Source organism: Mya arenaria, chromosome 16 (assembly GCF_026914265.1).
Source record: "Mya arenaria isolate MELC-2E11 chromosome 16, ASM2691426v1".
NCBI lineage: Eukaryota > Metazoa > Mollusca > Bivalvia > Myida > Myidae > Mya > Mya arenaria.
This window is the reverse complement of record NC_069137.1, coordinates 15702772-15774860: the sequence shown is the minus strand read 5'-3', so window position 1 is coordinate 15774860 and position 72089 is coordinate 15702772. Positions and strand designations below refer to the sequence as shown.

Here is a 72089-nt window from a genome sequence, read left to right as displayed (position 1 = left end):
TGGTCACAATATGTCAAACCTAGCTAAAGTTATCCGATATATAAGGTGACGTTATCGCTGCCCGGTCTCCCACCAGCCCACCCGGACAGTGACGCAAGTCATTCTAACAAATAGTTTTCCCTTTGTGAAAACCAGGTTAAGTTTATAAAGATGTGCCTGTCAATAATTGTGCTAAGTATAAAGTCAATAGAATGGAGTGTTTTCTTTTAGTTTATAATACAATGAAAGTTTTGGCATATCATTTCAATATTGAACTAACAGTAAATGACGTTGAAAATTACTGCGACAGGTGGGGATTAAAATGAATGTATTAAAGACTAAAGCCTTTAGTAGTAAAGCCATGCTCATTTAAAATGGAATGGCAACGCATATAAACTTACAGATTTATGGTAACCCAATATAAGTTAATTCTTTTAAATACATAGAAATCAATTTGTTTAAGAATGGCAACTTTAATAGGTCTCAAACACTGATTGCTCAACATGCATTTTTTCACTGTATAAATTATATCATATATTTAATAATACAGAACTTCCCGTTCATCAGAAAACTTTGTTTGATGTCTTATTGGGCTCAGTTCTTAATTTTTCCTCGGAAATCTGGGGAATGAATCCAGCCACAGACATAGAAATGATCCATGTAAAATTTCTTCGCTTTATACTTGGTGTAAAAAACAACAACAACAAACTTAATTGCATTTTAAGGAGAATTTGGAAGGGTACCAATGATAAAATATAGGAAAATAAATTTAATCAAAAATTGGAAAAGATATGATAGTTTAATCCAACACACTTATATCGAATTACGAACGGACGATTCAAATAATAAAAACTATTAAAAAAAACTGGGCCACTCAAGTAAAATATATTTTGAATGAACATGTTTTTTTCGGATATTTGGCGAACTGAAAGTATTGATAATTACATATTTGAGGTAATCAAAAAGAGAAATATAGACACATATTGCCTCAGCGGGTACGCATGTTTCGATAATTCACCTAGATTAAGGGCGTTTTTGTTGGTAATAAACTGGTTTCGATTTTATATCGGTTTCACGAACTTAGTATTTCTTGTAACAGTTTCAAATAAAACCAAAACCAGTTTCAATCGTGTTTTAACGAAAACCGAAACCGGTTTTTGAAACTATCGAAACCTCTACCGGAGGCAGTTTCATCGGTTCGTTCCATCCGAAAACTAGTTTACTTCGAAAACAACATGGCGGATAGTGGTCAACTTCGTTTGTTGAAACTCAATCTTTTTTTATAATGTCAATGCCTTACAATGGGCAAATGAGCTAAATGAAAAGGGTTATATTAGTATTTGTGTAGCTCAGTAGCTACAGAAGCTCCGCCATATTGTTGAAAATGTACACAAAACCATGCATTTGTAACTTTAAGCAAAACCATCAAAACCGGTTTCGTAACTGCTGAAACCATTGAAACCAAAACCGAAACTGGTTTGTTATCAACAAAAACGCCTTAAGCGCATATACGCCTTATTAAGCATGCTTTCATCAGAGAAAATATTTAAAAACTATCCATGAAAACAAAATTCGATAGACTTTTTCACGATTTAGAACTTTTGCCCATAGACTTGAAATCGATACGGGCAGATATACTAACACACCCGTAAATGAAAGAATATGTGTAGCATGCAATATGAATCAAGTAGAATCTGAACTTCATTTTCTACTTGTGTGCACAAAATATAGAATTAAGAAACAATTTTAGCCTTATTTTAGCTACTGGCTAACGTTAAATAAATTTGAATCCATGTTTAGTTGTAACACAAAGAATAACACTTATAGATTAGCAAAATATATATACTTTACTAACCAGCTAAGAGAGGATTTACATAGCTATGCACGTATTTCCTTCTATATCTGAATTGCTGCTATTTTACGTAATAACACTAAGAAATTTAGCTACATTTCTATTTTTATGAGCACACTCTAACAACTACAGGATGTTATATCATTGATCTTTAATTGCTCCAGAAAATTATATTTCTGTACATTCTCCATACATTGTATTGTATGTTACGTATGTATGTACGCTCAAACAAACGAGGTCAATATTCAGTACGTTTTACATGTGCCACACAGGAGGTTAATATTCAGTACGTTTTACATGTGCCCCACAGGAGGTTGATAATTAGCTTGTTTTAATCTGGTAACAATAACACCCCCAGTTTTAATGTTCCCGCGTATCATACAAAAACCTGAAAGTACTTATAATTTACTTCAATTACTTATCATTGAGGTTAAAAACATATCGAGGGGTGAAAGCGAAAAGGTTCTTTCTGCTTTTTTATTTATTGTCACATAGAACCTTTTCGCTTTCACTCCTCGATATCAACATTCAAATACATAGTATTGAAGGTACTTAGACTAATACACTAAACACTAACATAAACGCTATGCTTTAAGAATGAAAGGTAAAATTTGAGATCTTGATTGGGATCACCCAACCCACGAAACAAAATATGTACATGTAAATTTTGTAGAAGGTATATAATTAAGAGTTGAAGACCATGCTCACTCGAATCTAGACGTATCATACTGTAATCTGAAAAGGCTTCGTTCTTACAATACGCAATTTATTCTTAAGAGTGCTATTTAAACCCTAAGGTCTAAATATTTGGTAAATCACGGATGATGAACAGTATTTTTCACACAAAACTTGACAGTTTGTGCACCTTAAGATCATTACGAGTTCACTAAAAGTGCACTACATATTAGTCCAAGCAGATGTTTAATGTTAATTAATATAAATGTTACCCGTGCCCCGTCTCTTAGTATTTATAAGGAAGATTAAGGTTTCATATTCACATTTTATTAAGTTAATCCCTTAAGGAAAAGAGCAGGTTTATTTAACATGTGAACTCAAGTGTGACTGAGTGGTCAGTTGTGTTATATATGTATTGTGCTGTCCACTGTCTTCATGGGTATGTGTTTACAAGAACTGGTTTTTCAACTTATGTATTTTTATTAATAGACACTTACATTTTTGCATATTTCCCGCTCTTATTTTCACAAATCACTTTCGAGTCAGGTTTTGAGGTGTCAACATCTCAAAAGATAACTTTTCCATATTTTATTCCACTGCCCGGTAAGTTGTTACTTTACAGTACTTTGTTTTATTGGAGATGTATTGTAATTGCATTTGAATTTATCTCGTGCTTGATGTATTAGATAATTATTTATATTATCTGTATTGTGTAATTTATTACCTTTCCGGTATTAAGAAGTTAATTGGATTATTTTGTATATTTTAGGATTTTGTCAAAGTCAAACCTTTGGAGTTTAAATAAAGTGTAAACCTGAATCCGTAATCTTCCTTATAAATACTAAGAGACGGGGCACGGGTAACAATGGCGATCCCGGCAGGACCTTTAAACTCCATTCTGGTACACTTCTAGTCAACCGGGCGTGGCATGGTGAGGGCAAGCCCTACCCATCATTCTAAACTTTATTTTTGAAGTTGTTTCAACTGAACTTTGTTGAACAGCAGTGTATTTCCGCGAGGAAGGAAATGTATGAATGCAGGAGATATTTAAAAAAATAACTTGTAAAATACATCTGCAAAAGAGTATCTGCAGAGAGATATTTGCTACATGCCTATATGTTGACTGAAACATATATTATTTGAACATTCTTGTGTGCACATGAATGATACATTTGTGGTCAAGTCAAGATCATGGTTTAACGTATCGACTTGTAAAAGTCCTTATCAGGAGCTGTTGGTCGTTTCGAGTGGTTGAGGGGACACGGACCTGGGCGTGGTCGTTTTGGTCGTTTCGAGTGGTCGTTTCGAGTGGTCGATTGAGGGGACGTAATTTTCGTGTGCGATTATAAGTTGGACGTGCAGAATCCTGGGAACAGTTAGGATCAATAAGGGGCTGGAGAAGTGATCTTGTAAAATTCACGGACTAGAAGGATTTTTTTAGTGTTTTTGTGAAATTTTGTTGGATAAACTGTGAGTATTGAATACTTTTGTGCTGTTGTTTTTTGTGTGTTAATTTTCACTATTTTCATTGGTATATTTACATAGAGGTTTCTATTGTTTATGTAAAAAAATATAACAATTTTTGTTAAAGTGAGTAAGTTAAATTTTGTTGTAAATTCTATGCTGTTGAAAAATTAAGTAAAGGCAAGTTGACTGAAATCCTTTGTGATAGTAATATAATTCGTCTCATTTCGAGGATTATTGTAATTTTCTTTTGTTGTTGACTTAGTTACAATAAGAAAAATCTATGCCAATTCTACTTTCGTTTTGATGTTCACAACTGGATGCTATTCTGAGCATAATGATAGAGTTAAATTTTTGTTGAGTGTTTTTAAGATTGTTGTTGTTTTCCCAGAATAGATAAGTAATAATTGTTGCATTTGTTTGCATATTTGATGGTTAAACCTTTATGCTTTTGATGAAGTTAAAATTGTTTGTGTAATGCATGTTTGCATGAAAATTTGCTCTCGTTTTGTGTTATATTAAAAATAAACATAGGATAATGCTGTGGCAGTGAATATTTTGAATAATAGTAAAAGGTTTTTTTTTTTTGTTTGTTTGTTTTTTGTAATTTTTTTTTTTTTTTTGAAAATTTAAGGTGTTTACTGTTAATGTTCAATTAACATTAGTATTTGCCAATTAATTCTGAGGTGTGTGAATGAAGTAATTTTCTGTTTGTTTGTCTTATGTGTGTTTTCAGTGTAAAGAAAAGTCAGTCACAATATCATTGGGTTCTACATGCTTAGGGTGTTTTTGGTTATTAGAAAGGCATTTAGAGGGTAATATTGACACTAGCTTATTTTGAGTAAAGTCTGCCGTAGATGGTTATTCATTTATTAGTGAGCTCAAAATAGTCTTGACTGTATTGTTTCAGTGTGTAGAAATATGGCTGAAGCTGAAGGGGGTGGTTATGATTTTGATGTTTCAGCACGACCAAAGTCCACACCCCTGAGAGGTTTCATAGGTGAAAGTCAGTTTCCCAAAGGACGAGGTGGAGTGTTGCAGATGTTGTCTGAAACTAGACCAGGAAATTCCACACAGGTTGTCAATATGTCACCGTTTATACCTAAACTCCCTTTCTTTTCAGGTGATGAACCAGTACCAAAAACAGAATGTACTTTTGTGGAATGGCGCTATGAAGTTAAGTGTTTGATTTCAGAACCGGATATTCATGAACATTGTTTGTTACAGGCTATCAGACGGTCGGTATGAGGAACTGCTAGAAGATTAGTAATACCGCTTGGTGAGAATGCGACAGTGACAGATATTTTAGAGAAGTTAGATGCCATGTTTGGGGATGTATCCACTCATGGAATGATTATGCAGGAATTTTTTAATGCCATACAAAGGGTTGATGAAAATGTCACATCCTTTGCATGCAGGTTAGAAACATTATTACAAACTGCAATTGAGAATGGACACATGTCTCCATAATCAAAAAATGATCTGTTACGACACAAATTTTGGACTTCTCTGAATAGTGAAACGTTGAAAGGTCAAACTAGGCACAAATATGACACTCTTTCTGATTTTAATTCTTTGTTTAGGGAAATCCGCACGGTTGAGAAAGAGATTTCACTGTCGGTAGCAGCACCGAAGAAGACTCAAGCCCATGCACATGCTTTAGCATCCATAAATAGTTTAGACGATAGATTTAACCAGTTAGAAAAACATTTGAAAGATGAAATTTCTAAGGTAGAAACTAGAATGGAGATTAAATATGAGTCGAAGCTTGACGAAATATTGAGACGATTAGGACCCAAAACACAAGGTCAACAGATAGATAACCCACCTTCTACTCAATCTTTCTCTAACGATTTTCAGAACAACAGAAGGGGCGGATATGGACAATATCGGGGTAGAGGCAGAGGCTCTGGACAGGATCAGTCAAAAGAGTAACCGCTTCTGTTGTGGGCCATACAGGGGCTGGTGAAAGTAAGGGTCCTGATACTTTGTTTTCACGTCTGGTAGGAGAATCAAATCACACTGTGGTTATGATTAATGGGGTCATGTTGGAATGTTTGATTGATACAGGTGCCAATATTTCTTTGATTTCACAGAATTCACTTGATGAAATGCCAACCAAACCAGTTATGAAACCGTTGGATAGTCTTGGATTGGAGATTTCGGCAGCAAATGGTGCAAAAATTGACTATTTAGGTTACGTTGAATGTACTTTATCTGTTGATTTTCAGAGTGCTCCTTTGTATGTACCATTGTTGGTAGTCCCCGATAACAAGTTCAGTAATTCTTGTCCCATTATTCTTGGTACTAATGTGATTCGGTTGTTCCGTGATAGCTCATCTGATGAATTACCCGAGGCGTGGCAGTTGGCAGTAGACAGTTTGAGATACTCTTCATATGATGTTAAGTTGCATGGCAAAAAGTCTGTGAGATTAGCACCTTATCAAACTTCAACTCTAACATGTGTTGCAAGAAACGTTGATCACAAGATAACAAAAGTAGTGACAGAAAATCCAAACTATGGTAATCCAGGTTATACTGTCTGTCCAAGGCTTGTTAAGATGAAGCAGTCAGGGTCATTTGCTAGAATTGCCGTCAAAGTATGTAATATGTCTGCAAAGTCTATACTCATTAAACCTAAAGTAACAGTTTGCCAGATAACCGAAGTAGATGTTGTTGACAATTTGGCCTCTGAGTTACCTAGTTCCCCGACTCATGAAGAAATAGGAACAGATCTTGGTGTTAAAATCAATGCTGATAATTTGACACCAGAGCAACTCCTAAGAGTCCATGAGGTATTGGGTAACTGGAAACATGTGTTTTCCACTGGGCCAACAGACATTGGTTGCGCTAAGTGTCTTAAGCATAAGATTGTGCTTGAAGATCCTAAGCCATTCAAGCAACCGTACAGGAAGATACCCCCTGGAATGTATGAAGAGGTTCGTCAGCATGTTAAGGAGATGTTGGAGGCAGGGGTCATAAAGGAATCAGATAGTCCTTATTCAAGCAATGTGGTCTTAGTTAGAAAGAAAGATGGTAGTCTCAGATTTTGCATAGATTGGCGCTTTTTGAACTCTAAAACTAGGAAAGATGCTTATATGTTACCAAGATTTGATGATATAGTTGATACATTAGTAGGTGCTACCATGTTTTCAAAACTTGATTTGAGATCTGGGTACTGGAATGTTGAAATGGAAGAAGATAGCAAGCAGTACACAGCTTTTTCTGTTGGAAATCTTGGATTTTATGAGTGGAATAGAATGGGTTTTGGTTTGACCAATGCATGTGCAACATTTCAGCGTCTTTGTGAGAAAACTATGGGAGAATTACACCTTAGAGAATGTTTAGTTTTCATAGATGATATTCTGATTTTTTCCAGGAACTTTGATGAGCATGTGAAGCGTTTGGAGGCAGTATTATCAAGGTTATCAGATAACGGATTAAAGTTAAAACCCTCCAAATGTGAACTTTTCATGTCTAAAATTTCTTATTTAGGACACACCATTTCTGGCGAAGGAGTTCATACTGATCCAGAGAAGACTGCAGTTGTTGAAAAGTGGCCGATTCCAAGGAATGTGAAAGAGTTGAGGCAATTTCTAGGCTTTGCAGCGTATTACCGAAGGTTTGTTCCTAACTTCGCCTCGATTGTTAATCCTTTAAATGCATTGCTTAAAGGTTACAGTCTTAACGGCAAGAGAAGTAAAAGGCGCAGAAATAGTCCTGTAGTTTGGAACTGGGGAAAGGAACAACAGTTAGCTTTTGACACGCTTGTTAATAAGTTGATAACTGCTCCTGTACTGGCCTTTGCAGATTATTCCAAGCCATTTATCCTGCATACCGACAGTTCAGGATCTGGTTTAGGTGCTGTCTTATACCAAAAACAAGATGATGGTACAGAGCGTGTCATAGCCTATGCTAGTCGAAGTTTGAAGTCAACTGAGTTGCGATATCCTGCGCACAAACTTGAATTTCTTGCTTTAAAATGGGCTGTGACAGAAAAGTTCAATGATTATCTGTGGGGCAATACTTTTGAAGTAGTGACCGATAATAATCCCTTGACATATGTTCTCACTACAGCAAAGTTGGATGCAGTCAGTCACCGTTGGGTTGCGGCTTTAGCAAATTTCAACTTTTCATTGCGTTACAGGCCAGGCAAGTTAAATGCTGACGCTGATGGACTTTCAAGAATTCCTGAAGTATTTTCTGATGTTGTCCAAGCTGTCTGTGGAGCTGCTTTAACAGATGTACCACTTGTTTCTTGTATTTCTACAGGTTCTGAATCTCCAGTAGACAGTGAAGAAGATGACCATAATAACAGTATGCAGAAAATCGACTGGAAGGTAGAACAGGCAAAAGATCCAATAATTTCTAGGGTGGTTGATCTGTTGCGCAGTGGTTCTCGCCCTAGGGAGGAGGTGTACCAGAAGCAGTCAACGCAAGTGCAGCGTTTCCTTAGGGAATGGAACCATCTCATTTTAGAAAATGGGGTTTTGTATAGAACCACTACACAAGACAGTCAGCCATGTAGGCAGTTAGTTTTACCAATTTGTTACAGGAACAGAGCTCTCCAAGGTATACATGATGATGTAGGGCATCCCGGTAAAGAGAAAACCTTGTGGTTAGCTAGGCAACGATTTTACTGGCCAGGACTTGAAAAGGATGTTAATTTCTTGGTAGAAAATTGTGGACGCTGTATACGCAGGAAGTCCCCTATCCCTAGAGCTGAATTAGTAAACATTACAACCACTAGGCCTATGGAACTTGTTTGTACAGATTTTTTAACTTTAGAAATGTCAAAGGGAGGTTATGAACATGTTTTAGTAATAACAGATCATTTTACCAGGTATGCGCAAGCAGTGCCATGTCGCAACCAGACAGCACAGACAACAGCCAAAGCTCTTTATGACAATTTTTTCAGATTTTATTCATTTCCAGAGAAGCTCCATAGTGATCAGGGCCGCAATTTTGAGAGTAATGTTATAAAGGAATTGTGCAAACTCGTTGGTACGAAAAAAACTCGCACGACACCCTATCATGCGCAATCAAACCCTTCAGAACGGTTTAATCAGACTCTTATCAAAATGCTAGGTACCTTAGAAGCAGAGCAGAAAGTTGATTGGAAGACATACTTGGCGCCTATTGTTCAGGCATACAATGCTACAAAGTGTGATTCAACTGGTTTTTCTCCTCATTATCTAATGTTTGGGTGGCACCCAAGATTAGCCATTGATGTTTATTTAGGTACTGGGTCCAAAGGAGGATCTGCTGATCGTCAGACTTATGTTGCAAAATTGCGGGAGAGACTGGAGTTTGCATACAAACTAGCTTCAAATGAGGCCGCCAAACAGGGCGCAAAGGGTAAACGCTATTATGATAGGAAAGCTAAGGCTTCCAAATTTGAAGTAGGAGATAGAATTCTTGTTTTGTCAGTAGGTCATCAGGGTAAACACAAGTTAGCTGACCGATGGGAGGAACATCCTTACATTGTAGTGGGCATCCCTAATGAGGATATCCCAGTGTATGAAGTGAGGCGTGAAGATGGTCAGGGTAGGACACGTACTCTGCATCGTAATATGTTACTGCAATTTAGTTGTCTACCTAGGGAGTCTGATGTCCAATGTCCGCAGAGAGCTAAAAGAACAACTAAGTCCAAGTGTGTGGTACTTCAACAGCCTGAATCTGAGTCTGACGCGAGTTCTGAGTCCTCTGAGCGTTATGTCATACCTCAAAGGAGAAGGCCTATCCGGTATAACAATAGTTTGAAATCTACTGTTAGTACTAATACCATAGGTGATTTTCAGGCCGAAGACACTACTCAACTCAATGGAACTCCATCTCGTGATCTAGCTGAACAACAGATGCAGCAGACTGACATAGCGCTATACGATTCCACGTCAGCAATAATAGGAAGTTCTAGTTTTCCATTTGTTTCAGAACAACAAGGAGAGGTAGTCCCTAACATTTCAGTTGAGGTACCCCCTAATAGTCTAGCTGAGGTACCCCCAAACAGGCCAACTAGAGTCCGTAAACCACCGGAACGATATGGGAAGTGGGTTTATCAGGTAGCAGCTGAGACTCCTACAGTTTTTTTTGTCTAAACTGAATAGGAATCTGTTCTGCAGATAATGCATTGGGTTTTACTTTGACATTTTTTTTGTGTGTGTGTTTTTTTGCTTTTTGCTCATTATTATTACCTTTTGTACCTCATCGTGTATAATGTCATATTTAGGTATTTTGAGCTCAGATTTCAATGTTCTATGGAAATTTCCTTTTTTTTAGTTAGGTATTATGATGTAATAATGTATATGTTCATATATTCTGAAATGCCAGGAGTCATTTTTTCCTTTGGGAGGGAGTATGTTACCCAGGTTTCATATTCACATTTTATTAAGTTAATCCCTTAAGGAAAAGAGCAGGTTTATTTAACATGTGAACTCAAGTGTGACTGAGTGGTCAGTTGTGTTATATATGTATTGTGCTGTCCACTGTCTTCATGGGTATGTGTTTACAAGAACTGGTTTTTCAACTTATGTATTTTTATTAATAGACACTTACATTTTTGCATATTTCCCGCTCTTATTTTCACAAATCACTTTCGAGTCAGGTTTTGAGGTGTCAACATCTCAAAAGATAACTTTTCCATATTTTATTCCACTGCCCGGTAAGTTGTTACTTTACAGTACTTTGTTTTATTGGAGATGTATTGTAATTGCATTTGAATTTATCTCGTGCTTGATGTATTAGATAATTATTTATATTATCTGTATTGTGTAATTTATTACCTTTCCGGTATTAAGAAGTTAATTGGATTATTTTGTATATTTTAGGATTTTGTCAGGGTCAAACCTTTGGAGTTTAAATAAAGTGTAAACCTGAATCCGTAATCTTCCTTATAAATACTAAGAGACGGGGCACGGGTAACATAAAATATATAGAATACATAATAAAGAATAGGAAAGGTATGAAATACTGCAAAATGTGTTTTCATAAAAAGATAATTTGTCAATTATTAAGATGTTTAATGGTGTCGTTTTTTTATCAGTATGAAACACATCATTTTGATATAATGTCACAGTTTGAATGTTAAAAATAATAATTTAGAAACAAAGTTGGAAACTGCTAGGTTATTGTTTGTTTCAGGTTAAGGGTTTTTACTTCAAATACTTAAATTGAATAACAATCAAAGGGATTGATGAGCTCTTGTTCCGATTTTCATTATCAGTTCCATAAAATGACACTAACAAGTTGTTCTAATTTTTAAGATAAAGTTATATTTCAAAGCTTACACCTTATAGTTCCAAGCTTGGAACTTGCAAAGCATTATTTTGATATATTGTCACAGTTTTCATGTTAACAAAAACTATTTAGAAAACATAGTTGGAAACTGCTAAAATTATTTTTTTGTTTCAGGTCAAGGGTTTTAACTTCAAGTACTTAAATTGTATACCAATCAAAGGGATAGATGAGCTCTTGTTCAGATTGTCATTCTCATCTTCAAAATAGCACTAACAAGTTTTTCTTATGCTGTCCCGGTCAGAGCAGTCCCTGCTTTTCTCAATTAGTGACAGGCTGATTTTATACCTCCGTAGTCCCGGCTTTTCTCAATAAGCGATACTGGCTGTTCCTAGTTCAGGTCCCGACCTCAGCGGTTCCTGCCTTTTCCAATAAGCGACCCCGGCAGTTACTACCTAAGGTACCGGCCAGAGGCTAAGCGGTCCTAGCTTTCCAATAAGCCATCACGGCAGTAAATTCCAAAGGTCCGGCCAGAGCGGTCCCGGCTTTTACCAATACGCGATCCAGGCAGTAACTAGCTAAGGTCCCGACCTCAGCGGTCCCGGCTTTTTCCAATAAGCGATCCCGGTAGTAACTAGCTAAGGTCCCGACCTCAGCGGTCCCGGCTTTTTCCAATAAGCGATCCAGGCAGTAACTAGCTAAGGTCCCGAACCTCAGCGGTCCCGGCTTTTTCCAATAAGCGATCAAGGCAGTAAATAGCTAAGGTCCAGACCTCAGCGGTCCCGGCTGTTACCGTTAAGCGATCCAGGCAGTAACTAGCTAAGGTCCCGAACCTCAGCGATCCCGGCTTTTTCCAATAAGCGATCCAGGCAGTAGCTAGCTAAGGGCCCGACCTCAGCGGTCCCGGCTTTTACCAATAAGTGATCCCGGCAGTAGCTAGCTAAGGTCACGACCTCAGCGGTGTTGGCTTCTTCCAATAAGCGATCCAGGCAGTAACTAGCTAAGGTCCCGACCTCAGCGGTCCCGGCTTTTACCAATAAGCGATCCCGGCAGTAACTAGCTAAAGTCCCGACCTCAGCGGTCCCGGCTTTTACCAATAAGCGATCCCGGCAGTTACTAGCTAAAGTCCCGACCTCAGCGGTCCCGGCTTTTACCAATAAGCGATCCCGGCAGTAACTAGCTAAGGCCCCGACCTCAGTGGTCCCGGCTTTTACCAATAAGCGATCCCGGCAGTAACTAGCTAAGGTCCAGACCTCAGCGGTCCCGGCTATTACCATTAAGCGATCCAGGCAGTAACTAGCTAAGGTCAAGACCTCAGCGGTCCCGGCTGTTACCATTATGCGATCCAGGCAGTAACTAGCTAAGGTCAAGACCTCAGCGGTCCCGGCTTTTTCCAATTAGCGATCCCGGCAGTAAATGGCTAAGGTCCCGACCACAGCGGTCCCGGCTTTTTACAATAAGCGATCCCGGCAGTAACTAGCTAAGGTCCCGACCAGAGCGGTGTTGGCTTTTTCCAACATGCGATCCCAGGAGTTATTAGTAGCAGTCCCGGATTATTCATAGATGTCCCGAGACATTTATTTTAATGCAAACATGGTTATATTTTCAGGTCGAATATAAATACATTATCATTTTCTAAAAATACCAGAAAACATATTATGAGCATATTACCAGACGGAATCTGTTCTTTCAGTCCAAATAGATTCGATATATAAGGTCAAGAGTAGTTGTCTTTATGTTTTTCCATATTTCTTTTAGGTTTACAACCAGGATTTGATAAAAGGAAATGCATGCACAATTAAAATTAAATATACAATTAGTTACAAGCGCTTTCATAAACGCTGAAAATCCATCTTTTTCATAAGTGGATTATAATATATGCATTGAAATAATTCATATGCTATCAATATTTTCATTTTAAGGCATTTATTATTTTAAATTGATTGTACAAGATCAAACATTACAAACGCAAAGATAAATCCAAAATTGAGGTCCCGGATTCTGGGACCCGGCCGACCTGTGTCCCGGCAAATATAACTGCCGTTAAGTAGACATATTATGAGCCATTCGGAGCTCCTCGGCCATTTTTTCAAAAACAACCTCGGATGTATATGGACGGTTTACATACTTAAAAAGTGGTACGTTTAAGTCCGCTGCAAATAGATCGCGTAGTAATCTTATTTAGTAGTTAAAATTTATGACTTTACTCTTGGGAATCGTAATTATGTTTGCAATAATACACTTCACTGGCAATCAATTTAAACTGAGAGCAATGAATACAACTCTTAAACACTACATTTAATTAATGCTTTTATTAAAAAAAATACGGACTACTTCAAAAGATGTACCGGCATACATCCGAGGTTGTTTTTGAAAAAATGGCCGAGGAGTTCCGAATGGGCAAATATAACTGCCGTTAAGTAGACATATTATGAGCATGTTACCAGACATCTTTTTCATAAGTGGATTACAATATATGCATTGAAATAATTCATATGCTATGAATATATTTATTTTAAGGCATTTATAACTTTAAATTGATTGTAGAAGATCAAACATTACAAACGCAAAGATAAATCCAAAATTGAAATTGAGGTCCCGGATCCTGGGTCCGGCAGTCCTGGATCCCGGCAAATATAACAGCCGTAAAGTAGTTGATACACTCACGATCTTGAGATATAAATGTTGTTCAGCTTCTGAAGTCGTGGTTGTTATACATGTAATATATTCAGGGGAGGTAACAGCTGCGATAAGTTATAGACACACAGCTTAAAAAGTGTTAACTGTTTCATGTATCAATAAAATTGTTGTCTGTTACCGTACAATGGTGGACTGTGTCAAATATATCATTTCTTCAATTTAAAAGGCTGTTCGAGGCTATTTATCAGTAAGCTGATAACGTTTTGTGTAAGTATAATGTTTGGAGCGATTTTAATTTGTGTTTGTGTTGTTTGTCTGTGTGTGTTGATTGTGTTCTGTTGTGTTGTGGCCATATACTGGATTGTATCACCGATAATGGCCGTTACTGTGGCTGTAAAGTAGATTGCATCACCGATATTGGCCATGACGGTGACTGTCGCTTTAAAATATATTGTATCACCAATATTGGCCATGACGGTGACTGGCTGTAAAGTAGATTGTATCACTGATATTGGCCATGACCGTGATTGTGGCTTTTAATATTTTATAATTACTTTTAAGTGTTAATTAATTGACTTTGTTCAAAATAAAACTGACTTTGCTTCAATTTGCTTGACTTTGCTGGACTCATATATTGTATCATGCAAATATGCCTTATTCTCGTTATCATAAAGTCATTTATATGACAACGACATCTTTTTGTGATTGACTTTGTTCAAAATAAAACTGTCTTTGGTAGACTTTGCTTGACTCTGCTAGACTTTGCCTGTCTTTGTAGTATTTAGTAGGACTGGTCGGTAAGCGAGTAATGGTGGACTGCACCAACTTTATTCTTTTTCAACTTTATAGTTGTGTGATCCTTTTTGCCAATTGATTGAAACAGTTTTCTGTAAATGTAAGCATAAAACAATATATGGGTGGTTAAGTGGTCAACTGAGAACCAGAGGAATAGGTCTCGGACTGAAGTAGTCCAAATAATTGTATGTGGACGTTGTAGATCTCGAACTGTGTACACAAGAGGTGTTATACAACTACAAATTCTAATTTGAAATCGTTTGAGGATAGTAAATCCAACCACATTTTAATTGTTTAAATGTATAAAACTACACGTAACTTGTAGGAGATAGCAGAGCAAGACAAAATGGCCCCTTTACAAGTTGTCTTACTACCAAATCAGCCCCTGAGACATTGCGGCCCTGCCATTTTAGCCCCTTAAAAATATTGACTCAAGACTGTTTGGTCCTTTACTGATTTTCATCAGAGACATTTTGGCCCCTTAATTTCATTTAAGATTGAACTTTAAATATAATAAAAGCAGTAAAAAATGTTCAAATTTTATTTCAATAGAAATTGTTATGAGATTTGTAGGTCAACAAAAAAACATATACATTTAAATAAAAAAAAATTAAAAAGATATCAGAAGAAAAAGGTTCATATATTTAATTATTTGTACTATCATAATGTACTGCGATAGGTATTTTATATATATATAGTCCTTTGTTGATACCTCTGACATATTGTTTTAGTATCATTTATGTTTTAAATCTAAAATTTAAACTAAATGGGGTTATCATTATTGGAAAGCTGGCTGTTTTGTGGATCGGCTGGCTAGCTGAATTTCTAAGAAAAATTGGTGAGTCACTTTGCTGAAATTGATATACATTAGACCTGTTGAGTATATATACTTCAAATGAGACTGAATATATATATATACATGTATGTAAAAATGCAATTTTTAGCCATTCCTGTGCCAAAAAAAAGCTCAGCTTTCTAAAAAGCGCAGCTTTAGCTTAGCTAAAGCTATGCTTTTCAAAAAGCTGTGTTTTTTTAGCTAAGCTATTTTCAAAAAGCTTAGCAAAAGCTGTGTTTTTTATAGAAAGGTTAGCAAAAGCTGTGCTTTTTAATAATAGCTTAGCTAAAGCTATGTTTTTTTCTCTAAAAAGCTGCGCTTTTTCTTCAAAGCTGCGCTTTTTAAAAAAGAGCTGAACAAAAGCTATGTTCTTTTCTCTAAAAGCTGAGTTTTTTCTTCTAAGCTGCGCTTTTTGTTTATGAAGATGCGTTTTTTAAATCAAAGCTTAGCTAAAGCTGCGTCTTTTGACTAGGTAAAAGATTGCCTCTTAGAAAAGCTGCGTCTTTTTCATATTAGCTGCGTCTTTTCCAAAATTAAAATTGGGTTAGTATTTCTTTAAAAGACTAAGCTTTTCAAACAAAAGACTAAGCTTTTGGAGAAAAACAAAGGTTTATATTGTGAAATTCATTTTCAAAATTTTATTATTTATTTATAACACAGTTGTTAAAATAGAAATTCCAAATATTTTTCTGTTGTTTTTTTTTATTCAAAACGCAGGTGTCTGAAAATATATCATTTTCCTAAATACCTTTAAATTGTTTTGAAAATGTGTCCCATCTCATCAGGTCCTGATTATTCTATTTTGGATTTTTTATTTTAAACTAAAATTGAATCCATGTTGGTCAAGTTATTCTTTGTCTCTGTACATGCTGATTCGATTTAAAATAAGACAATTTTTGGCTGTCTTTGGCATTTAACCAGTGCCATTAAATTGGGTTTATGTTTAAACTTTTTGCTACTCAGAGCTAGTTTCTGTAGTTTTTGGCATAAATATTTTGGCAGGAACAAAAGATACATCTTTTTTTATTGGCATCCCTTTTAAAAGTATCTTTAGTTTTATTGATAATCTACTGTCATTAAAGAGTGCATTTTAAGTGTATCTTTTTACTAAGAAGTGCATCTTTTAGTTTAGGTAAAAAAAAGTAGTATCTTTGTGTAATAAAGTAATCATTTATGAAATATACACATAAATACAAGAATATGAATGAATGAATCAATCAATCAATGAATGAATGAATCAATCAATCAATCAATCAATAAATCAACCAACCAGTAAATAAGCATTTTATTATTGATCAATATACCTTCAAACTAAAATAAAATAAAATAATGAAATAAAAAGAAAGATTATTTTAAAAATCAAAAATATATTATATTTTTTATTTAAATCAAAAGAACACATTTTACTTATAGGCAATAATCAATTGCATGTAATAACAACATTTATAGAATTATTATTCCTTAAATTTCTTGTAATGCCACTACCAAATTCTTTGTCATTTCCTTTCCAATTTTACAACATGCATGATAAGCCTGATCTTATCTGATTGTACCGAGGACCAATTAAATCTCAGCATTTAGGGAGCCAATTTCAAATCAAAGCTACTGGTAGCCATTTTGTTGGGATTTCATTAAAAGAATTATGATGATGTTTTAATTAATAAATGAATTCACACCAATTAAAACAAATTAATAGTAAAGGGATTAGTGAAGTAAAATAATAATCATTAGATCAGATAAATATGAACTATGATTAGAAACATGACATTCCACTATTGGATGATTTGTGATAAACTGACATGTGAAAGTACTCAGGTCATGGTATGTATTCTTTATTTCAGTTGTTAATTTCACTGTTATGACACTTGACTACTTGTGGGACTTTTATTTGTCAACTTTCAATCTAGTGCACATATTTTAATAAATAACAATGCTGTTGTAGATAGTAGCTGGATGTAGGATTATTGGTCCCAGATAGTAGATTTACGTAGTTTTAAAACTCTATGAAGATGCACTTGTTTTCAGCCTTATATATATGTTAATATCATATTAACATATTAAGCTGAAATTGCCATGTTTCCATACATATGCACACTAGCACCTTTAATGCTATACAAATGATTACAGTGTTGGTTTTTGGAGGGGTCATAAAACTGCCATCTGCCACATGGCTTACCAGTTATTGGAAACTGGCCAAATTGGGTCAATCAATTTAAGTTAAGTACTAATAAAGTCATTACATATTTAAAATATGATACCCTGTTTTATTCCAGAGCTGTCAGGAATCTCTAGATTTGACAAAAATATAACAAAAGATCCTTGAGACTTGTCATTTTCCAATTTGTAGCTTGAACAGTTTCATGATTTTCTATCAATTATTTTTGCCACTGAGTAAAAGGTTATTTTATTATTGCTAAATTTGACAAATATGTACTTGTTTGTCTGTCTGTAAATACATTATGTCCAGTTACAAGGTGTCATGTAAAATTAAATATGAAATAATAAAAATATATGTAACACAAACTCATGTTTAGGAAATTTAAATAAAGCAAAATGTCTATGTATTTATTCAAATGTGTTCTATTTTTGATGGTTCAATATATTTATATAATGCGGTTTAAACACACTTGGTGCATTTTTTTTTGTTTAATTTCGTTTAAAGCATATATTTTTGTTAAAAAATGCACTTTAGATACACTCAAGTGTGTATTTAGTGCGTTTTTTTGTAAAATCTTTTCTTCACCTGTGGTATTTTTTATGAAAATAGGAGCTACGTTTTTTTTTAAAAAGCTGCGCTAAATTAGCTAAGCTATTTGAAAAGCTTCATCATAAAGCTAAACACCGCCATAAAGCTGCACTTTTCAAAATTAGCTAAGCTATTTTGAAGAAAAAACACAGCCCCATCCAAAAGCTAAGCTTTTGGGCCAATTCTGCCATAAAGCTGCGCTTTTCATAATTAGCTAAGCTATTTTAGAAAAAGCTAAGCTTTTGGGCCAATACCGCCATAAAGCTGCGCTTTTCATAATTAGCTAAGCTATTTTAGAAAAAGCTAAGCTTTTGGGCCAATACCGCCATAAAGCTGCGCTTTTCATAATTAGCTAAGCTATTTTAGAAAAAGCTAAGCTTTTGGGCCAATACCGCCATAAAGCTGCGCTTTTCATAATTAGCTAAGCTATTTTAGAAAAAGCTAAGCTTTTGGGCCAATACCGCCAAAAAGCTGCGCTTTTCATAATTAGCTAAGCTATTTTAGAAAAAGCTAAGCTTTTGGGCCAATACCGCCATAAAGCTGCGCTTTTCATAATTAGCTAAGCTATTTTAGAAAAAGCTAAGCTTTTGGGCCAATACCGCCAAAAAGCTGCGCTTTTCATAATTAGCTAAGCTATTTTAGAAAAAGCTAAGCTTTTGGGCCAATACCGCCATAAAGCTGCGCTTTTCATAATTAGCTTAGCTATTTAAGAAAAAGCGCAGCTCCATCAAAAAGCTTAGCTTTTGGGCCAATACCGCCATAAAGCTGCGCTTTTCATAAAAATAGCTTAGCTATTTTGCCCAATATCACCAAGAGCTGAGCTTTTTTAAGAAATTAGCTAAGCTATTTTGGCAAAAAAGCATAGCTTTAGCGCAGCAGCTGTGTTGTTTTTTTTCCAAAAAGCTGCGTTTTTTATATAAAAAAAGCTGCGCTTTTTCGGGCCAATACCGCTAAGCTTTTAGCTATGCTTTTAGCTATGCTTTTAGCTGTGCTTTTAGCTTAGCTTTAGCGAACCTTTTTTGGCACGGGTTCAAACTGCATTTTATTGATAATAAAATTAAAATTAACACTGAACATTTAAGGGAAATATACCGGACATGTCCAACTGTCCGAGGGACATTCGCATTGACAGCTATCATGAACGATATTTTTAAGATTTTTTAAATTGCGAATACAAAAGGATTTGTTGCCATTTTGGGACATTCATACTGCATTTTATTGTTAAAATGTAAAAAAAGAGTGCATCTTTTTGTAGATTGTATGTACGGTAGACGCAAATCCTACAGGAACAATCTGTTAAAAGATGTTAGCGCGTCCAGAGAGTGCTGTCACTAATATTCACAAATTGAATTCTGTCACTTTAGTTCATTTAAATTACTTTTTTTCTATGTGGCAATTTGTAAGCGATGATTGAGAGCCATTTTCTTCATCTCAAAAATAGACAAGAAAAGGCTTTCAAAACAAAACTTAAAATTGATTCAGTATGTAATCCTTGCGGCCTGATTTCAGAATAAATTCCAGGTACAGTTAATACTGAATATAGAAGGACACACAGAGTTTGTAGTTTATTAGATAAGCCAGTATTGACTTTTCTGATCCACTCAGATTGACTTTAATGTTTTAAATTTAATATCGCTGATGAGATAATTTCCTATCCTACAATGTAGTTTATTGTTTAACACATGATAAAACAGTTAACCATTTATTGATGACATTTTAATGTAAAGCCATTTTACTGGGCTAACCATTTATTGATGACCTTTAAATGGAAAGCCATTTTACTGGGCTATTAAATACAGACAATGGGTCTCTACTTGTCATTTACTAGTCATCCATGTCTATTTCTAATTTAAATGTAGTTGGGAAAAATAAAATAAAAAAATAATTACACTAAAATAAATATAATAAATCTATTCGTAAGCAACTATCTTAAAATCGGAATGTCTAAATAGTGTGAAATGATATAATTGTGTTATTACATAACATTTGTATAATTATGATGCATTTGTATTAGTTTCTAGTTATAAACTAATATAAAATAGTAGTTCAGGCTTTTAAGAAACTCCTTTTTATATGCAATATTGCAATATATTATAATTTCATCACAAGATTAGTAAATATCAATCTTAATATGAGAATTGTTAATCTGTAACTTATTTGAAGGTATTAGGATATTTGTGATTTATTTCAATATTGCAGGCTTAGTGCAAAGCGGTTGTGACTGACATTTTTTTCAAAAGTGTGATTTTATATTTTTTATCATATTTTACCGGCCACCAAACTATCCCAAGTCAGCTCTGTTCTCTAAGGATAAATGTATATAAAGCAATGTTTAACTTATTTAGGAAATGAATATAAATGTAAAATTAAATATCCCTTCTTAGAATTAAAATTGTTATGAATGGATTTAAAATTAGGAACACAATGGACTTTTGCTCAAGAATATTGATTATTTTTGTAGTTTTCATTCGGAATATTATTATTTATTTATTTATATTTCATGGACTCTTTATGGTAAAGTGAGTTTGCATGTTGAATTTTCATATTTGGGCAATACTGACAAGTTTTGTACACAGAATCATTACTTTTTGAAGATGATGCAAAACAAAGACTGTTGGTCTAATTATTTTTAGGTACATCTTGTAAGGTCAATACATAAACTAATTCCTCTACCATTTTAAAAAGAATGTTCAAAACAGTAACTCAACATTATGTATCCTATTATAGGCATATATCAAGTGGCAAACATTAGCTAAAGGAAGGGATTTTCCAACGGGTTTAATTGCATTTCTTGACAGTATTTAGTCAATAATAATTTCTTTCTTTTTGTTCATGCAATATTCATAAGTTTTCACTTGATTGAGTGATTTTCAATAGCAAATAATTTTTTTTTCAACATTTATGAAGACTGAGGTTAAAAGTTGTGCTGGTGGGGGCTACAATAGTTTCAACTCATTGTGATGTTTAGGACTAGTGAAGAAGTAGATCTATTGAAGTCATTTTGATATTCAAGAACTCTGGACTTTGTAGTCGTGATGATGATTTTGACTAGCTATTGGTCATTAGGATATTTATGAACTCTGTAGTTGAAGTCATGTTGTTAATTAATTTCTAAGAAGTCATTCTAATATTCATGAACTCTGTAGTTGTAGTCATGTTGGTTTGGTGTTATTTAATTTCTGAGAAGTATATATATATGAGAAGTCATTATGATATTCATAAGCTATACATGTCAGTTAAGCCATGCTGGTGTTTTTGACTGGCTAGGTAGTATGAATAGAATGTGAAGTTAGTATACCTTAATAAGTAGATGGTTTCATAATTGCCATGGTTGACATGCTGTTTACTAAGCAACTACTTGATAGGAAAAAATGGAAATCATTCTGATATTCATGTGTTTATGACTTGCTAAGATGTAGATTATAAGTTTCTTCCATGGCAGAGAGTGAAAGATCGGTTCATTCCGACCCGAGCGTATAGGGTGTTTTGCGAAAACGAGGTTTATACAATGTATAAGAGTATGTATGGAAACAATGCTGGTATTATTTGCTTGTTTACTAGTAAATGGAAGCCATTGTGATGTTCATGAGTTTAGTAGGTGGAGTTTATGGCCTTTTTTAAGATAGATGAAAATCTGTCCATATTCATGAGCTAAGAATATTGAAATCATGCTGGTGTAAATGGCCTGCTAAGAGTAGATGGATTTTGTTCTGTTATGTATGAGCCTGTTATAGATTTAAATTATGCTGGGGTTATTGATTTGTTTAGAGTAGATATAAATTATTCTGATGTTAATGAGCCAATGAGATGGAAATTATGTTTGGGTTAATTATTGGTTAAGAGTTGTTGGAAAGTTTTCTGATATTCATGGGCCAAATGGATAAAAAAACATGCTAAGGTTGATGATTTGTTTAGAGTAGATGAAAGTATTCTGGTATTCATGGCCAATTGGATGATAATCATCAAAGCAGATATCAATGTTGTCCTCGGATGACCTTGACTGTGACCTTTTGACCTACTTTCTTATTTTTGAAGCTTCAGCAATGAAATTTGGACCATGTGTACCGTTTTGAAAACAGATATCAATGTTGTCCTCGGATGACCTTGACTGTGACATTTTGACCTACTTTCTTATTTTTGAAGCTTCAGCAATGAAATTTGAACCATGTGCAGGGGTTTGAAAACAAATAACAATCTTGTCCTCAAAAGACCGTGACTGCGACCTTTTAACATTCTTTATTATTTTTATAGCTACAGCAATGAACTTTGGACCATGTGTACAGTTTTTGAAAACAAATATCAATGCTGTGCTTGGATGACCTTGATTGTGACCTTTTGACCTACTTCCTTATTTTTGAAGCTACTGTAATGAAATTTCGACCATGTGTACAATTTTGCAAACAAATATCAATATTGACATTGTCATGTGACCTTTTTACCTACTTTCATATTTACCTACTTTCTTATGTTTGATGCTACAGCTTTGAAATTTGGACCATGTATACAGCTTTGAGAACAAATATCAAGCTTTAGTGATAACAAAGGTCAAAAGCTTTTATTCAGGTGAGTGATTTAGGGCCTTCATGGCTCTCTTGTTTGTTCTTCCGGCCCGCGCCCGATTTTTTCCATTTTAATATGCATGTGCGAGATATCGAAAAACATGACACAGTGACTAGTCAGTCTTAATCTTCATTAATTGCTCATGCTATTAATAGATTAAAGTATTTGATAAAGCCAGCCAGCCAAATTAAGCAGATTAGATTATGTAGATTATGTAGGTTGGTTAGATTCGAGTGAGCGTGGTCTTAAGTATACCTACTCAGTTCAATAAACCTACTATGATAATGAACATTTATTTTGGATTTAAGTATTCATCCCCATCTACCAACAACATTTTCCACAGAATATGTATTGTGATATACTACACCTGTTCAAAAACTATTTTCTTGATGTATGGTGAAAAAGTGTTTAATTTAATAAAATTTATATCATATAGGACGTATAGTGAAACATAGAATTAAGAGTAGTGTCCGAGGTCCTTTCAATATTTATCAGCAATCCGTTACTTTGCAGTTGTGGAAAGCATACCATGCATTTCAATTACGAAAATCACGACCTACCCTCTTGAATGTAAAATAATTCTGGGAATATTATGTTTGTACGTGTGTATATATGACTTCTTTATATTTAACCAAGTTCATTTTTATTTCACGCCTCAAATAAATGTTATCATGCATTTTAATGATTAATAAGTTTAATACCTTAACAAAATGGCGTATTACATGAAGTTTTGTATTTTGTACCACATGTTTCAAAATTAAAATGCTAAATAAAGGTACATGTGTAATAACTTAGTTGGTAAATATTAGATTTATAACACTACTATGTCCTTGTATACATCATTCTGCTATATTATACATCATTCTGCTATGTAAAAAAATAGGCCTCATTCTGCTATGGCCTCGTATACAGCATTCTGCTATGTCTTCGTATACCTCATTCTGCTATGTCCTCGTATACCTCATTCTGCTATGTCCTCGTATACCTCATCCTGCTATGTACTCATATATCTCATTCTGCTATGTCCTCGTATACCTCATCCTGCTATGTACTCATATATCTCATTCTGCTATGTCCTCGTATACCTCATTCATTCTGCTATGTCCTTGTATACATCATTCTGTTATGTCCTCGTATACCTCATCCTGCTATGTACTCATATATCTCATTCTGCTATGTCCTCGTATACATCATTCATTCTGCTATGTCCTTGTATTCATCATTTTGCTATGTCCTCGTATACCTCATCCTGCTATGTACTCATATATCTCATTCTGTTATGTCCTCGTATACCTCATCCTGCTATGTACTCATATATCTCATTCTGCTATGTCCTCGTATACCTCATCCTGCTATGTACTCATATATCTCATTCTGCTATGTCCTCGTATACCTCATCCTGCTATGTACTCATATATCTCATTCTGCTATGTCCTCGTATACCTCATCCTGCTATGTACTCATATATCTCATTCTGCTATGTCCTCGTATACCTCATCCTGCTATGTACTCATATATCTCATTCTGCTATGTCCTCGTATACATCATTCATTCTGCTATGTCCTTGTATTCATCATTTTGCTATGTCCTCGTATACCTCATTCTGCTATGGCCTCGTATACCTCATTCTGCTATGTCCTCATATATCTCATTCTGCTATGTCCTCATTAATCTCATTATGCTATGACCTTGTATGCCTCATTCTGATATGTCCTCGTATACATTATTCTGCTATGTCCTCGTATACCTCATTCTGCTATGTCCTCGTATACATCATTCTGCTATGACCTCATATACATCACTTTGCTATGTTCTCGTATACCTCATTCTGCTATGTCTTCGTATACCTCATTCTGCTATGTCCTCCTATACATCATTCTGCTATGTCCCCGTATACATCATTCATTCTGCTATGTCCTCGTATAGCCCATTCTGCTATGTCCTCGTATATCTCATTCTGCTATGTCCTCATATACCTCATTCTGCTATGTCCTTGTATACCTCATCCTCATCCTGCTATGTCCTTGTATACCTAATTCTGCTATGTCTTCGTATACCTCATTCTTCTATGTCTTCGTATACCTCATTCTGCTATGTCCTGGTATACCTCATCCTTGTATGTCCTATACATCATCCTGCTATGTCATCGTATACCCCATTCTCCTAGGTTCTCCTATACATCATCCTGCTATGTCCCCGTATAACTCATTCTCCTATGTCCTAATATACATCATTCTGCTATGTCCTCGTATACCTCATTCTGCTATGTCCTCGTATATATCATTCTGCTATGACCTCGTATACATCACTCTGTTATGTCCTCGTATACCTCATTCTGCTATGTCCTCGTATACCTCATTTTGCTATGTCCTCCTATACATCACTCTGCTATGTCCCCGTATACATCATTCATTCTGCTATGTCCTCGTATACCCCATTCTGCTATGTCCTCGTATACCCCATTCTGCTATGTTTTCCTATACATCATTCTGCTATGTCCCCGTATACATCATTCATTCTGCTATGTCCTCGTATACCCCATTCTGCTATGTCGTCGTATACCTCATTCTGCTATGTCCTCCTTTACATCATTCTGCTATGTCCCCGTATACATCATTCATTCTGCTATGTCCTCGTATACCCCATTCTGCTATGTCGTCGTATACCTCATTCTGCTATGTCCTCCTTTACATCATTCTGCTATGTCCCCGTATACATCATTCATTCTGCTATGTCCTCGTATACCCCATTCTGCTATGTCCTCGTATACCCCATTTTGCTATGTCCTCGTATACCCCATTCTGCTATGTCCTCGTATACCTCATTCTGCTATGTCCTCCTATACATCATTCTGCTATGTCCCCGTATACATCATTCATTCTGCTATGTCCTTGTATATATTTTTTATCATATTTTACCGGCCACCAAACTATCCCAAGTCAGCTCTGTTCTCTAAGGATAAATGTATATAAAGCAATGTTTAACTTATTATTATAACTTATGAATGGATTTAAAATTAGGAACACAATGGACTTTTGCTCAAGAATATTGATTATTTTTGTAGTTTTCATTCGGAATATTATTATTTATTTATTTATATTTCATGGACTCTTTATGGTAAAGTGAGTTTGCATGAGCAATTAATGAAGATTAAGACTGACTATACCTCATTCTGCTATGTACTCATATATCTCATTCTGCTATGTCCTCGTATACCTCATCCTGCTATGTACTCATATATCTCATTCTGCTATGTCCTCGTATACCTCATCCTGCTATGTACTCATATATCTCATTCTGCTATGTCCTCGTATACCTCATCCTGCTATGTACTCATATATCTCATTCTGCTATGTCCTCGTATACATCATTCATTCTGCTATGTCCTTGTATTCATCATTTTGCTATGTCCTCGTATACCTCATTCTGCTATGGCCTCGTATACCTCATTCTGCTATGTCCTCATATATCTCATTCTGCTATGTCCTCATTAATCTCATTATGCTATGACCTTGTATGCCTCATTCTGATATGTCCTCGTATACATTATTCTGCTATGTCCTCGTATACCTCATTCTGCTATGTCCTCGTATACATCATTCTGCTATGACCTCATATACATCACTTTGCTATGTTCTCGTATACCTCATTCTGCTATGTCTTCGTATACCTCATTCTGCTATGTCCTCCTATACATCATTCTGCTATGTCCCCGTATACATCATTCATTCTGCTATGTCCTCGTATAGCCCATTCTGCTATGTCCTGGTATATCTCATTCTGCTATGTCCTCATATACCTCATTCTGCTATGTCCTTGTATACCTCATCCTGCTATGTCCTTGTATACCTCATCCTGCTATGTCCTTGTATACCTAATTCTGCTATGTCTTCGTATACCTCATTCTTCTATGTCTTCGTATACCTCATTCTGCTATGTCCTGGTATACCTCATCCTTGTATGTCCTATACATCATCCTGCTATGTCATCGTATACCCCATTCTCCTAGGTTCTCCTATACATCATCCTGCTATGTCCCCGTATAACTCATTCTCCTATGTCCTAATATACATCATTCTGCTATGTCCTCGTATACCTCATTCTGCTATGTCCTCGTATATATCATTCTGCTATGACCTCGTATACATCACTCTGTTATGTCCTCGTATACCTCATTCTGCTATGTCCTCGTATACCTCATTTTGCTATGTCCTCCTATACATCACTCTGCTATGTCCCCGTATACATCATTCATTCTGCTGTGTCCTCGTATACCCCATTCTGCTATGTCCTCGTATACCCCATTCTGCTATGTTCTCCTATACATCATTCTGCTATGTCCCCGTATACATCATTCATTCTGCTATGTCCTCGTATACCCCATTCTGCTATGTCGTCGTATACCTCATTCTGCTATGTCCTCCTTTACATCATTCTGCTATGTCCCCGTATACATCATTCATTCTGCTATGTCCTCGTATACCCCATTCTGCTATGTCCTCGTATACCCCATTTTGCTATGTCCTCGTATACCCCATTCTGCTATGTCCTCGTATACCTCATTCTGCTATGTCCTCCTATACATCATTCTGCTATGTCCCCGTATACATCATTCATTCTGCTATGTCCTTGTATATATTTTTTATCATATTTTACCGGCCACCAAACTATCCCAAGTCAGCTCTGTTCTCTAAGGATAAATGTATATAAAGCAATGTTTAACTTATTTAGGAAATGAATATAAATGTAAAATTAAAGATCCCTTCTTAGAATTAAAATTGTTATGAATGGATTTAAAATTAGGAACACAATGGACTTTTGCTCAAGAATATTGATTATTTTTGTAGTTTTCATTCGGAATATTATTATTTATTTATTTATATTTCATGGACTCTTTATGGTAAAGTGAGTTTGCATGTTGAATTTTCATATTTGGGCAATACTGACAAGTTTTGTACACAGAATCATTACTTTTTGAAGATGATGAAAAACAAAGACTGTTGGTCTAATTATTTTTAGGTACATCTTGTAAGGTCAATACATAAACTAATTCCTCTACCATTTTAAAAAGAATGTTCAAAACAGTAACTCAACATTATGTATCCTATTATAGGCATATATCAAGTGGCAAACATTAGCTAAAGGAAGGGATTTTCCAACGGGTTTATTTGCATTTCTTGACAGTATTTAGTCAATAATAATTTCTTTCTTTTTGTTCATGCAATATTCATAAGTTTTCACTTGATTGAGTGATTTTCAATAGCAAATATTTTTTTTTTCAACATTTATGAAGACTGAGGTTAAAAGTTGTGCTGGTGGGGGCTACAATAGTTTCAACTCATTGTGATGTTTAGGACTAGTGAAGAAGTAGATCTATTGAAGTCATTTTGATATTCAAGAACTCTGGACTTTGTAGTCGTGATGATGATTTTGACTAGCTATTGGTCATTAGGATATTTATGAACTCTGTAGTTGAAGTCATGTTGTTAATTAATTTCTAAGAAGTCATTCTAATATTCATGAACTCTGTAGTTGTAGTCATGTTGGTTTGGTGTTATTTAATTTCTGAGAAGTATATATATATGAGAAGTCATTCTAATATTCATGAGCTATATAGTTTGAAATCATACTTGAATTTTTATGACTACCAAAGAAGTAATTCTATTTAAGTCATTATGATATTCATAAGCTATACATGTCAGTTAAGCCATGCTGGTGTTTTTGACTGGCTAGGTAGTATGAATAGAATGTGAAGTTAGTATACCTTAATAAGTAGATGGTTTCATAATTGCCATGGTTGACATGCTGTTTACTAAGCAACTACTTGATAGGAAAAAATGGAAATCATTCTGATATTCATGTGTTTATGACTTGCTAAGATGTAGATTATAAGTTTCTTCCATGGCAGAGAGTGAAAGATCGGTTCATTCCGACCCGAGCGTATAGGGTGTTTTGCGAAAACGAGGTTTATACAATGTATAAGAGTATGTATGGAAACAATGCTGGTATTATTTGCTTGTTTACTAGTAAATGGAAGCCATTGTGATGTTCATGAGTTTAGTAGGTGGAGTTTATGGCCTTTTTTAAGATAGATGAAAATCTGTCCATATTCATGAGCTAAGAATATTGAAATCATGCTGGTGTAAATGGCCTGCTAAGAGTAGATGGATTTTGTTCTGTTATGTATGAGCCTGTTATAGATTTAAATTATGCTGGGGTTATTGATTTGTTTAGAGTAGATATAAATTATTCTGATGTTAATGAGCCAATGAGATGGAAATTATGTTTGGGTTAATTATTGGTTAAGAGTTGTTGGAAAGTTTTCTGATATTCATGGGCCAAATGGATAAAAAAACATGCTAAGGTTGATGATTTGTTTAGAGTAGATGAAAGTATTCTGGTATTCATGGCCAATTGGATGATAATCATCAAAGCAGATATCAATGTTGTCCTCGGATGACCTTGACTGTGACCTTTTGACCTACTTTCTTATTTTTGAAGCTTCAGCAATGAAATTTGGACCATGTGTACCGTTTTGAAAACAGATATCAATGTTGTCCTCGGATGACCTTGACTGTGACATTTTGACCTACTTTCTTATTTTTGAAGCTTCAGCAATGAAATTTGAACCATGTGCAGGGGTTTGAAAACAAATAACAATCTTGTCCTCAAAAGACCGTGACTGCGACCTTTTAACCTTCTTTATTATTTTTATAGCTACAGCAATGAACTTTGGACCATGTGTACAGTTTTTGAAAACAAATATCAATGCTGTGCTTGGATGACCTTGATTGTGACCTTTTGACCTACTTCCTTATTTTTGAAGCTACTGTAATGAAATTTCGACCATGTGTACAATTTTGCAAACAAATATCAATATTGACATTGTCATGTGACCTTTTTACCTACTTTCATATTTACCTACTTTCTTATGTTTGATGCTACAGCTTTGAAATTTGGACCATGTATACAGCTTTGAGAACAAATATCAAGCTTTAGTGATAACAAAGGTCAAAAGCTTTTACTCAGGTGAGTGATTTAGGGCCTTCATGGCTCTCTTGTTTGTTCTTCCGGCCCGCGCCCGATTTTTTCCATTTTAATATGCATGTGCGAGATATCGAAAAACATGACACAGTGACTAGTCAGTCTTAATCTTCATTAATTGCTCATGCTATTAATAGATTAAAGTATTTGATAAAGCCAGCCAGCCAAATTAAGCAGATTAGATTATGTAGATTATGTAGGTTGGTTGGATTCGAGTGAGCGTGGTCTTAAGTATACCTACTCAGTTCAATAAACCTACTATGATAATGAACATTTATTTTGGATTTAAGTATTCATCCCCATCTACCAACAACATTTTCCACAGAATATGTATTGTGATATACTACACCTGTTCAAAAACTATTTTCTTGATGTATGGTGAAAAAGTGTTTAATCTAATAAAATTTATATCATATAGGACGTATAGTGAAACATAGAATTAAGAGTAGTGTCCGAGGTCCTTTCAATATTTATCAGCAATCCGTTACTTTGCAGTTGTGGAAAGCATACCATGCATTTCAATTACGAAAATCACGACCTACCCTCTTGAATGTAAAATAATTCTGGGAATATTATGTTTGTACGTGTGTATATATGACTTCTTTATATTTAACCAGGTTCATTTTTATTTCACGCCTCAAATAAATGTTATCATGCATTTTAATGATTAATAAGTTTAATACCTTAACAAAATGGCGTATTACATGAAGTTTTGTATTTTGTACCACATGTTTCAAAATTAAAATGCTAAATAAAGGTACATGTGTAATAACTTAGTTGGTAAATATTAGATTTATAACACTACTATGTCCTTGTATACATCATTCTGCTATATTATACATCATTCTGCTATGTAAAAAAATAGGCCTCATTCTGCTATGGCCTCGTATACAGCATTCTGCTATGTCCTCGTATTACTCATTCTGCTATGTCCTTGTATACATCATTCTGCTATGTCCTCGTATACCTCATCCTGCTATGTACTCATATATCTCATTCTGCTATGTCCTCGTATACCTCATCCTGCTATGTACTCATATATCTCATTCTGTTATGTCCTCGTATACATCATTCATTCTGCTATGTCCTTGTATACATCATTCTGTTATGTCCTCGTATACCTCATCCTGCTATGTACTCATATATCTCATTCTGCTATGTCCTCGTATACATCATTCATTCTGCTATGTCCTTGTATTCATCATTTTGCTATGTCCTCGTATACCTCATCCTGCTATGTACTCATATATCTCATTCTGTTATGTCCTCGTATACCTCATCCTGCTATGTACTCATATATCTCATTCTGCTATGTCCTCGTATACCTCATCCTGCTATGTACTCATATATCTCATTCTGCTATGTCCTCGTATACCTCATCTTGCTATGTACTCATATATCTCATTCTGCTATGTCCTCGTATACCTCATCCTGCTATGTACTCATATATCTCATTCTGCTATGTCCTCGTATACCTCATCCTGCTATGTCCTCATATATCTCATTCTGCTATGTCCTCGTATACATCATTCATTCTGCTATGTCCTTGTATTCATCATTTTGCTATGTCCTCGTATACCTCATTCTGCTATGGCCTCGTATACCTCATTCTGCTATGTCCTCATATATCTCATTCTGCTATGTCCTCATTAATCTCATTATGCTATGACCTTGTATGCCTCATTCTGATATGTCCTCGTATACATTATTCTGCTATGTCCTCGTATACCTCATTCTGCTATGTCCTCGTATACATCATTCTGCTATGACCTCATATACATCACTTTGCTATGTTCTCGTATACCTCATTCTGCTATGTCTTCGTATACCTCATTCTGCTATGTCCTCGTATACATCATTCTGCTATGTCCCCGTATACATCATTCATTCTGCTATGTCCTCGTATAGCCCATTCTGCTATGTCCTCGTATATCTCATTCTGCTATGTCCTCATATACCTCATTCTGCTATGTCCTTGTATACCTCATCCTGCTATGTCCTTGTATACCTCATCCTGCTATGTCCTTGTATACCTAATTCTGCTATGTCTTCGTATACCTCATTCTTCTATGTCTTCGTATACCTCATTCTGCTATGTCCTGGTATACCTCATCCTTGTATGTCCTATACATCATCCTGCTATGTCATCGTATACCCCATTCTCCTAGGTTCTCCTATACATCATCCTGCTATGTCCCCGTATAACTCATTCTCCTATGTCCTAATATACATCATTCTGCTATGTCCTCGTATACCTCATTCTGCTATGTCCTCGTATATATCATTCTGCTATGACCTCGTATACATCACTCTGTTATGTCCTCGTATACCTCATTCTGCTATGTCCTCGTATACCTCATTTTGCTATGTCCTCCTATACATCACTCTGCTATGTCCCCGTATACATCATTCATTCTGCTATGTCCTCGTATACCCCATTCTGCTATGTCCTCGTATACCCCATTCTGCTATGTTCTCCTATACATCATTCTGCTATGTCCCCGTATACATCATTCATTCTGCTATGTCCTCGTATACCCCATTCTGCTATGTCGTCGTATACCTCATTCTGCTATGTCCTCCTTTACATCATTCTGCTATGTCCCCGTATACATCATTCATTCTGCTATGTCCTCGTATACCCCATTCTGCTATGTCCTCGTATACCCCATTTTGCTATGTCCTCGTATACCCCATTCTGCTATGTCCTCGTATACCTCATTCTGCTATGTCCTCCTATACATCATTCTGCTATGTCCCCGTATACATCATTCATTCTGCTATGTTCTCGTATACCCCATTCTGCTATGTCCTCGTATATCTCATTTTGCTATGTCCTACTATACCTCATTATGCTATGTCCTTGTATACCTCATCCTGCTATGTCCTTGTATACGTCATCCTGCTATGTCCTTGTATACCTCATTTTGCTATGTCCTCGTGTATTTTATTCTGCTATGTCCTCGTATACCTCTTCCTGCTATGTCCTCGTATACATCATTCTGCTATATCCTCATTTACCTCATTCTGCTTTATCCTCATATACCTCATTCTGCTATGTCCTCGTATAACTTATTCTGCTATGTCCTTGTATACCTCATTCTGCTATGTCATCGTATGACTCATTCTGCTATGTCCCCGTGTACCTCATTAAATCTGCTATGTCCTCGTATACATCGTTCTGCTATGTCCTGGTATACCACATTCTGCTAAGTCTGCGTATACATCATTCTGCTATGTCCTCGTATACCTCATTCTCCTATGTCCTCGTATACCTCATTCTGTTATGTCCTCGTTTACCTCATTCTTCTATGTCCTCGTATACATCATTCTACTGTGTCTTCGTTTACCTCATTCTGATATATACTCGTATACCGCATTCTGCTATGTCCTTGTATACCTCATTCTGTTATGTCCTCGTATACCTCATTATGCTATGTCCTCGTATACCTCATTCTGCTCTGTCCTCGTATACCTCATTATACTATGGCTTGGTATACCTCATTCTGCTATGTCATCGTATACCTCATTCTGCTATGTCCTCGTTTACCTTATTCTGATATATCCTCGTATACCGCATTCTGCTATGTCCTTGTATACCTCATTCTGTTATGTCCTCGTATACCTCATTATGCTATGTCCTCGTATACCTCACTCTGCTATGTCCTCGTATGCCTCATTATGCTATGTCCTCGTATACCTCTTCCTGCTATGTCCTCGTATACATTATTCTGCTATGGCCTCCAATGCATCAGTCTGCTATGACCTTGTATACATCATTCTGCTATGTCCCCGTATACATCATTCTGCTATGTCCTCGTATACCTCATTCTGCTATGTCCCCGTATACATCATTCTGCTATGACCTCGTATACATCATTCTGATATGGCCACCTATTCATCATTCTGCTATGACCTCGTATACATCATTCTGCTATGTTCCCGTATACATCATTCTGCTATGTCCTCGTATACCTCATTCTGCTATGTCCCCGTATACATCATTCTGCTATGTCCCCATATACATCATTCTGCTATGTCCCCGTATACATCATTTTGCTATGACCTCGTATACATCATTCTGCTATGTCCTCGTATACATCATTCTGCTATGTCCCCGTATACATCATTCTGCTATGACCTCGAATACATCATTCTGCTATGACCTCGTATACATCATTCTGCTATGACCTCTTATACATCATTTTGCAATGTCCTCGTATACATTATTATTCTATGTCCTCGTATACATCATTCTGCTATGTCATCGTATACATCATTCTGCTATGTCCTCGTATACATCATTCTGCTATGTCCTCGTATATCTCATTTTGCTATGTCCTACTATACCTCATTCTGCTATGTCCTTGTATACCTCATCCTGCTATGTCCTTGTATACCTCATCCTGCTATGTCCTTGTATACCTAATTCTGCTTTGTCCTCATATATTTTATTCTGCTACGTCCTAGTATACATCATTCTGCTATGTCCTCGTATACATCATTCTGCTATGGCCTCCTATGCATCATTCTGCTATGTCCCCGTATACATCGTTCTGCTATGACCTCATATACATCATTCTGCTATGGCTTGCTATTCATCATTCTGCTATGACCTCATAAAAATCATTCTGCTATGTCCCACGTTTACATCATTCTGCTATGACTTCATATACATCATTCTGCTATGGCCTCCTATTCATCATTCTGCTATGACCTCGTATACATCATTCTGCTATGTCCTCGTATACATCATTCTGCTATGTCCTCATATACATCATTCTGCTATGTCCCCGTATACATCATTCTGCTATGTCCCCGTATACATCATTTTGCTATGGCCTCGTATACATCATTCTGCTATGTCCTCGTATACATCATTCTGCTATGTCCCCGTATACATCATTCTGCTATGACCCCGTATACATCATTCTGCTATGTCATCGTGTGTTTTATTCTGCTATGTCCCCGTATACATCATTCTGCTATGTCCTCGTATACCTTATTCTGCTATATCCTTGTTTACATCATTCTACAGAAAAAAACAACGGATTCTCAATTTTGTTTGATGATTTGTTTTATATTCTTATTAAAAACTATATGATATGTACGGGATTAAGATTATTCATATTTTCAACATAGTTGATTTGACCCGTATAAACACTACTATTTAAAAGGAGTATTACATACATGTGTTTGATTTTCAGTTTAGCAAGGATATACACGCAGGAGAGAAGCGATACAAGTGTAAGGTCTGTGGGTCCGATATGTTCCGGAAATCTCATTTAAAGCGTCATATGAGAATACATACAGAAGACAAACCATACAAGTGTGAGATATGTTCGGCTAATTTTACTCTTAAAACTGATTTAAAAAGACACACGAGAATACATACAGGAGAGAAGCTGTACATGTGTGAGACATGTGATGCTGCTTTCTCTAAGAAAGGTGTTTTACAGATACATATTAGAATACACACTGGCGAGAAGCCATACAAGTGTGAGATATGTGATGCTGCTTTCTCTCAGAAAAGTCATTTACAAGAACATATTAGAATACACACAGGAGAGAAGCCATACAAGTGTGAGATATGTGATGCTGCTTTCTCTCGGAAAGGTCATTTACAAAAACATATTAGAATACACACAGGAGAGAAGCCATACAAGTGTGAGATATGTTATGCTGCTTTCTCTCAGAAAGGTGATTTACAGAAACATATTAGAATACACACAGGCGAGAAGCCATACAAGTGTGAGATATGTGATGCTGCTTTCTCTCAGAAAGGTCATTTACAAAAACATATTAGAATACACACAGGAGAGAAGCCATACAAGTGTGCGATATGTGATGCTGCTTTCTCTCAGAAATGTCATTTACAAAAACATATTAGAATACACACAGGCGAGAAGCCATACAAGTGTGAGATATGCGATGCTTGTTTCGCTGACAAACGTGATTTACAGAAACATTTAAGAATACACACAGGAGAGAAGCCATACAAGTGTGAGATATGTGATGCTGCTTTCTCTCAGAAAAGTGCTTTAAAAACACATATAAGAATACACACGGGAGAGAAGCCATACAAGTGTAAGGTATGTTATGCTGCTTTCTCTCAGAAAGGTAATTTACAGAAACATGTAAGAATACACACGGGAGAGAAGCAATACAAGTGTGAGATATGTTATGCTGCTTTCTCTCAGAAAGGTCATTTACAGAAACATGTAAGAATACACACGGGAGAGAAGCCATACAAGTGTAAGGTATGTGATGCTGCTTTTTCTCAGAAAGGTTCATTACAGAGGCATAGAAGAATACACACAGGAGTGAAGCCGTACAAGTGAATGTGTGATACATGTGATGCTGATTTTTTTTCCAGAAAAGTAATTTACAGACACATATATGAAAACACTCATAAGAGAAGCAGCAGCACTTTTAGTCATGTGGGGCTGATTTCTCTGAGAAAGTGATTTGAAAACACGTAAAAGAATACATCCAGGAAAGAAACTATAAAAGTATGAGATATGTGATGTTGAATACTCTCAGATAAACTGTTCACAGAAACATATTAGAATCCACGCAGGAGAGATGCCATACACGTATGAATTACGTGATTCTGATTTCTCGCTGAAACGTGATTTACAAAGGCATATGAGAATACACTCAGGAAAGAAGCCATTCGAATGTAAGGCAGATGGTGATACCTTTCCTTGAAGAAACTATTTGAAAACTGATTTTAAAGGGATTCACTTAGAATGAGAAGCGATGTATATGTGGTTCTGCTTAAACTTTAGGAATTTTACCATTTTGTTATACGATGAACTTTCAGAACATCTGAGATGCCCTTTGATGTCGTTGGTGGACTTTTAAAACTTCTAAGATGCACTTTGATGTCGTTGGTGGACTTTTAGAATATCTAAGATGCACTTAGATGTCGTTGGTGTACTTTAAGAATATCTAAGATGCACTTAGATGTCGTTGGTGAAGTTTAGAATATCTAAGATGCACTAAGATGTCGTTGGTGAAGTTTAGAATATCTAAGATGCACTTAGATGTCGTTGGTGAAGTTTATGATATCTAAGATGCACTTAGATGTCGTTGGTGAAGTTTAGAATATCTAAGATGCACTTAGATGTCGTTGGTGAAGTTTAGAATATCTAAGATGCACTTAGATGTCGTTGGTGAAGTTTAGAATATCTAAGATGCACTTAGATGTCGTTGGTGAAGTTTAGAATATCTAAGATGCACTTAGATGTCGTTGGTGAAGTTTATGATATCTAAGATGCACTTAGATGTCGTTGGTGAAGTTTAGAATATCTAAGATGCACTTAGATGTCGTTGGTGAAGTTTAGAATATCTAAGATGCACTTAGATGTCGTTGGTGAAGTTTATGATATCTAAGATGCACTTAGATGTCGTTGGTGAAGTTTAGAATATCTAAGATGCACTTAGATGACGTGGTTGTACTTTAAGGACGTATTGGCCAAATGTACCCACGGCTTTTGTGTTCAATTCTATTGTAGTTTGTGTTTAATAACATACAATGTTAACTATATATGTGTACGCCTTTGTTTTAATACATCGAACTATTAATAATTATAATAATAATAATACTAATAATAACAATAATTAATTATAATAAAAAATTAAGCTACATGTATGTAACATAACTTTTTTTCAATATGGCCTTCATAAACACATACAACTGCAATGTAACAAACAAACAAACACAAAAACACACACACTCACTCACACAGGCACACACACAGCTCTAGTTATAATAAGCATACACACATACACACATGTACACGTTAAACATTCAAGAAAAGAACTTTCAATTATTTGTATATATTCTTCGACAATCAATCGTACATGAGAATATCATGTATAACAATTGCTGTAGTGTCTGGATTTTCGTAACACGTATAAAAGTAATAGTACACTGATAACATTTTGAAACTTGCCAAACATTTTGTTATAAACCCGTACGAAAAATTCAGGCGTAAACCAGCTGGTTGGGACACGGAAACCAGGCGGAAACCAACTGGTTTTCTGTATTGCGTGTGCTTAACGTGTCTAAAGGAGCAGGACACGTAAAACGAACCCAAAACCAGGCGTAAAATATCCCGGTATGAAGACACGTAAATTCAAACCAGGCGTAATTTTTCGAAACCAGGCGTAAAGTTGGACTTAGACATTTTCGCAATAAGCAAAAGGCGTAAATTGAGACTTGGAATATTTTTTGTTCCAATATAATACTTTGACATTTTTTCTGTTGCCAAAGATTAAAAAAGAATGTGCAAAAATAAGCTGTGCTTTAAATAATATTTGTTTAAAACTTATATCTTTTTAATAGGAATACAGTTAGAAATTGGCAATAAAATTAACTTTTTGTAGAGGATATTTTTTATTATTATAGATGAAACTAGAAAATAATTGAAAAATACTTATCGGCAGTATATAAGCAACTTGCCTTAGAATTGCTATTTAAAACTAATTATTTCATAGTCGAATTCAGATTTCTAACTCTTTTTTATTTGACTCATGATTTATTTTGATAAAAAGTTTAATACTGCTACATGTTATCAAAATTTCTCTCTCTATGAGTCCAGTTGTATCACACCCTGGGCTTATCAGTTCAATCAAAGGTCAGGCAGAAAGCTTCCTGGAGAGTTTTATCTAAGCCAATCAGCATCAGGTTAACATTCATCTGTGTAGGAAATTCAAATGTATGGAGAAGAATCATGTAAACATGGCGGTTTCTGAAGCTCATTTTGTGTGGATCAACCTTTTCCCTAATCATTTAAAAAGGTAAGAACAGATTCAACATATTTCTTTAATAATATTCCACAGTAAAAAGAACATAAATAAATCTGATGAGTGACTAAATATAATATTCTTGCAGTTCTTTATCTGACAGCATTTAAACATTTTGAGTATTGCTCCCAGGACAATGAACCTCCATTAACACAAATTGTCTCACTGGGATGCTTTGAAGCCTCATGATTGTAATACAGTGTGTGCAATTATATGAATATATCCACAAGTTCTAATACTTGAAAGTTAGTATAATTAAGCTGCAATAAACTTCATATATACTCTTCTTGTTTTAAATTCAATATCTCACTAATCATTTGATACAAATAACTTAAAAATATCTGAATTATTTCAGCGTCTGTCATAAAGCATATTTAGTCATTACCTTACTAAAGTAACTGTTCTTCTTCTATTATTTCATGCGTCATACGTTATAAAAAAAATAATAATTTCTAAAATGCATTATTTTTTTTGACGCTATTAAACACACAAACAAAAAACGTATACATCTTTTTCATTTCACTTTGATTTTTAAGATATAGACTTAATTTACAAAATTATAATGATGTGCAAAATATAGATACATAAAATACAAATATTTATGAACATAGAACAAGCTTTAAATGACCTTTTAAGCCAATACAAAAGGGGAGTCAAGTTATTCCTAAGAAAAATCTCTCCACTTGAAAAACAAACTCTAAAAATTGCACAGTCCGCCATGAAAGTTCTTCCAAAATGTCCTTTCAACTTTAGGGCAGCAGTAAATGCTTTAATCTCTACTCTAAATGATAAATCAAGCAAGAGTAGATACTCAAGGTATAAACGTTTTAGGAATAATGACATTTTAGATGTACAGTGGACACAACAACAAAAGGTACTTGATCATGAATAAATGTCTATTTTTACTATTAAAGTTTGCAACTAGATTGAGTCCACAAACTGATGAGTTTGTGTGATCTACGTTTAGACATTTTCAATATATCAAGGGTCAAACACTCTTAAGTGAATCATCATCATCATCATCATCATCATCATCATCATCATCATTATCATCATCATTATCATCGTCGATATAATCAATAGGTCTATCAGCAGCACCTTCATCATTCAATTAATAAAATATAATCCATATGTATCCATCTTACTAATCATCATCCTCACCATCATCATCATCATCATCATTCAATTAATCATACATAATCGATTGATCCATCATCATCATCATCATCATCATCATCATCATCATCATCACAGTCATCATCATTCAATTAATCATACATAAACGATTGATCCAATATCATCATCATCACCATCAGCCATTACCCTTCAAAGTTCCCATTTAAACAAATAACAAACATTTTAAGATTTAAAAATTTAATTGTTGGAAAAGGCAAAAGCATTTAACAAGTAAAAAAAACTGTATACAAGTTACAACAAATATCATGGTCACCACCTCCAACAATCATCATCATCATCATCATCATCATCATCATCATCATCATCATCATCAACATCACTATCATCAACATCATCACTATCATCAACATCATCATCAGACATTTCCGTTCAAAGTTCCCATTTAAACAAATATATCAAAAAAGCATTTAACAAGTAACAAAACTGTAAACAACAAATATCATGGTTACCACCTTCAACATATATGATCATCATCAGCCATTTCCGTTTAAAGTTCACATTTAAACAAATATATAAAAAAGTTTTTAACAAGTAAAAAAACTGTATACAATAAATATCACTGTTACCACCTACAACATATATCATCATCATCACCAGAATAACCTCTGAAATTTTCATCTGGGTATGCTGATTTTACTTTTGTTTCACAAGTGCCCATCAGATCACAAAGTTCAAATGACTCAACCTCACTTAAGGTCTGTCCCTCAGTCTGTATTTTTTGTTAGCTGTCTTTTTAACTTGTTGACTTCTGACTGGAGGCTTTTTATTTCATTTATCTGTTCATTTATTTTTAGGATTAACTGTGTTTTGTCCATATTTGAATGTTTATAGTTAGAATGTGTAAATGGTTTCCTTATTGCAGATTCAGCTTCTTTCCGTCGATATTCCCTATTTCTCAGCACTGCTCTAACTCTGCTGCATTCAATACATCGATCGTTTTTTTGTCATTAAAACTAAATCACACTTCACACTTTTTGGCTGAATCAAAAGTCAAAGTCCCGGCTATATCCCCGATCTGGAGGGGGGGGGGGGCATGGTTACGCCCTACTGGTGCATTAATAAAGCTGTTGCAAATGAGAAACTTTTCTTGCATCAATATGTTCAAAGGCTAAAAGACCAATACGTGCAAACTTGGAGAGAAAGGATATTTTCGAATAGCAAGTTATTTCATTTTGCAAATTACAAAGATAGCTTTGAAGTTGCATTATATGTACATGTTATTGATATTGTAAAGGTCAGAATCTGCTATGCAAGATTTAGAAGTGTTTGTCACAATCTTATGATTGAAAAGGGGAGGCATTATGAAATAGGTAGAGACTATAGATATTGTCCATATTGTGAATGTATTGTCGAGGATGAATTTCATTTCCTTCTTGTGTGCCCCCTTTATTCTAAAGTACATGTTAAATACATATCTAGCATGTATCATGAGTTTCCAACATTGCAAAGATTTTATAATTTGATGTCAAGTAGAAATGAGCTTATTATAAGAAATACTGCTATGTTTGTATACCATGCTTTTAAACTACGAAATAATTATTTCCATGATTATTATGTATAGGCATATATTTATGTCATTGTGCATAGTGTATTAATCATGAATTGAATGTTATATCAGCATGTGAGATTGATAAAACTTCTTGTCATTTTACGCATAGTATATCAATATTACCTTCATATGTGTTAATTTATAAGAAATGATGCACATTGTTAAATATGTCTATGTACTTACCCTGATATGTTTGTAAAATAGAACCAATCTATAATATCTATATTACGTTATGAATAATGAATATTGAATGCATAATTTTCATGACCTGTCATACCTGTTGTATTGATTTTTTTATATATATATATATGTAAATGATTTGGCCGGAGGCCATTTATCATAATAAAATTATATATATAAAGCCAACATTCGAAAACTTGTGTCTGATGTCACGCATTAAGTGTCTTATTATTAGAATTGTGGAAAAAGATGCATGAAGCCTCAATACCCATAAACAAAAACGGGCAAATGTCACTTCTTCCTAAGATAATCAAATGATCAAGTTAAATCAGAAAAAGCTTACATTATGGCTTAACAAGTTCATCGAAAAAGGAAGTGTTTGCACAAATCCCGGAAGAGTTTATTGTATAATAACTTTTTAATGAAGAGTCTTAAATAACGAGAACTCAAGGTTGCCACACATAATCGTCATGGACACGGGCCTGTAAACCTATGATACAATGCATACTCCTGGGTGCGTCAAAATCAGCAGGTTGTTGCTTCTTGGTAAACAAGGCGTCAAATGTTACCCTGTTTGTTTTAAATAATGCTTCAGCAGGTAACAATTAAAATAAACAACCAAATGTGGTGACCTTTTCATAGACACTGTGACAGGCAACAAAGCAGAACATATGACTGGCTGTAAAATTTCCGTTTATGATTTGGAAAACCATTAGGGAGCTCACAATAAAGCAATGCAATCAATAACAATATAAATAACGAAAAATACGGGAAAAAAACGAACATTATATCTGAATTCCTATGCAACAATAGCATGGTTCAAACAAAACCCGTCGCAACATCATTCATTTGATTTTAATTGGACATCAAACAACATAAACAAGAACATTTTAAGAAAACTTAGTAAACGTAGGCAACTTTTTCACATTAGACCGACCTGCAGTCGGCAGTAGTTTTCTAAAGAAAACCAGTAAAATGTCAAATTTACCCATTTTGAAAGACATTCGTAAAACCTTAATATAAAACTTATAACAAAAGTGTCACTACATTGAATAGTTCATAAATTTATCTATCATATTAAATCATAAAATTGACGCCGGGAATGTTAATAACAGAACCTTATGCTTTAGAAAAAGACATTGAATTTTGTTAACGATTTTATCTCTCCCGGTTGCCATAGTTCGGCAAAGAAAAGTATCAGGAAATATCAGGCTACAACTAAAATCATATACTACCATACAACAAATATATCACAAAATATATAAAATACAAACCAATGACTAGGTTACAGCAGTAATTGCGACGATTGCATCGGATAAACACAGCACAATTTTTCGACTGAAGCAAGATGGCGAACGTCTCGAAAATGATCTCACGGTAAGATCTCGGAATGAAATCGCGCTGCACTCGTGAGTTTGAGCTAATCGCATAAACACAGACGAGAGTTGCCAATCCATGGTTTATAGGTCCGTGGTGACGTCATACCTATAAATGTCCTTTTCGAAGATTTAAAGATGCAGTCAACAGTCTACAAATTAGTGATGATTTTTAATTTGTATGATCATTAGTGTAGTGGGTGTGAAACAACGACGAAACCACTCAACTTCGGAGTTCGAATATTTATTTATAACGTTGTCGAATGAAACCAGGCAAGTCTAAATAATAATTATATTAGAAAGAACTTAAATATTTCAGCTCAATGATAAGAGCGAATGATATAAATGAGTAACAACTGTTACAATTGCAGTCTTGACTTGCGTCTATGAAGATTCAGAATGGAATGATTTATGTGTTTATGTAAATAAGGGCGTGGGCAATGAAGCGGGAAAAGGAGGAAAATTCATTATGAACCAATCAATCACTCTCATAAATATAGACAAACTCGCATAACCAGTATTTACGCTCTGACGCACTCGGACATCGACGGACATTGACGGACAGTAACGCACCACGTAGCACGACACTAAACACGACGAGACAACAACTACACAAACAATACAAGACAATATACGATATAGAACCATACCAAACACACAAACGGATAAAATACTGAAATATGCACTTGGTTACATAAGTGTTTACGGAGACGGCATGACACTGGTGTCAAAACAGGGTGCTAAATTTCCTGTGTATTCATTGGCTTATTGTAAATTAGGGCTTTGTACAAGGAAAGGTACTTTCACTTCGAAGCAACCTCTTGCAATTTTTACCTTGACCGCGCACTCGGCTATGTCTAAAATGCCAGAAGCGTTTTCATTGGACGGCTACCATAGACTTTCCTGGTTTTAATGACGTAATTGGAAAAGCCTTCAAATGTTGTCCAAAGTGAAAGTAGAAATACCGCAACAAAAAACGTTCGATTTGGATGAATACGCGTCTTACTCAACGAGTTCACAACAGTAGGAATGATATTTCAAGCTTCTCTTTGTAATGCATGCGCAGAGTTTGCATGTCAGTCTGTATTTAACGTGTTATAGGCGGGAAAAATCCGTTATTTTTCAACCTCCCGGTTCTTTCGTAATGGCAAATTTCAGTTTCTGGTTTCTGCATTTTGTTTGAATATGCCGTAAAGGTAAATCTAACTAGCATACAAGTATTTTTCTTGTAGATGGGAATCTTACCTAATCAGCAGTGTAAAAATTATTATATTATCTCCATTATTTTAGGAAGTATGTCCTATTGATTAGGTCCGTTTGGAATTGATGAATTTTTGCACATGTTCACCTTATATTTATTTATATATATACTAATATTTATTTCATGAAAAATTGTGGAATATTTTTAAATGACATATATTCACTATCTTGACCAAAAAAAAATATTTAAAAAAAAAATATATAAAAAAAAATATTATTCAGGCAATGTGACGAGCACCTGTGTGTACACCCTTCGCGCATATTGTAATTTGTACTTGCTCGCTATGAATGTGATTACATTTAAAGCATAATACATATTATATTATGTTATTTATGTAAATTTATGTCATGTTATATATGTAGGGGAAGTAACCGCTGCGAAGAATTCGAAACACACTGCTACTAAGTGTTGCCTGCTTCATATATCAATTTTATTTTTGTCTGTTACCTTATAATGGTGGACTGCGCACAATATATTATTTCTTCAACTTATTAACAAATTTGTTCGAACCTTTTTACCAATTCATTGGAATCGTTTTATGTAAGTATAAAACACTCAATGGCTGGTTAAAGTGACACTCTTATTCAAAATCAAGACATACACATGTATAACAAACACAATCAGGGGTGTAGAAATGTTTTGAAGTAGCAGGGAAGATCCCAAAAGTAGGCGGGGGGGGGGGTAGTCTGGGTGTCCTTCCCCAGTTAGGGGCCAATGCCCCTTGTGGGATTGAATTTAACCCCTTTTTAACCAAAATTTCTAGTGTTGAACTGTTCTGGTGCATGTTTATTTTGTAACATTTAGGAAACAGGGAAACTTCTGTACTTGAATATGATACTGAATCTGAGAACTACCCCACTGATCTGAGTTTTACCCCACCCCATACCCCACCTCCACCCCCGACCAGTGAGGGCCAACTAATAAACCAAATAACTGTCAAATTCAGATTCAGGATACTATTATAACATTCCAGACCGCATGCCTTGCCATTTGCTAGCAATTCCCTCCTAATCGTATGTGTACCTTCTTCTCTACCACTTATATACTTTCAGCCACTGAATCTCTGTGATCCTCTGAAAATTAAACATTTAACTTCATTTTCTGTGGTTCTAGATATCTCACCTGCAGCTAGCTAATTCCGTTTTAATAACAACCAAAAGAAATATCTGGACACTTTGTGACGTTTATTAAAAGCGTACGAAATTTCGCCAAAGGTACATGTAAAATTCATCAAAATAATGGATTATTTTTAGCAGTGACATCACCGCAAGCTTTTTTCATTTTGTTAAACATCTGGATAACACTCGTATACAAAAAGGAATGTTGCGTAAATGGTAATAGGACTAACAGAAGGACAGACACGCTCATGTTGCAAACTTACTACGCTTTTTGGTGTCTGGAAAAAAAATATTCTTTTTTTCACCCTCTATTGCTTCGCTAATCATAAACTTCAATACATCCCCATGGAGGATGCGACTAATGAAGTCATGTATCGAGCCAATGTTATTGTATTCGGAATGCTGGGAAACCCAAACCTAGAACTTGAAAACATCCCAGAGTGGGATGCGACTAATGACGTCACGAATCGAGCTAATGGTGCATTGTAGTCCGAACGCGTGGAAACCAAAATAAACAATACCATCAATCAGGGTTTTAAACTTATGTAAACATAAAAACATGACAAAAAATAACAGATTTTATTTTTGATGATGCGGGGATAAATAGCCGGGTGAATATGCTAAAGTAACCGGGTTATTTTACCGGCTTCCGGCCCATTTCTACACCCCTGCACAATTTTTGAGTTTTAAACCTTTAAATACTTAATACTGAATAATGCATTTATGAAAATATTAATTACTGATAACAAGATTGTAACGGTTTTTTTAATAGCTGAAAACGCAAAAATATTAAATGATTGGTGAATGCTAAAAGAGTGTGATTTACTGTCGTCTCATAAGGTAGAAATACCGTGTTTTCTGAAGCTTTCTTTCAAATTTAACTTGGTATCCTTCATAAAAATCTTTTTTAGTGACATTTATTAATTCTTTTTGGTATTTTTAAACAAAAGGATTAATTGTGGTAAATCTTATTTGGGAGTACGAGTGCATCTTTAAGCGGCAAATTCACAATATTCCTCGGACAGTACTGAAGTAGATACTACGAATTAAAATAATTTGAGGATATTAAATCTATACTGTATTTCATTATCAAAACTTATGAAACCAAACACATCTTATACTGATAATCTGATGGCTAGTTTTAGTTATAGTACATAGCAGCGTTCAACGAGAGTCCAGTAGTCTGAGACTCCTAAAATTCGGCTCGGACTACCGGATTTTCCATCTAGGCAGTCCGTCAGACTCCTTCATTTCAAAATCCAATTGTACACAAATCGTATCCAAAGGTTACAAGTACCCGAAAGCTCGTATATAATTATTTTGCGACTCGTCAAATCTTTATCATTTTGACGCTCTTTAAAGTAGTAAGTGACGTCATAGACCGGTATTCATGTATCTTTTAATGTTTGTAATATGGTAACTAAATCGATAAAACCCGTCAAACGGTGTTTACAAAAAATATTCCTCGTTGATTTTAGATGTAAACAATGTTTATGTCAACGGTAAAATGGATTTCGCCACCGGCAGCGAAAAATAAAAGAACTGAAAAAGAAAAAAAGATAAAGAGTTTGTAATTTATAGAGAAAGGAAATTCAGCAAGCATGGTTAAAACAATTGTCTTGACTGATGTTTGAACTGATATCTGTATATGAGTACCTGACTGTAGGGAGCTTTGTCACTGTGCGCTCTAACGTGCGATTGAAAGCCATCAAAAAACTTTTAAGGGCCATGATAATATTATAATGAGAAAAGAAAATGCAAAAAAGGGAAAAATAATTAAGTTAGTCTACAGCTGGCTGCGTGTTAATTCAGCTGAACAAAGCTATCTTTGACAGGTAGTGCATTCTGTTTATGGATGCTGAACATTATTCAGAAATAAGGACAGTCCTACACAGACTATGTCACCATGTACCAAGCTTATATTGCAAAGTCTGTTAGCATTGGCACAACATATAAGGCATGTCAGTGTCTCATTGCACTGATTGCAGATGAATGTTCCAATTAAACAAAATTCAGTATTTGATAATGCCCCGTTCAATTCCCTTATATCTGATGGCTCCACAGCCGCTTCACAAGAGGCCAAGGTTCTATCATATGTTAGATCGTCAGTTCATGGCAATTTTTTCAAGTCATATTAGAATCTATTAGATAAATAGTTTCAGTCATGTTCATGTTATTTGAATAAAACAATTAAAATATAACTTTATTGTGCTCTCAGAATACAAATCTCTAGTTTGCCCTTCAGAAATGAAATACCAAAGGCTTTTTTGAAATCATTGAATAAATAGTCATCATTGCTCCAGCCAGGGGGTAGGTCAGAAATGACACTTTTGATGTGAATTAAATTAGCCTTTTATGGGACACTTGCAAGGGCCAGTACTCAACTTTTTATGTGATGTTACGTCTTTTAATACTTACAGTTTGTTACCTCAGCTGTTAACTTTAAGTTAGTGTCAAAAGTATGTACATTTATAACTCATTCCTGGACATTGCAGGGTTCTCAATAGGAACCGGCCGACGGCTTAAAAGGCCGCTTCAAAATGAATTTGGGCCGGTTCAAATCGGCAAATTCTTAAAAATGATATCGAAGAAATTTTGTAAACATCCTGCCGGAAACCGGAAATCTAAATTATGTGACCTGCGCATGTGACCTGCGCATCTAACCTCTTTGAACTGCATGCGCACAGAGCCGTTAATTCTCATTGGTCGGCTTATTATAGATATTATCGGAATTTCCAGAATTGCTATTTTTGAGCCCCACGTCGCAAGAAAAGGTGGCGAGGTTAAAAATCGAAAAATGTTTGTTTGTACATCGCCGTGAACAGCCAGTGGTAAAAAAAGAAAATATGTTTTATCTATTGTAGGAATTAACGACATAAAAACTCTTTGTGTACAGTAACATTCCAATGTTTACCGGCACGTCGAAAAGGATCTCTTGTTACGTTTTACATGATAATCGAAAGTGGTCAGTATTAATTAACTTACCATGATTAAAAAATCACGTGGTGTTGTCTCTGCGATACCTATTGTTTATATTAACTTAGCGCGTGCATTTTATCTCGCTCGGCATTCCGATGATTCCGAAACAAAATGGAGGCAAAAAAGAGGATTTTTTTTTATTGAAATCATTGTAGGAATTGGAGCATTTGCTCTAAAAGGCGCTTGTGTGGAGGAAAGGTCTAAAGTTGTCCAAATTTACATTTTTAATATTTAACCAAAAAATTGGATTCTTTTTTTTTTCAATAAAGCAATTCATTTTAAATCAAAATTGTCTTATATTGTCTTCAAAAATAACTACCCTTATCATGGTCAAAATAGCCAAGAATGCAGGATTTCACACCTAGAAATCAAAAAAATTCTGGGGGGGGGGGCATGCCCCCGAACCCCCCTAGCAGGCGAGCGTCTGCGACGCTCGGATGTTTGGGCCTCATCAAAGTATTTGAAAGCCTCTTACAACAATTCTTATTGAGAACCCTGCATTGACTGGCAACCAAAAGGGCACAGCAGGGTGTAGTAAAATGGCAGCCGGGTACTTGAAAAGGGCAGCGGGTGTCCCAATCTGTTATTTAGGGCTAGCTGGAGCATTGAGTCAATAAATTTGAATAAATGTTGTAATTATCCTGGACTCCTTAATTTTATACCGGACTCCTTGATTTTGGAATTAAGGAGTCGGGTGGACTTCTTCTCTAAAAGTCTTAGTGTCAAACACTGTCATAGTACCTGATAATAAATAAATATTGACTTGACAGTAGATCTTTAGCATTACACAGGAATCATCCGAATGTAATGAAATTATTCAAGCATAATGCATGATAATTTTTATAACAGTAATAATAACTAATCTAATCATAAAAATACCAAAGCTCTCGCAATTAACATTTACAAGCCCTTCATGGAAGCAGATGTCACTCTGAAAAATGTATCATATATAGGGGCGGTCCAGGAATTGACATTACTAGGGGGGGGGGGGCAACCTTTTGACGTGAGCCCCTCAATCAGAACCAAAATGTATATGACATAATGTTTGCATGGGGGTTTGGGGTATTATCGTAAATCCCCTTAGGAAAGTTTTGACAATTTCTGGTCTGAAATGGTGCATTTTGAGCGTATTTTTTTATTCTGACATAAAAACTTTGACCATTACGGTCTTTGCATTAAATTTATTTAAGCACTAGCCCAGTCGGGCTAGTGACCTGGAAAATCCGATAGCCTGAATCAAGTTTCAGTAGCCCGAACCAAGGTTACGTTTTTACGGAGAAATACTAAGATTTGTGCAGTAAAACATGGGTAAAACGCCAGTTAACTATTTTTCTTATTTTCAGTCTCTATTGTTCTTGCTTGCATTGTAGTTAAGCCATGGCCTTTTTACAGTCCAGGATAACTGAAACTTTTGTTTTTTAGCCTGTGCATATTTCTTTGTAACCTCTTTTCCTCAGATTCTACAGCAACATTTTTACACAAATAGAGCGTTGCGCTTTTTCATTTTTTAAAGCGTCTCAATTACACTGAGGAATTAAATTTTAATAAGCGTTTGTTGATCTACAGTTAACTGTTTTAAATCAGTCAGAGTGCAAGTGTCCACTTTGTACATTTCAATAAGCGTCTAGACTGTTGTTGCAGATTTAGATATGGATATAGAAGATGTACACATTTCGGATATAATTTTTTTAGCTCACCTTAGCCGTAGGCTGAGGGTGAGCTATTAGGATCGATGATTGTCCGTCGTCTGTCGTACGTCATCCGTTGTCTGTCATCCATCCACACTTAGTTTGTTAACACTCTGGTGGTCACATTTTTGCCTCAATTGTCACAAAACTTGGTCAGGATGTTTGTCCCATACAGTTATTATTTACTCGGACGAGTTCGAATATGGGTCATCTGGGGTCAAAAACTAGGTCTCAGAGCCCATATATGGAAAAACCTTGTTAACACTCTAGAGGTAACATTTTCAGCCCAAATAACCTGGAAATTTGTCAGAAAGGTTGTTTCGATGATTTCTAGATCAAGTTCAAATATTGGTAATCTGGGGTCAAAAACTAGGTCACAGAGCCCAAATATGGAAAAACCTTGTTAACACTCTACAGGTAACATTTTCAGCCCAATTATCCTGGAAATTTGTCGGAAACGTTGTATCAAAGATTTTAAGCTCAATTTCGAATATGGGTCATCTTGGGTCAAAAACTAGGTCACAGAGCCCAAATATTGAAAAACCTTGTTAACACTCGAGGTAACATTTTCATCCCAAATATCCTTGAAATATGTCAGAAAGCTTGTTTAGATGATTTCTAGCTCAAGTTCGAATATGGGTCATCTGAGGTCAAAAACTAGATCACAGTGCCCAAACATAGAAAAACCTTGTTTACACACTAGAGGCAACATTTTCAGCCCAGATATTCTGGAAATTTGTCAGAAAGGTGTTTTTTATGATTTATAGCTCAAGTTCGAATATGGGTCATCTGGGTTCAAAAACTAGGTCACAGAGCCCAAATATGGAAAAACCTTGTTAACACTCTACAGGTAACATTTTCAGCCCAATTATTCAGGAAGTTTTCAGAAAGGTTGTTTCGATGATTTCTAGCTCAAGTTCGAATATGGGTCATCTGGGGTCAAAAACTAGGTCACTGAGCCCTAATAAGTAAAAACCTTGTTAACACTCTAGAGATAACATTTTCAGCCCAAATATCTTGGAAATTTGTCAGAAAGGTTGACCCGTTGATTCCTAGTTCAAGTTCGAATATGGTTCATCTGGGGTCAAAAACTAGGTCACTGAGCCCAAATATGGAAAACACCTTGTTAAAACTCTAGAGATAACATTTTCAGCCCAAATATCTTGGAATTTTGTCAGAAAGGATGTTTCGATGATTTCTAGCTCAAGTTCGTATATTGGTAATCTGGGGTCAAAAACTTGGTCACAGAGCCCAAATATGGAAAAACCTTGTTAACACTATAGAGGTAACATTTTCAGCCCAAATAACCTGGAAATTTGTCAGAAAGGTTGTTTCTATCATTTCTACCTCAAGTTCGAATTTGGGTCATCTTGGGTCAAAAACTACGTCACTGAGCCCATATATGAAAAAACCTTGTTAACACTCTAGAGGTAACATTTTCAGCCCAAATATCCTGGAAATTCGCCAGAAAGGTTGTTTCGATGATTTCTAGCTCAGTTTCGAATATGGGTCATCTGGTGTCAAAACCTAGGTCACAGAGCCCAAATATGGAAAAACCTTGTTAATACTCTAGAGGTAACATTTTCAGCCCAAATATCCTGAAAATATGTCAGAAAGCTTGTTTAGATGATTTCTAGCTCAAGTTCGAATATGGGTCATCTGAGGTCAAAAACTAGGTCACAGAGCCCAAATATAGAAAAACCTTGTTAACACACTATGGTAACATTTTTAGCCCAAATAACCTGGAAATTTGTCAGAAAGGTTGATTCAACGATTTCAAGCTCAGCTTCGAATATGGGTCATCTGGGGTCAAAAACTAGGTCACAGAGCCCAAACATTGAAAAACCTTGTTAACACACAAGAGGTAACATTTTCAGCCCAGATATCCTGGAAATTTGTCAGAAAGGTATTTTTGATGATTTCTAGCTCAAGTTCGAATATGGGTCATCTGGGTTCAAAACTAGGTCACAGAGCCCAAATATGGAAAAAATAGTGTTAACACTCTACAGGTAACAATTTCAGCCCAAATATTCAGGAAGTTTTCAGAAATGTTGTTTCGATGATTTCTAGCTCAAGTTCGAATATGGGTCATATTGGGTCAAAAACTAGGTCACTGGACCCACATATGGAAAAACCTTGTTAACACTCTTGAGATAACATTTTCAGCCAAAATATCTTGGAAATTTGTCAAAAGGTTGATTCGTTGATTTCTAGCTCAAGTTCAAATAAGGGTCATCTGGGGTCAATAACTAGGTCACAGAGCCCAAACATAGAAAAACCTTGCTAACACACTTTGGTAACATTTTCAGCCCAAATAACCTGGAAATTTGTCAGAAAGGTTGTTTCTATGATTTCTAGCTCAAGTTCGAATATGGGTCATCTGAGGTCAAAAACTAGGTCACAGAGCCCAAACATAGACGATTTTAAGCTCAAGTTCGAATATGGGTCATCTGGGGTCAAAAACTAGGTCACAGAGCCCAAATATGGAAAAACCTTGTAAACATTCTACAGGTAACATTTTCAGTCCAAATATCCTGTAAATTTGTCAGAAAGGTATTTTGATGATTTCTAGCTCAAGTTCGAATATGGGTCATCTGGGTTCAAAACTAGGTCACAGAGCCCAAATATGGAAAAAACTTGTTAACACTCTACAGGTAACATTTTTAGCCCAAATATTCAGGAAGTTTTCAGAAATTTTGTTTTGATGATTTCTAGCTCAAGTTCGAATATATGTCATCTTGGGTCAAAAACTAGGTCACTGAGCCCATATATGGAAAAACCTTGTTAACACTCTTGAGATAACATTTTCAGCCCAAATATCTTGGAAATTTGTCAGAAAGGTTGATTCGTTGATTCCTAGCTCATGTTCGAATAAGGGTCATCTGGGGTCAAAAACTAGGTCACAGAGCCCAAACATAGAAAAACCTTGCTAACACACTTTGGTAACATCTTCAGCCCAAATAACCTGGAAATTTGTCAGAAAGGTTGTTTCTATGATTTCTAGCTCAAGTTCGAATATGGGTCATCTGAGGTCAAAAACTAGGTCACAGAGCCCAAGCATAGACGATTTTAAGCTCAAGTTCGAATATGGGTCATCTGGGGTCAAAAACTAGGTCACAGAGCCCAAATTTGGAAAAACCTTGTTAACACTCTACAGGTAACATTTTTAGCCCAATTATCCTGGAAATTTGTCAGAAAGGTTGTTTCAAAGAGTTCTAGCTCAAATTCGAATAGGGGTCATCTGGAGTCAAAAACTAGGTCACGTCCCAAGTATCGAAAAACCTTGTTAACAGTCTAGATGTAACATTTTCAGCCCAAATATCCTTACAAATTGTCAGAAAGGTGGTTTCAATGATTTCTAGCTCAAGTTCGATTATGGGATATCTGAGGTCAAAAACTCTCTAGGTCACAGATCCCAAATATGGATAAACCTTGTTAACACTCTAGAGGTAACATTTTCAGCCCAAATATCCTGGAAATTTGTCAGAAAGGTTGATAAGACGATTTCAAGCTCAACTTCGAATATGGGTCATCTGGGGTTAAAAACTAGGTCACAGAGCCTAAATATGGAAAACCTTGTAAACACTCAAGAGGTACCATTTTCAGCCCAAATAACCTAGAATTTTGTCAGAAAGGTTGTTTAATGATTTCTAGCTCAAGTTCAATTATGGGTCAACTGGGGACAAAAACTAGGTCACAGAGCCCAAATATGGAAAAGCCTTGTAAACACGCTACAGGTAACGTTTTCAGCCCAAATATTCAGGAAACTTGTCAGAAAGATTGTTGAGATGATTTCTAGCTGATGAATACTGACTAGATACTGTTCATATCAATGAATCTTCACACAAGTTTATATAAAAAACTAACACTATTTCACATGACAGTTACTGCCGCAGTGGATGGTGTTCACATCATAAATCTTTACACAAGTTATTTTATTAAACACCAGAAATAGTTCACACGACCGTTACTGCCTGGAGTGGATTTTAATCAGCTGATTGAATCTTTACAGAACCTCTAATATTTTCAGAAAATGAGTTACGACATTTTTAGGATTAGATGTTATACAATATTCTTAATGAGATGTAAACATGTTAAACTTTGTCTGCACTATGAAAATAAGGAGTTTATTCTTCTTCTTTGTGCTATCCATGGTGAGTGGGTGAGTCAAATAAAACATATCAGCAAATATGCCAAGTCAAGGGTCACAACCCTTATTATTTAATAAGTTTTTATTATAATTTCGATAGTTAATAAGTATCGAATCGTAACTGTGTTGATAGCTACTGTTTTTGACAGAATTCATTCACATTTCATTTATATGTTTCATTTATTAAAATTGGTTCCCGAATTAATGAATTAATGTATAAAACGTCAACTGATAGTTTATATTACTTGTTGAACTTTCATTATGTTCCAGTATGTTCTCCTTGAAAATGCTGAATTTATTCATGGGAGAATGATGAAATGTTTCCATTTTTATACGGCTGTTCATAAAATGGGATGTATTATAATTTCACCTGCGGCGTAGGGCCTGAGTTGTGACCCTTGACTTGGCAATGACTGTATTAATAGTGTTGGCTCTCTGAACTTGGCTTAAAAATACTCGCTCATGGTTTGTAAAATGCACTTCTTTTTTTAATTACGAAACACAGTGTGGCAAATCATAAGCAGTGTTTAAACTAAAATACCAAAAGCTGGTACCCTTCAGCAAATGTTGATATTTGCTGATATGTTTTATTTGACTCACCCACTCACCATGGATAGCACAAAGAAGAAGAATAAACTCCTTATTTTCATAGTGCAGACAAAGTTTAACATGTTTACATCTCATTAAGAATATTGTATAACATCTAATCCTAAAAATGTCATATTTTAAAACAACATGCTAAAACAAAACACAATCTTAAATGAATTTAAGAAACATACTGTGTTTGAATAGGCTTAAAATTACTGCCGGAATACATATTTGACCTGCAGTTTCTAAAACCAGTAAGGGTGTCTTTAGTTTTAAGGTCAACTAGTAACTTAAAAACTACATCCTTGATTTGCAATATATTTAGACCTTAGGAATTAAAGAACGCTCTTCAGAACTATATCTGGTACTGTAAGAATGAAGACTTTCCTGTGTTAAATAATGCTCTGCCATATACTGGGGAGAACGATCATTCTTAATTTGAAACATGTTGTTGAGTTTATACAGGTCTGCCCACGCCCTATAATGGCTGCATTATGGCTTGACCTCGTCACATCCCCAAGTGTGACTTAAACAAAGCCTTGAGAACAAATATCAAGCTTTAGTGATAACAAAGGTCAATAGCTTTTACTCAGGTGAGCGATTTAGGGCCTTCATGGCCCTCTTGTTTGTTCTTCCGGCCCGCGCCCGATTTTTTTCCATTTTAATTTGCATGTGCGAGATATCGAAAAACATGACACAGTGACTAGTCAGTAACATTATACTGCAGTGACTCTTAATCTTCATTAATTGCTCATGCTATTTATAGATTAAAGTATTTGATAAAGCCAGCCAGCCAAATTAAGCAGATTAGATTATGTAGATTATGTAGTTTGGTTAGATTCGAGTGAGCGTGGTCTTAAGTATACCTACTCAGTTCAATAAACCTACTATGGTCATGAACATTTATTTTGGATTTAAGTATTCATCCCCATCTACCAACAACATTTTCCACAGAATATGTGTTGTGATATACTACACCTGTTCAAAAACTATTTTCTTGATGTATGGTGAAAAAGTGTTTAATTTAATAAAATTTATATCATATAGGACGTATAGTGAAACATATAATTAAGAGTAGTGTCCGAGGTCCTTTCAATATTTATCAGCAATCCGTTACTTTGCAGTTGTGGAAAGCATACCATGCAATTCAACTACGAAAAAGCACGACCTACCCTCTTGAATGTATAATAATTCTGGGAATATTATGTTTGTACGTGTGTATATATGACTTTTTTTATATTTAACCAACTTCGTTTTTATTTCACGCCTCAAATAAATGTTATCATGCATTTTAATGGTGAATAAGTTTCATACCTTAACGAAATGGCGTATTACATGAAGTTTTGTATTTTATACCACATGTTCCAAAATTAAAATGCTAAATAAAGGTACATGTGTAATAAGTTAGTTGGTAAATATTAGATTTATAACACTACTATGTCCTTGTATACATCATTCTGCTATATTATACATCATTCTGCTATGTCCTCGTATACCTAATTCTGCTATGGCCTCGTATACGTCATTTTGCAATGTCCTCGTATACCTCATTCTGCTATGTCCTCATATATCTCATTCTGCTATGTCCTCATTTACCTCATTCTGCTATGTCCTCGTATACCCCATCCTGCTATGTCCTCGTATACCTCATTCTGCTATGTCCTCGTAAACGTCATTCTGCTATGTCCTCGTATATTTTATTCCGCTATGTCCTAGTATACCTCTTCCTGCTATGTCCTCGTATACATAATTCTGCTATATCCTCGTTTAACTCATTCTGCTTTATCCTCGTATACCTCATTCTGCTATGTCCTCGTTTACCTCATTCTGCTATGTCCTCATATACCTCATTCTGCTATGTCCTCGTATACCTCATTCTGCTATGTCCTCGTATACCTCATTCTGCTATGTCCTCGTATACCTCATTCTGCTATGTCCTCGTTTACCTCATTCTGCTATGTCCTCGTATACCTCATTCTGCTATGTCCTCGTATACCTCATTCTGCTATGTCCTCGTATACCTCATTCTGCTATGTCCTCGTATACCTCATTCTGCTATGTCTTCGTATACCTCATTCTTCTATGTCCTCGTATACCTCATTCTGCTATGTCCTCGTATACCTCATTCTGCTATGTCCTCGTAAACATCATTCTACTATGTCCTCGTATACCTCATTCTGCTATGTCTTCGTATACCTCATTCTGCTATGTCCTCGTATACCTCATTCTGCTATGTCCTTCTATACATCATTCTGCTATGTCATCGTATACCCCATTCTCCTATGTCCTCCTATACATCATCCTGCTATGTCACCGTATACCTCATTCTGCTATGTCCTCGTATACATCATTCTGCTATGTCCTCGTATACCTCATTCTGCTATGTCCTCGTATACATCATTCTGCTATGACCTCGTATACATCACTCTGCTATGTCCTCGTATACCTCATTCTGCTATGTCCTCGTATACCTCATTCTGCTATGTCCTCGTATACATCACTCTGCTATGTCCCCGTATACATCATTTATTCTGCTATGTTCACGTATACCCCATTCTGCTATGTCCTCGTTTACCCCATTGTGCTATGTCCTCCTATACATCATTCTGCTATGTCCCCGTATACATCATTATACCCCCCAAAACAAAGTTTTGGGGGGTATACTGGAATCGAGTTGTCCGTCTGTTCGTCTGTCTGTCCGTCCGTCTTTTTTTTGTCCGGGATTCATCTTTGTCGTTATTAAACGAATCTTTTTCAAACTTTCAAATATTAATGACCATGATGTAAACCTGTGCCTCCGTGGATTTGGTCAGAATCGCATGATCCTGAGTGGAGTTGTGGCCCCTTAATGAGTTAAATTGGGCAAAATTAGCTTTGTCCGGGATTCATCTTTGTCGTTATTGAACGAATCTTTTTCAAACTTTCAAATATTATTGACCATGATGTAAACCTGTGCCTCCGTGGATTTGGTCAGAATCGCATGATCCTGAGTGGAGTTGTGGCCCCTTAATGAGTTAAATTGGGCAAAATTAGCTTTGTCCAGGATTCTTCTTTGAAGCTATTGAACAAATCTTTTTCAAACTTTCAAATATTAATAGCCATGATGTAAACCTTTGCCTACATGAATTTGGTGGGAAATAAATGTATTGCCTTGTGCGTTCTAGTGATACCATAACTAAGGCCAGGGCAAACAACCTAGACAGGGAAGGGGTGGGGGGTATTCGTTAGCCTTTGGCTTACAGTTCTAGTTCATTCTGCTATGTCCTCGTATACCCCATTCTGCTATGTCCTCGTATACCTCATTCTGCTATGTCCTCCTTTACATCATTCTGCTATGTCCCCGTATACATCATTCATTCTGCTATGTCCTCGTATACCCCATTCTGCTATGTCCTCGTATACGTCATTCTGCTATGTCCTCATATACCCCATTCTGCTATGTCCCCGTATATCTCCTTTTGCTATGTCCTACTATACCTCATTCTGCTATGTCCCCGTGTACCTCATTAAATCTGCTATGTCCTCATATACATCGTTCTGCTATGTCCTGGTATACCACATTCTGCTAAGTCTGCGTATACATCATTCTGCTATGTCCTCGTATACCTCATTCTCCTATGTCCTCGTATACCTCATTCTGTTATGTCCTCGTATACCTCATTCTGCTATGTCCTCGTATACATCATTCTGCTATGTCCTCATTTACCTCATTCTGATATATCCTCGTATACCGCATTCTGCTATGTCCTCGTATACCTCATTCTGTTATGTCCTCGTATACCTCTTTATGCTATGTCCTCGTATACCTCATTCTGCTATGTCCTCGTATACCTCATTCTGCTATGTCCTCGTATACCTTATCCTGCTATGTCCTCGTATACCTCATTATGCTATGGCCTCGTATAACTCATTCTGCTATGTCATCGTATACCTCATTCTGCTATGTCTTCAGATACATCATTCTGCTATGTCCTCGTATACCTCATTCTGCTATGTCCTCGTGTACCTCATTATGCTATGGCCTCGTATACCTCATTCTGCTATGGCCTCCTATTTATCATTCCGCTATGACCTCGTATACATCATTCTGCTATGTCCCCGTATACATCATTCTGCTATGTCCTCGTATATATCATTCTGCTATGTCCCCGTATACATCATTCTGCTATGTCCCCGTATACATCATTCTGCTATGACCTCGTATACATCATTCTGCTATGTCCCCGTATACATCATTCTGCTATGACCTCGTATACATCATTCTGCTATGTTCCCGTATACATCATTCTGCTATGTCCCCGTATACATCATTCTGCTATGTCCTCGTATACAATATTCTGCTATGTCTCTGTATACATCATTCTGCTATGTCCCCGTATACATCATTCTACTATGACCTCGTATACATCATTCTGCTATGTCCCCGTATACATCATTCTGCTATGTCCTCGTATACCTTATTCTGCTATGTCCTTGTTTACATCATTCTACAGAAATAATGGATTCTCAATTTTGTTTGATGATTTGTTTTATATTCTTATTAAAAACTATATGATATGTACGGGATTAAGATTATTAATATTTTCAACATAGTTGATTTGACGCGTATAAACACTACTATTTAAAAGGAGTATTACATACATGTGTTTGATTTTCAGATTAACATGGATATACACGCAGGAGAGAAGCCATACAAGTGTAAGGTCTGTGGGTCCGATTTGTTCCGGAAATCTCATTTAAAGCGTCATATGAAAATACATACAGAAGAGAAACCATACAAGTGTGAGATATGTTCGGCTAATTTTGCTCTTAAAACTGATTTAAAACGACACACGAGAATACATACAGGAGAGAAGCCGTACATGTGTGAGACATGTGATGCTGCTTTCTCTCAGAAAGGTGATTTACAGAAACATATAAAAATGCACATAAGAGAGAAGCCACACAACTGTGAGATATGTGATACTGCTTTCTCTCAGAAAAGTCCTTTACAAACACATATAAGAATACACACAGGAGAGAAGCCATACAAGTGTGAGATATGTTATGCTGCTTTCTCTCAGAAACATCATTTGCAATCACATATTAGAATACACACAGGCGAGAAGCCATACAAGTGTGAGATATGTGATGCTGCTTTCTCTCAGAAAAGTCCTTTACAAACACATATAAGAATACACACAGGAGAGAAGCCATACAAGTGTGAGATATGTTATGCTGCTTTTTCTCAGAAAGGTCATTTACAAAAGCATATTAGAATACACACGGGAGAGAAGCCATACACTTGTGAGATATGTGATGCTGATTTCTCTCAGAAAGTTGATTTACAGAAACATGTAAGAATGCACACAGGAGAAAAGCCATACAAGTGTGGCATATGTGATACTGCTTTTTCTCAGAAATGCTATTTACATAAACATAAAATAATACACACAGGAGTGAAGCCGTATAAGTGTGAGACGTGTGATGCAAATTTCTCTCGGAAAAGTAATTTACAGACACATATACGAAACCACACGGAAGAGCAGCAATACAAGTGTGAGATATGCGATGCTGGTTTCTCTCGGAAAGGTGATTTACAGAGACATTTAAGAGTACACACAGGAGAGAAGCCATTCAAGTGTGGGATATGTGATGCTGCTTTCTCTCACAAACATCATTTAGAATCACATATTAGAATACACACAGGGGAGAAGCCATACAAGTGTGAGATATGTGATGCTGCTTTCTCTCAAAAAAGTCCTTTACAAACACATATAAGAATACACACAGGAGAGAAGCCATACAAGTGTGAGATATGTGATGCTGCTTTCTCTCAGAAAGGTCATTTACAGAAACATGTAAGAATACACACGGGAGAGAAGCCATACAAGTGTAAGGTATGTGATGCTGCTTTCTCTCAGAAAGGTTCATTACAGAGGCATATAATAATACACACAGGAGTGAAGCCGTACAAGTGACTGTGTGATACATGTGATGCTGAATTTTTTCTAGAAATGTAGTTTACAGACACATATATGAAAACACTCATAAGAAAAGCCGGAGCTCTTTGAGTCATGTGGGGCTGATTTCTTTAAAAAAGTGATTTGAAAACACGTAAAAGAATACATCCAGAAAAGAAACTATAAAAGTATGAGATATGTGATGTTGAATACTCTCAGATAAACTGTTCACAGAAACATAATAGAATACCCACAGGAGAGATGCCATACAAGTGTGAGATATGTGATTCTGATTTCTCGCTGAAACGTGATTTACAAAGGCATATGAGAATAAACTCAGGAAAGAAGCCATTCAAATGTAAAGCAGATGGTGTTACCTATTTAAAACAATTTGAAAACTGATTTTAAAGGGATTCACTTAGAACGAGAAGCGATGTATATGTGGTTCTGCTTAAACTTTAGGAATTTTACCATTTCGTTATACGGTGAACTTTCAGAACATCTGAGATGCCCTTTGATGTCGTTGGTGTCCTTTAAGAATATCTAAGATGCTCTTAGATGTCGTTGGTGGACGTTTAGAATGTCTAGGATGCACTTAGATGTCGTTAGTGGACTTTTAGAATATCTAAGATGTTCTTAGATGACGTTGGTGTACTTTAAGGATATCTAGGATGCTCTTAGATGTCGTTGGTGTACTTTAAGAATATCTAAGATGCTCTTAGATGTCGTTGGTGTACTTTAAGAATATCTAAGATGCTCTTAGATGTCGTTGGTGGACTTTTAGAATATCTAAGATGCTATTAGATGACGTTGGTGGACTTTAAGAATATCTAGGATGCTCTTAGATGTCGTTGGTGGACCTTTAGAATATCTAGGATGCACTTAGATGTCGTTGGTGGACTTTTAGAATATCTAAGATGCTCTTAGATGTCGTTGGTGCACTTTTAGAATATCTAGGATGCACTTAGATGTCGTTAGTGGACTTTTAGAATATCGAAGATGCTCTTAGATGTCGTTAGTGGACTTTAAGAATATATACGATGCTCTTAGATGTCGTTGGTGGACTTAAAGAATATCTAAGATGATCTTAGATATCGTTGGTGGACTTTCAGAGTATCTAAGATGCTCTTAGATATCGTTGGTGGACTTTTAGAATATCAAGGATGCTCTTAGATGTCGTTGGTGTACTTTAAGAATATCTAGGATGCTCTTAGATGTCGTTGATGTACTTTTAGAATATCAAGGGTGCTCTTAGATGTCGTTGGTGTACTTTAAGAATATCTAGGATGCTCTTAGATGTCGTTGGTGTACTTTTAGAATATCAAGGATGCTCTTAGATGTCGTTGGTGTACTTTAAGAATATCTAGGATGCTCTTAGATGTCGTTGGTGTACTTTTAGAATATCAAGGATGCTCTTAGATGTCGTTGGTGGACTTTTAGAATATCTAGGATGCTCTTAGATGTCGTTGGTGGACTTTTAGAATATCTAGGATGCACTTAGATGTCGTTGATGTACTTTTAGAATATCTAAGATGCACTTAGATGTCGTTGGTGTACTTTAAGAACGTATTGGCCGAATGTATCCACGACTTTTGTGTTCAATTCTATTTTAGTTTGTGTTTAATAACATACAATGTTAATTATATATGTGTACGCCTTTGTTTTTAATACATCGAACTATTTATAATAATAATAATGATAATAATAATAATAATAATAACAATAATTTATAATACCCCCACAAACGAAGTTTGAGGGGGTATTTAGGAGTGAGCTTGTCGGTCGGTCGGTCGGTCGGTCGGTTTTCATAGTTTCCGGACGATGACTCATGAAAGGCTAGACAGATTTGAAAATTTTTGGTACACAGGTGTAACATCAGAAGATACAGGTCAAGTTCGATATTGGGGCAGGTGGGGCCAAGGTCAAGGTCACTGTTACTTAAAAAAGAAAAACGGTTTCCGGACGATAACTCATGAAAGGCTTGACAGATTTGATTTTTTTTTGGTACACAGGTGTAGCATCAGAAGATACAGGCCAAGTTCGATTTTGGGGCTGGTGGGGCCAAGGTCAAGGTCACTGTTACTAAAAAAAGAAAAACGGTTTCCGGACGATAACTCATGAAAGGCTAGACGGATTTGAACAATTTTTGGTACAAAGGTGTAACATCAGAAGATACAGATCAAGTTAGTGAGCTTGTCGGTTGGTCGGTCGGTCGGTCGGTTTTCATGGTTTCCGGACGATAACTCATGAAAGGCTAGACAGATTTAAAAAAAAATGGTACACAGGTGTAACATCAGAAGATACAGGTCAAGTTCGATATTGCGGCTGGCGGGGCCAAGGTCAAGGTCATTGTTACTAAAAAAGAAAAACTGTTTCAGGACGATAACTCATGAAAGGCTAAACGGATTTGAACAATTTTTGGTACACAGGTGTAGCATCAGAAGATACAGGCCAAGTTCGATATTGGGGCTGGTGGGGCCAAGGTTATGGTCACTGTTACTAAAAAAAGAAAAACGGTTTCCGGACGATAACTCATGAAAGGCTAGACGGATTTGAACAATTTTTGGTACAAAGGTGTAACATCAGAAGATACAGGTCAAGTGCGATAGATCCTTCAAAAACTAAATGAGCAAATATTTACCTTAAACGTAATTGACACTTGAAAAGATGAACAAACAAAACAAATCCAGCATGCTTCATTTGAACCAGATGCCAGTGGAATACCAGCAGGACTTAAGTATGGCATATTTGCCACAGTAGTGCTTACTACAAATATTGACCTGTCAGATGGACTTGTTAATTCGGCTACAGGAACAGTCCCGGGATTTATTCCCAGGTGGATAAGGATGCATTCAAGCCCAAATATGTACTTGTAAAATTTGATGATGATCGTGTTGGAAGAAAAGCTCGTGAATGCTCTAGATGTCTTATTCCAGAATAGATCAGCTAGAGCATCAGCTAGTTTTTTCTTGTCAGCAGTGTAACTTCTAAATTACTCAACAGATTTAAATAAAACAATACATGCATGATAAAAGAAGATGCAGTGTGCAGTAACCTTGGAGTTATGGCCTCTTTTCAAAGGAATGGTTTTCCATCCCTGTGTCCAGGCGGCATTTGGGGGTATTCGTCACTCCTGTGACAGCTCTAGTTATAATAAGCATACACACATGTACACGTTAAACATTCAAGAAAAGAACTTTCAATTATTTGTATATATTCTTCGACAATCAATCGTACATGAGAATATCATGTATAACAATTGCTTTAGTGTCTTGAATTTCATAACACCTATAACAGTTAAAGTACACTTATAATAAACTTGCCTAACATTTTGTTATAAAATCACTAAAAACAATTAAATTACCAATGTTTGTAAATGTAAAATATGTTTTTGAACAAATATTACGTACATTGTATATATACGAACCTTTTCACATGTCAGAATAATTGCTTGGGTGAATATGTACCTTTATTTTATGACGCCATCATAATATTAAAAAACGCCGGCATCAGTAAGGGTGTCATTAGTGTAAAGTTGTGGGGCATAATGAGCAGACAGAAGGTTGCCCTAGTTGGAGCTTCCGTTGCTTTTTAACATGCGCCAATGTATAGCACGGTCACACAGGACTACATTTAATGTCCCTGTTGAAGGCGGTCAATGTTTCAGTATTATGTCAGGGATCAAACCTATGAGCCCTGGGTTGACGTTCAAATGACTAGCCGCTATTGTATTAGACTACGGATATAATACAAAATATGCTAGTCATATGGTGTTTTTACAAATGCTTACATGGTTTCGGATATTTGAATGAGTACACACTGCAAGGGCTAGATAAACTAATAAACTTTATTTGGTGTTTATATTGCGAGCAATGTAATATACAGGAAAAAAACGCACCAGCCTTACGTTGGACTCCATTCCTAACAGACAGATATCGATTGATACATTGGCATTTCAGTTTGCCAGAGCTCACTGGGACGTTTGTTAGAGAATGGTCACGTGGCTTCTCATATTGTTTCATTTAGGATATCCATGTTGTACGGTTATAAAGTCAAAATATACAGCCCTAAATTACATGCCAAATCTCGAAACCCCTTCACCCATCATGGGGGCTGGGTGCCGTCAACATCAACATAGATGAATTTATCATGGTAAATTACAAATATTTCTATTCGCCTAATATTTTCCAATATTTAACTAAAAATGTTTTTTTTAGAAAGAGCAGGAAAAAATCAACGTCTGTGCAGCAGGGAATATATTACTTTTAGATAAAATGACTGAATCCATTACTGGCCGGGAAAGATAACAGGCTTTAACTCCTCAAGTTGTTAAAATATTCAGCACGTACATCTTGCCACTAGTTTCACATGCCATTGAACAAATCAAACTAAGATCATGTTACTTCCTAAATGCCCTGTACAGTCTTTTAACAATAAGTAGATTGTAATCTAGGGAGACATTTAGTAATTCGAATGTTGGATGTATGGTGAGTAAGTGTGATTTTGGTATTTATGTTAAGTTATCCCTAAAGAAATATTACAAACTTGAAAAAGGTGCAAAATAGGCCAGCTCACGTACTAAAGAGCAACAATACAAACACTTTATTAATAGTATTTTACCGTTAATAAAAAAACAAGCAACAAGGAAAGTATTTTTTTTCAATCCTCAAATAATGAGTATCACGTTCTGTACTTTAAACCCTAAAGGACGACTCGGCAATAAGCAAAAACGCCTTCAAGTATTTAAATATCTCGAGTCTAGAAATATAATATTTCTACAAGAAACCCATTTAACAAGTCAATCTTGGAATAGAGAATGGAAGGGTTTTTCAATTTTAGTGGAAATAAGTCTAATAAAGAAGGCGTTGCCTTCCTTGTAAATAAAGAGTCAAATGTTAAATTCTTATGAGCTAGTAGCTTGTCGGCTATTTACCTTAGACATACAAGTTAATAATAAAGATATTACTTTAGTTAATGTTTATGTACTAAATGATGACAAAACAACGTTATTCGACTGATTAGAAATGTTTGTAGATGACAATAATTAACAAAATATAATAATTGGCGGTGACTTCAACACTGTGCTAAACCCTTCCATTGACAAGAAGAATAGTAGGATAGCAACACTTAACAAAATAATATCAAATTATAATTTGATTGATATTTGGCGCGAAAACAATCTAAATTTACACCAATATTCTTGGCATTCTAATACAAAACCAGTCATATTCTCTCGTCTGGATTATGTTCTCATTTCTAATTACTTACGCAATACAAAATTCCTAAAGGTAGTATTACACCAGGATTTAAAACAGACCATTCAACAGTAATTCTAAATCTTTACACACATGAGCAAATTAGAGGACCAAGTTAAAAAATACTTTAAAATCAACAACAGCATTATTAATGACACTGAATATCAACATCAGATAAGAAATGCAATTGGGGAGATTATAAAAATAAACGGTAATTGTAACCCAAATACACTATGGGAACTAATTAAAGGGATTAAAGAAACATTTCAATCAAGTATTCAACTAAAGATAAATGCTAAAAAAGAAAAAGTTGAAAAAGAAATCGATTTAATCGGAAGAATCAACACACTACAAGACAACACACAATTAAGTAATAATGACAATCAGATAGAAGAAATAAGTGTTCTTAAACAAGAATTAGGTATAATAACTACAGAAAAGGTTAGCGAAATGATATTAAGGTCAAAAGCACAACATGTAGAATATAATGAAAAAAATAGTAAATATTTTGCTAGTCTTGAAAAACGCGACAATGAACAAAACACAATTACCATTTGGTAAAATCGAACCAAACCATATTAACAAACATTAAAGAAATCTTAAATGAGTAACGAATTTTTTATGAAAATTTATGCATAAACAAGTACAAACAAACAGTAATATTAACTTTTTTGATGCTCCATCAACAACATTAAACAACGAAGAGAAATTAAAATGTGAAGGTTTACTAACTGAATCCGAATGTACAGATTCTCTTAAAGAAATGACACTAAAAAGCCCTGGTTCAGATGGGTTAACAGTTGAATTTTATAACGTATTTTGGGATATCTTAAAAGGGCATTTCGTTAAATCAATCAATTTCTCATTCCAAAACCAGTCTTTTACTGGATTACAAAACAAGGTCTAATTTCCCTTATACCTATGCCTCGAAATATTTCAAATTGGCGTTCAATTAGTCTTCTTAACATAGATTATAAAATTGCCACGAAGGCAATTGCAAACAGAATTAAGAAAATAATAACTACATTAATATCACCAAATCAAACTGGATTTATCAAGGGAAGGTATATTGGTGAAAATATAAGGTTAAAACAAGAAGCCATTGAACATCTGAATAACTCTAATAAAGCAGGGTTACTCATATTATATTTTTAAAAAGCTTTTGATAGTATTGATTACAATTTCATAATTAAAGGCTGAAATACAATCATTTCCCAAGGTGGAAAATATAGAACGAGAGGTGGATTAACTTCGTTTATTCCAGTCTTGGTGTACGCATGTACGTGCGTTTGTGTGTGAGGTAAAAACTGTAAATATACAAATAGACTGTATTACTAGAATGTCAACACAAAATTACATATAGTTTTGCATTCAAGTTAAACTTTCTAGAGTTATTAATGAAAATATATACTTAACATTTCAATGAAGATATAACGTCTTAATTTCAATCCATATCACTGAAGAGAATAAATCGAACATTTTTCTAATGATACGAAAGTTTTGAGTACGAATGCGTTTGACAGAAATATGACGATTATAAAAAAAATATCAAGACAAATGAAGCAAGACATTTATAACAACAGTCAGGGAGTTTAAGATACATACATTGTTTTGAACGTCCAAGCATCTAAGGCCAAATAGGACTAGCATTTTCAGTCGAAAGAAAACCGAAAGCATCGTTGAATGATTTTACCAGAAACTCAAAAAAACTGCGCCGAATAGCCAAGGTTACACACAACTAAATGAAAAGAATCAGCATACTCCCCACCTGTTATTATCAAATAACACTATTCACATAAAAAATCAAATATTTGATAAAATTCTTGAAAAGATAACATTCGTTTAAATGACCAATACATTTTCTGCAATGTACACCCTTCAGGAATGGGAGTACAATGTCGGAAATGCTCCAATAAACGTTTAACAGGCAAGATTGACATCTTATAAAAAATTAACAGTCAAAATGAAAAAAATGATGACTAACGCATTCTTAAATGAATTCCTTATACAGTTGAATGCAATTACTTGAAAAGGACTTGACTGTTAGGCTCTTACAGAAACATTAAGAATAATCTATATGTTAACTAACATTGAAATTTACTTAAGACTGCCAGTATGTTATCAAATTAATCTTAAACATCTTAAGGCATTTCTTAACGCTGTATTCACACGAACAATCAAAGTCTAAAAAATAATTACAACAAAAACAAAACTGACAGTTCACTGTAAATTAGGTAAGACAATCTAAATCCTGAGCAAATACTGAAACATTTATTTCCTACCAAGTAGACAATAACGACGAAACAATGCCGTTTTTTTTAAAAAACAAACAAACAACAAATACAGGTCTCATTGTATTGTTCCAGTAGAATTAAAAACATACAGAAATATATTCGAATACAGCAGTTAGGGTTATGCAGTGCATGCTTATTAACTTAGCACAAAAAACATCAGTAAAAAAGGCAATTACGTTGTCGATGTAACAGTCCGCTTAAATCATGCTTTTAATCTATATTAAAGTAACTTACATTCCATATTTCTGTCATCGTTTCATGTGGCTCCTAGCTTTACATATCTTTAGCTTTACATGTCCTTTAGTATTAGTTTCGTGTTCGATAATATTATTATGTCCCTTTCATGTTCTTATAAAATTATAAGGTAATACATACAACATATATATTTATTGTTAAAACTAATGAATCATTTTATATTCATTATAATTATATTGTTTTGACAATGTTTATTTGTATGTATATTTAATATCCTATTAAATTGCAATCTGGGAGTTGAGCTTGTGAAGGGTCCCGAACCCTTGTGACACAGTCTCACTCCTAAAAGGACCAAAAAGAGGTTAAAAATCTTGCGTTGGTTTAGTCTTTACAGGTTTTCAATGCAATTAAAGGGGGGTTGTAGAGAATAAATTAAAAACTTAAAAGAGTTATAAGGCTAGTTTTCCTTTTCCTAAAGATTAGAACATACACTTCCGTCCACACCGAAGAGCCCCGGTTACATTGACATAACGCCGTAGAATAAAACGGTTTTCTTTCATAGTCGGATTAAAATGTATATAAATTTATAAAGCTTCTTATGTGACTCTATGACTCATGACACGTTCTTTTTGTGTGATTGCTCGAGTGACATTGAACTAAGATACCTACAAAATTTCAGCCCACGTTTCTGACACTTGTATGTTTTTTTTCTCCTGTGTTTGTCCTCTTGTGTGTTAATAAATAACATGAACGAATAAAGGCAGCATCACATGTGTCATACTTGTTCTCGTAAGGCTTTTACTCGCCTGTGTCTTATCGTATGTGTCTGAGAAGTCACGCAGTTTCACGAAATAGACGAGTTCTTTTCTGTGTGCTTTCTCGTGTGATGTTTTATCAAAGATCCTTGCAAAGGTTCAGCACTACATTTCTCACAGTAGCTTGTATGGCTTATCTCTTATGTTCAATCTTGTATTTGTCTGCAAAAAATATTGTTTGCGATCTTATATGTACCGATTAATAACGTATATCATGTTTATGTATCAGCAAAAGGCTCACAATTATACGACTTCTCTCCTATGTGTATTCTTATATGATTCTGTAATTCACCTTCCTCAGAGAAAGCAGCATATCATGTCACACACTAGAATGGCTTGCCTTCTGTGTGAAGTATTATACGAAGTTAAACACTACTTTTATGAGAGAATATAGCATGAAACAAGTCATACGTATATGGCTTCTCTCTTGTGTTTATTCTCATATGTGTTTGTAAATTTCTTTTATGAGAGAAAGCAACACGACATATCTCACACTTGTATGGCTTTACTCTTGTGTGTTTTCTTACATGTGTTTGTAAATTATTTTTCAGAGTGAAAGCAGCATCACATCTCACACTTGTATTGCTTCTCTCCTGTATGCATTCTTGTATGTCTTTGTAAATTATTTCTCTGAGAGAAAGCAGCTTTACATGAGGCACACAATGGCTTCTCTCCTGTGTGCATTCTTATATGTATATGTAAAGGACCTTTCTGAGGGATTTCAGCGTCACATATCCCACACATCAATGACTTATATCCTGTGAGTATTCGTATGTGTTTCTTTAAATCACTGAAAGAAAGCAGTATTACATATCTCACACTTGTATGGCTTCTCTCCTGTGTGCATTCTTATATGTGTTTGTAAAGGACCTTTCTGAGAGAAAGCAGCATCACATATCTCACACATGAATGGCTTCTCTCCTGTTTGAAATTTCATGTGACGCTTTAAATCATAATTCCGAGACAACTTAGTCCCACAAACTTCACACGTACATGGACGTTTTCCTCTCTGTAAATCCATGTGAAGCTGAAGGGACCTTTCTGAGGGATGACAGCGTCACATATCCCACACTTGAATGGCTTATATCCTGTGTGTATTCGTATGTGTTTTTTAAAATCACTTTTTGAGAGAAAGCAGTATTACATATCCCACAACTGTACGGCTTCTCTCCTGTGTGTATTCTTGTATGTTTCTTTAAATCACTTTTCTGAGAGAAAGCAGCATCACATATCTCACACATGAATGGCTTCTCTCCTGTTTGAAATTTCATGTGACGCTTTAAATCATAATTCCGAGACAACTTAGTCCCACAGACTTCACACGTGCATGGACGTTTTCCTCTCTGTAAATCCATGTGAAGCTGAAAATAAAATATATGTAATGCAGCATATAAACGGTACTATTTTATGCAAATTTAAACTATTATTCTGGAAATGTGTCAAGTTTTTTTTCCCCCGAACATATGGTATATTGTTATAATATCCCAATAAGAGTAAAGTATCATTTTATTTGGGCTTCAAAATTCATAAAAACTGAGTGTAAATATATATATATATATATATATATATCATGAGGTCATGTTTTATCTTTATGTTTTTGACTACCCTTTATAGTTTAATAATCTTGTTGCATCTTTTATTTTACAAGGAGTATGCGGAGTTCGGATAATAACAGATGTTTACCTATAACCACTGCTATGTGAAATGTAGATAACAAAGGGGACAAAAACAATTTAATAATTTATCATGACTTTCGTTTTTTTATTTGTTTTGGGTTGCAAATGTAAGGCTTAGTTCAAATTTACGCTCCACTAAAATGTTAAAGTAGCATATTCCGCCCCATAGGTTGCATAGAAAAACCAAAGTACGAAATGTTAAAGTACATACATACGCCCGTAATTTGTTAACGCCTGAACATACAAGAAACATGTATAAATTTCGGGCGGAATAATAATTCCGTCCTTATTCCAGGAGGAATTCACTGATTCCGTGCCAATTCCGCCTCAATTCAGCCCGGAATCTGCCCCTTTAGTTGGACGGGTTGCCCTAAAATTTTAACCTTAGTTCCTAAGTCAATTAGGTGCCATAATGTGTATTTAGGATACTGAGTTATATTAAGTCATTATGTGATGGTCCTGACCAAGTGTATGAAGTATTAATATTAAGTGAACTGAATGAATGGTATAGGAGTTATAAGTGAAACAAGAGCTGTCACAAAGACAGCGCGCTCGATTATTCCACCGCTTTTCAGTGTAAGGATTGAAAAGTTTTGGCGAAACATGCATGGATCACTGTTAGATTGGATTTCAATGCAATACATGATGTGCTGAGATATTAACATAAATGTGGTTATATGTAAAAGATTAACCAGAATTTCTAAGTCTAATAATAAAGTGCCATTATTTGCCAAGTACAGTTATCTAACTTGGTTATTCAAGTAGGTTGGGTGGTTGAATACCATTGTATAAAGTCTCAATGCAATACATCAAGTAGTTGCTGAGATATTATCCCATGTTTGCTAACATGTTAGACCTTAACCAGACTTTCTAAATCGCATAATAAAGGATCAAAAATTATATAATTATGCCCCCCCCCCTCCGAAGAAGTGGGGTATATTTGAAAACGTATGTTACATCCGTTGATTCAGTTATAAATTGAAAGATAAAGGGAAACGCATGGAGCGAAAAAGTAATTGGCGTACGAGAAGAATCTCCATGTAAACGACAATATCCATAGAAGTGGAATGCACAGATAATAATAAAATTACCACAATATATATTGTTCATTTTCTGTATACTCTATACATGTATGTCTGTATGAATAAATCTTTAAAAATAACTATGAACCGCTGCGAATTTGACGGCG

At 35.4% G+C, this 72089-nt stretch overlaps 2 protein-coding genes across 2 annotated transcripts; both read left to right on the top strand.

Moving 5' to 3' along the window:
- Window positions 1-14026: 14026 nt before the first annotated feature.
- Window positions 14027-39643, top strand: LOC128221985 (zinc finger protein 28-like). The gene is made up of 2 exons (XM_052930713.1): window positions 14027-14110; window positions 35031-39643. The coding sequence occupies exon 2, from the start codon at window positions 35091-35093 to the stop codon at window positions 36162-36164; it is 1074 nt and encodes a 357-aa protein (XP_052786673.1). The 5' UTR covers window positions 14027-14110; window positions 35031-35090; the 3' UTR covers window positions 36165-39643.
- A 4990-nt stretch (window positions 39644-44633) lies between these two features.
- Window positions 44634-64163, top strand: LOC128221975 (zinc finger protein 888-like). The gene is made up of 2 exons (XM_052930703.1): window positions 44634-44740; window positions 59382-64163. The coding sequence occupies exon 2, from the start codon at window positions 59388-59390 to the stop codon at window positions 60681-60683; it is 1296 nt and encodes a 431-aa protein (XP_052786663.1). The 5' UTR covers window positions 44634-44740; window positions 59382-59387; the 3' UTR covers window positions 60684-64163.
- Window positions 64164-72089: the final 7926 nt, after the last annotated feature.

What these genes read in the sequence shown, in the direction of transcription:
- LOC128221985 (XM_052930713.1), top strand. Translation starts at nt 35,091, where the DNA reads ATGTTCCGGAAATCTCATTTAAAGCGTCATATGAGAATACATACAGAA.
- LOC128221975 (XM_052930703.1), top strand. Translation starts at nt 59,388, where the DNA reads ATGGATATACACGCAGGAGAGAAGCCATACAAGTGTAAGGTCTGTGGG.